General features: G+C 48.5%; 3 protein-coding genes across 8 annotated transcripts in view; 1 reads left to right on the top strand and 2 right to left on the bottom strand.

Annotated features, from left to right (window-relative positions):
- Positions 1-558, bottom strand: part of CRABP1 (cellular retinoic acid binding protein 1) — a 6,541-nt gene extending 5,983 nt beyond the window's left edge. Inside the window, exon 1 of the mRNA XM_069456889.1 lies at positions 416-558. Within this exon, the coding sequence (XP_069312990.1) occupies positions 416-485 (70 nt within the window). The 5' untranslated portion in view covers positions 486-558. The remainder of the gene's footprint in view (positions 1-415) is intronic.
- Positions 559-31,829: 31,271 nt separating this feature from the next.
- On the top strand, positions 31,830-49,931 carry SKIC8 (SKI8 subunit of superkiller complex). 4 transcript variants are annotated; one of them, XM_069481472.1, is made up of 11 exons: positions 31,830-31,876; positions 35,426-35,476; positions 36,639-36,666; positions 38,248-38,353; positions 38,682-38,854; positions 43,117-43,265; positions 43,502-43,595; positions 44,472-44,565; positions 46,707-46,799; positions 47,520-47,598; positions 49,641-49,931. In XM_069481472.1, exons 2-11 carry the CDS (start codon positions 35,465-35,467, stop codon positions 49,728-49,730), a joined length of 918 nt encoding a protein of 305 aa, XP_069337573.1. In that variant the 5' UTR covers positions 31,830-31,876; positions 35,426-35,464; the 3' UTR covers positions 49,731-49,931. The 4 variants fall into 4 exon arrangements, with proteins under 4 accessions (XP_069337573.1, XP_069337590.1, XP_069337599.1 ...); XM_069481489.1 differs by having other exon boundaries at positions 31,830-31,982; XM_069481480.1 differs by lacking the exon at positions 31,830-31,876 and adding an exon at positions 31,887-31,946 and having other exon boundaries at positions 49,641-49,910.
- Positions 49,932-50,995: 1,064 nt separating this feature from the next.
- On the bottom strand, positions 50,996-68,505 carry DNAJA4 (DnaJ heat shock protein family (Hsp40) member A4). 3 transcript variants are annotated; one of them, XM_069456859.1, is made up of 8 exons: positions 68,426-68,505; positions 67,954-68,092; positions 62,273-62,453; positions 59,996-60,100; positions 58,877-59,104; positions 57,603-57,833; positions 52,999-53,099; positions 50,996-52,897 (listed from the first exon to the last, which is right to left on the bottom strand). In XM_069456859.1, exons 1-8 carry the CDS (start codon positions 68,503-68,505, stop codon positions 52,682-52,684), a joined length of 1,281 nt encoding a protein of 426 aa, XP_069312960.1. In that variant the 3' UTR covers positions 50,996-52,681. The 3 variants fall into 3 exon arrangements, with proteins under 3 accessions (XP_069312960.1, XP_069312969.1, XP_069312978.1); XM_069456868.1 differs by lacking the exons at positions 57,603-57,833; positions 68,426-68,505 and having other exon boundaries at positions 67,954-68,132; XM_069456877.1 differs by lacking the exons at positions 57,603-57,833; positions 58,877-59,104; positions 59,996-60,100; positions 68,426-68,505 and having other exon boundaries at positions 67,954-68,132.
- Positions 68,506-69,824: the final 1,319 nt, after the last annotated feature.

Genomic DNA, 69,824 nt, shown 5'->3' with positions numbered 1-69,824 from the left:
TTACTCCTCTCTCTGCCCTCGCCCTGGCTTTTGGGATGAGAAACTGAGGCTCAGAGAGGGTGAGTGGCTTCCCCGAGTTGCAATGAATTCGTGGCAGAGTCTGGTCTCAAACTGAGTCTCCAGATTTAAAGCCCCTGACCCTCCCTGCGCGCCAGTAATCTCTCCTCGCTGTGATCTAGCACGCGACAAAGGCCGAACCGTCGAGGAAGGCGCCAAACATCCAGCAAGCGCTCGCTGAACGCGTGGGTCCCAGGCTCTACTCGCTGCTCCGAGATTGGTGCGCCCGGAGACCCGGCGACCTATCGTCCCGAGGACTCCCTCCTGCCCAGGGCTCCCCCAACGCCAGCACCCGCCTGGACCGGGTCACCTCCGGGCCGCTTCTCCCTGTCGGGGCGCGCCCTCCGCACCAGCTTACCTAGCGCCTTGAGTAGCTCGTCGAAATTCTCGCTGCTGCGCATCTTCCAGGTGCCGGCGAAGTTGGGCATGGTGGCGGCAGCGGCGGCAGGCGCGGACGGCGGCGGCGCAGCGGGCACACTCGGAGCTTGCTAGGCGGAGACTGGCGCTCTGCGCCCAGCGCCGCGCGCCTTGAGTCACCGGAGAGCGCCCCCCGCCCCGCGGTCGCCGGCCCCGCCCCGCCGGCCCCGCCCCCGCCCCCGCGGCCTCTACCCGGTGTGCGCTCAGCTCCCCGCCCAACCGTGCCCCCACGTCCCCCTCGGCGTTCTGGCCTCCAGTGGTGAAGGCCTGGCACCGCTCGCCAACTGGGGGCACCTCCGCCATCCCAGGCCACGCACATCCTGCTTTAAAATGGGTGGTGGGTGGCTCACGCCTGTGATCCTAGCACTCTGGGAGGCCGAGGAGGGTGGATCGGTTGAGCTCAGGAGTTCGAGACCAGCCTGAGCAGGAGCGAGACACACCCCCCCGCCCCCCACTCCCCGTCTCTACTAAAAATAGAAAGACACTATATGGACGACTAAAAATATATATAGAAAAATTAGCCGGGCATGGTGGCGCATGCCTGTAGTCCCAGCTACTTGGGAGGCTGAGGCAGGAGGATTGCTTGAGCCCAGGAGTTTGAGGTTCCTGTGAGCTAGGCTGACGCCACAGCACTCCAGCCTGGGCAACAGAGTGAGACTCTGTCTCAAAATAAAAAAAAAAAAAAAAAAAAAAGGGTGGTGGGAGAAGGTTAGATGAAACAAGATTGGCCAGGAGGGGATAACTGCTGAAGCTGGGCGGCGGGGACTTGGGTTGTCATTATACGATTCTCTGCACTTTTATATGTGTTTGAAAATATCCATAATACAAAGTTAAAGTGGTAGTAGGGCCATGGGGTATGGGAGCCACTCTCTTTTCACCCCCAGTCGTGCCTTCTGGGTGTGTCCAGCCAGTCCCCTCCCTTCCCAGTCTGGGATCCTATTCCACACCCCTAAAGCCCCGCCACACCCCCACAGGACCAATGGGAGTGAATGGTGGGAAAGCCCCATTCCCCATCAACACCAGCCTGGGCACTGCCGTTTGGAAGCCAGCTGGAGCCTTCATAGGGCAGGAGTCAGCCCGGGCCAGCGCCCCTTTGTTGGGGGTTTGGGACAGCCTGGTAGTCGGGTGGGTCCCAGAGGTGGACTGAATGAGCTACAGAACCCGGGGTAGGTTTGGCCTATTTTGCAGAACCGTGAGGCTTTGCACTCTGAGGGCAGGCTGGGAGGGCCGAGCTGAGGGTATTTTCCTCCTCCTTTTGCTCCCAAACGTGTGCCATACCTAGAGTCCTCTCGGTGTGTCCACTCGGGGAGTACCAATGCTTCACCACAGCTCTTTTGGCTCTTCCCTACAGATCCCAAATTTTCCTTGCAGCCTTTTCCCATTGTTTCACCATCCAGATGTTTCAGCCAGACAGCACAACTTGGGACTCTGGGACTTGCCGTACGTCTTCCTATCTCCAAGCCTTTGCCCATGCTGGGCCCTCTCCCTTGAATATCCTTTTCCCCATCAGGTCAATAAAACCTTGCCCATTCACCAAAGCCCATCTTTATGTTGTCTCTTTGTGAAATTCAGTTTCCTAATCAATGGTGATTATTTTTCTCTGAATTCACAAGATCCTTCTTTGGTCCTGCTCTTGTTCAAGTCCTAACTCTGCTATAAACGGAACTCCTAGAGGGCAGTGATTGTTTACCAACTTGTCCTCCCTTCCTGAGGCTCAGCCAGGTGGGGCTCGGTAACTATGCTTTGATTTGAGAAAGATGTAAGTATTCTGCAACTCAGAGGCAGTGTGGAGGTGAGGATTCCCTGACAGTCTGGCGGGCTCTGTGCCGAGTGCCTACTGGACGGGGCCCTGGACTTCTGGAGGTGGCCAAGGCTGGTTTTCTGCTGGGAGGCCCTGAGGAGCTGCCTAAGAAAGCAACTGAGGACAGGAGAAGGGAAAGCGGCCCTCACCAGCTGAAAGGGGCATGGACAGGGCCAGCTTTGTAGATGTGCGGTCTGTGTAGACACACAGGGCCATGTGCTTAGAATGGCCCGGTGGTTGGACTGGAACATGGAAAAGCAGGAAGGCTGTGCTATTGCCCGCTGGGACTTCTTAATAGGTTTTGAACAAGGGGTCCTGCATTTTCATGTTGGGATCTGCAAATTAAGTAGCTGGCAGAAGGCGGAGCTGCCATAGAATCAAACTCACTTCACAGAGGGTTACAGTGAAGGGGCAAAAATGGGGTGCCATTGGCCCCATCCAACACTCTTCCCCAAGTCTTCGGCCATCTTAAGGGCTGGGGCAGGAGGCTGCAGGAGGGCAGCAAGGCTGGGAGCCAGGCCACAGTTTATGGCCCAGGGAAGGCCCGTGAGCACAGTCAGAGGGCTGTGGGTGAGGCATAAAGGTGACCTGCTGATCTTGCAGCAAAGGCACTGGGAGGATAAAGAGGGAAGGAGGGAAAAAGAAAGGAGGTGGGGGGATCATAGAGAGGACGGGCAGGGCCAGGTGAAGGGTCCACCCCCCAGGCTGGGGCTGCCATGACAGGAGGACAGTGATGCTGTTGTCCAGGCACAAAGCAAGGGAGGAGGGAGGGACCAGGAAGGAGGAGGGTACAGCCAGTTCAGCAGTAGAGTGTGACGTTGTCCCAGAGTCTTGTGAGCCCATTTGTTAGGAAGTTCAGAGGTGGCCAGAGCAGACAGGAGCAGCCAGGACGTCCCAGATATCCCAAATCTCATCTGGTGTCACATGGAAAGGGGAGAGCAGGCAACTGTCACCAGCCTGGCTACCAGGAGAACCCCAAATGTAGGAGGGCAGCAAAAATACCACCTTGTGGTATTCCTGTGGACCCAGCCTCAAGATCCAGAGCAGGACTCCTGCCAGGGACAGACCCATCTCTCGGCCCAGGCCGTAAAACAGACTGGCAGAACAGCCTCACGTCCTCCGGGCCCCCCTGTCTTCTCTCTTGCCTTCTCTTCTCGTACCCCTCCATTCACTAACCTTTGCTGACCACCTCTGTGAGCCAGGAACTGGGTGTTGCTCTGGGGATAGTGACCGATCAAGATCCAGGGCCTGTCTTGAGGGTTCGCTGTTTAATTGGGGGAGAAACCTAGAAACTGTGATCACTGCATGGGGTAATGGTGCCTGAGTGGCAGGTGTTTAGCCCAGGCTGAGTTGAGCCTTAAGAGTGGATCCCACGGAGCCCAGGGAGTAAGGGGAGACGGTCAGAAAGAACACGTACAAGGACAGGAGTGGCCAAACGGGGCTGTGTGTTTGGGGACCACTTGTCTTTCAACATGGCTGGAGTACAAGCCTGAAGGGCTTCTTAATAATTTTTGAACAGGGGGTCCTGCATTTTCATTTTGCACTGGATTTAAGAAGGGATTTAAGCAGAGGTGAGCCGTGATCCTATTGTGTGTCTTAGAAAGTTGCTTCTGCTATAGTGCAGAGAAAGGGCAGCGCAGGCAAGCATATTGCCAGGGGCAAAAGGAAAAGACTATTGTCCTGAACTAGGCAACCAGCAGTGGTGTTGGCAGCGGACAGGGGAAGGGCATGGGTTAGAGAGCAGTGGTGCCCTAACGCCAGTCTGTGATTCTAGCCAGACATCTCAGCAGCCTGCGGAGCTTTCTAGAAATTCAGATTCCTAGGACCCAGCCCTGGAGATTTGGATTCTGTAAGTCATGGGTAGGGATCATAGCTCATAGCATCCTCAAATTCTTGGGGTCAAGTGATCTCTCCTGTCTTGGCCTCCTGAGTAGCTAGGACTACAGGTACATGCCACCATGCCCGCTAATTTTTATTTTATTTTTTTTAGAGACGGGGTCTTGCTATGTTGCCCGGGCTGGTTTCGAACTCCTGGACTCAAGCTATCCTCCTGCCTCGGCCTCTCAGAATGCTGGGATTACGGGCATGAGCTACTCACTGTGTGCAGCCCTGCATTTTGGATAGAAGAGATTTGAACATACTTATAGGCTGATGGCAGAAATTAAAGAAAAGGTAGGAGGTGGGTACAGGAAAAATGGAAGGCGGACACAGGAAGTCGAGGTGGGGAGGGGGGAAACCCAGAGCACTGGGTGGAGCTATCTGCCTTCCAGGTGAGGGAGGAAAGACAGGGTTGAGGGGAAGGCAGGGGTCTGGGCAGAAGAAGGAGGGAAGCGGAGCCGGGACAGGGCTTAGTAGGAGGAGGGGCTCGCAGGTCTGGACATCCTGTGAGGCTGAAGGACTGGAGTGCTGGGGCAGGCAGGGGAGCATGGTCAGAGATCAGGACACTGCAGTTTCGGATAGTGATGAAGCTGTCTTTAAGATGAGGTGAAAGGACATGGCCCAAGAGCAGAACGCACAGGCTGATAGGGAAGATAGATACACCAAGATTAAGATTGGGACAATGTGGTAATTGCTATAAAGGGGACAAGGGGAGGCACTTTGGGAGCTCAGGAGAGAGTATCTAACTTCCCAGAGAATATGACATCAGGCTTAAGTAGAGCTCTGAAGGATGACCAGGACTTTACCAAGTGGACAAAGGGGAAAGGGTGTTCTGGGTGGAGGAAGAGCAGAGGCAGAGGACGGGAGCTAAGCGGGGCTCTGAGGCTGCTTACAGCTCTGATACGGGACGGGACGATCTGCAAGGAGCTGTCTGTAGAAGGGACTCTCCTTGGAGTCAAGTGACCTCACCTTAGGATCCACGGATCCCAGTCCGGGCCATGCCTCCCCACACTCCCAACAAAGGGTGTCCTCAGCTGGCTGCAATTGCCTGTGGTGTGTGGCCCATTCCTGGTGTTTCCCCTGCTGATGTGAATTTCTCAGGGGCAGGAGCTCAGGCCTGGGCCTTCTCTCCAAGACCCCTTTGTTCTCAGGCTGGCGAGTTAGGCTCCCCCCTCTGCAGACCCCATGTTGCCAGCTCCTCCCAGGCCACTGACCTGCATCCCTGTCTGGGACATTTTTGCTGAGCTTTGCTACTTTTGCCTGGAGGCACGCCAGAGCCATAGCCCCCCAGGGGCCCGCTGGGCCAGCCCCACGCCCTTAGGCAGGCTGAATTCATGCTGGAAGAATGGGGGTCAGAGTTCAGTCCCCGAAAGCTGGGGCTCTGAAGAGGGTCCCAGTGGGGGTCTTCAGGGCAGCTCTCTGGAGTGAGGGCTGAGGCCACCATGCCCAGGACAATTTGGGAGTCAGCAAAACGGGACAAAGAAGAGTAGATTCCTGGGGAAGAATGGCATTCGGGCTGCACTTGCCCTGAGTGGTGGGTTTCTTCTAGGTTAATGGAGTGGAAGGAGCACTGGACTAGGAGTCAGAGGGCAGGCAGCAGGACTGAAGGGGACTGTGGAGTCCCCTGGTAGAAGAAATACAAGTAGCTAACACGGAGCTTTCACTATCTGCCAGGCACTGTGGTAAGTGCTTCGTGAGTAAATCGTGCATTTACTCTTTCCCACCGTCCTATGAGGTGGATACTGATTTATGGATGAGAAGCTCGAGAGATGAAGAACCATGCCCAAGGTCGCTCAGCTAGTAAGAGACAGAGCTGGGAGGTGAACCCAGGTGGGCTAGCCCCAGATTTACGCTCTGACCACCCCTCTCTGCTGGTTTATTTTACAGATGGGAACCTGGAGGCCCAGAGAGGGGCTGCTGGACCCAGGCTACACAGTAGAGCAGGGAGGAGACCTCATCCTCTGCCTGCCAGCCCCAGGGGTCTTGGGCTCCTGGGAGGTCTCTGGGGCCTGAATGCTAACGAGGACAATTCTGCTTAAAACCAGAGCCAGGAGAAAGGGCTGTGGCAGTTCCATTTCCCTGTCGACCTGGGCTTCAGTCCTGGATTGCTGCTGAGGGGCTGTACAACTTGGAATAAGTCACAACCACGGGGAACCTCAGTGTGAAATGAAAATACCAACCATGCCTGCTTCAAAAGGCAAAACAAATAAATAAGTGTGAAAACAAAGGGCTGTACAGTTGTCAGCCATTAGAATCTATGCTCAGCTCACTCCTGGCCTGTCCACCCACAGTAGGAGCTCTGGCTTCTCCTCTGAGTGACTGTTTCACTCATTCGTCAAACATTTATTGAGGACCTACTATGTCCCAGGCCCTGCAATCGTCAAATAACTCCATGGGTTTTGTTATTACATCCATTTCACAGATTTAGAAACTGAGCATCAGAAGTAAATTGACCCACCCAAGGTCACAGAGGAGTAATAGTCAGAGCCAGGATTTGAATCCACGATTGTCACAATCCAGGGTCTGAGCCTCCTAAGAGCTAATGAGTGAGGCTGGTTCCAACTTCCATGATGCCACAGAAGAGAGGGGAAACGGGAAGGCTGAGCAGTAAGCAAGTCCTGATAATTACCTGTAGCAGGCACAACGATGGAGGAGAGATCTGAGGGGTTTAGGAGCAGGATGGAAGGAATGAGTGTGCCAGGGGAAGCCCGGGAAGACTTCAAAGAAGGGGTGACCCTTGAGCCAAAGCTTGAAGGCTTAGAGTTCTCTTAGGTGAACATTTCAGACCGAGGGAAAAGCCAGAACACAGGTCTGGTAGCTGGGAAGGCAGGGGAATGCAAGGGATGGATCCTGGGGTGCAGTGGGGAAGTGGGCAAGCTGAGAGCTGGGAGGTGACCTTCAGGGGCAGCAAGGAGGAGCCCAGGGAGGCTGCCACACCTGTAGAGGGTGCCACAGCCTGCCCCAGGGCACGACTGCTACGGGGCAGGGAAGGTGAGCAGCCCAGGTACGGATATTGCATGCAGGTGGATTGCATGAGGTCCAGGTAGTGTTTCTCTAAAGTGGTATACATCACCCGAAAAATCAGAAGATTTCAGGCTAATCCAGATTTCCGGCTCCTCTGGAAAAAACAAATGATCTGGTGACTTGAGGCTGACCTCTTATCTGACAACCTATTATGGCTTGAATTGTGTCCCTGCAAATTCATATGGTGAAGTCCTAACCCCCAGGACCTCAGAATGTGATCTTATTTGGAGACAGGCTCTTTACAGAGGTAATCAAGTTAAAATGAGGTCAGCAGGGTGACCTAACCCAGTATGACTGGTGTCCATATACGAAGGGGAAATTTGGATGCAGAAACACTTATAGAAGAAAGATGATAGACCAGACACATGGAGAGGGTGCCCATGTATAAGCCAAGGAGAAAGGCCTGGGACAGATCCTTCCCTCATAGCCCTCGGAAGGCACCAACCCTGCTGACACTTGATTTTGGACTTCTGGCCTCCAGAACTGTGAGACGACACTTTTCTGTTGATTAAGCCAGTCAGGTTGCAGGGATTTGTTACACAGCCCTAGCAAACCAATACACAGGCCTTCGCAAGCCATGAGTGAATGCTAGTGGAGGGTGCCTCTGGGCCTCCTCCCTACCACCCCACTCCAAGCTCCCCTTGGCTGGCCCCTGAGGTGGGGACTCTGCCTCACACTCTGCCTGTCTGCCCCACTGTGACTACTAATGCCTGGGTGCCTTCTCCGGAGACTATGATATGATTATTCTAGGGTGTAGCTTGGACATCTGAGTTTGAAAAGCTTCCCAGGTGATTGCAATACACAGCCACATTCGGGAGCTGCTGGTCTACTGTACAGGTGGTTACACAAATTCCTCTTCCCGTCAAAAAGCTTTTATTGCAAATGTTAATAGCAAAACTAGAGCTGGTGGGTCCAGGCAGAGTCCCCCAGATGACTTAGGCTGTCTGGGAAGGGGCCTGTGCAGATGACCCCTGACCAGCGAAAGGTCAGAGTCCTGTTCGGGTGATTGAGAAAGGTTCTAGTCCTTAGATTGTGGCATTTAATTTCTGGGAGGGACTTGGAAATTGTACCCAATACCCAAAGATGTTAAGTGACTTATCCAAGACCCCATGACTATTCTTGGCACAACGGGGACCTGTGAGTGGGTGTTTGGGTCCCCCTTTGGAACACTTTGTTGCTCAAAGTCAGTGTACAGTCTGTCCCCCGGGGCCTGGAAACTGCTGTCACGTGTGCCATTATTAAAAGGGTCGTAGCCTGAAATCATTGGTCTAACTTTGGGTCCCTATTGTGAAATTGAAGATGTATGTATTCAATTATGAACTTCAGGGCAGGCAAACAGGCTGCAGCTGACTCTGAGGCCCAGATGGTTCTAATGAAGGCTGAAGGGAAACTATTGCTGCTTGGAAACCAGCAAGGGACCAGCAGAGGAAATAGAGGTAGGACCCTGCTCCCAAATTTAATGATCCTCCCCCTCATTAGTGCTGTGGTTATTAGTCAATGATCATTAGCTGGAGCTCTCAGGGCTCAGATGTTGGACTTGAGGTTGAAGTTGCCTTTACTGGAAGTAAAAGTTCCGTTTACTTCCATCAGTGCTTTTCCACTAAGTAGTTGAGAGAGTAGGGAGTAAGGGAGTATAAGGGAAAGGACGTGGGCTCTGGCCGTCTGCGCACCAAAGACTGGGACCCAGTTCCTCATTAACTAGCTGTGTGACCTTGGGCCAGACACTTAACCTCTCTGAGCCTTGGTTCCACATCTTTGAATTGGGAGAAATATTGATATCTATTGGTCTCCTATGGTTCTGGGAGAATCGCATGAAATAATATATGGAAAAGTATACCGTAAGGGCAGTGCCTATGTTGGACGGGTTTTCCTGCTTGGTATTCTGTTAAAGGTGGTGCCTGTGTCATACAGTCACACACACACATGTCACTCCATACATACTGTCTGCCTGAATGTGAATGTGTACATGTGCATACAGGTCCTCAGTTCCTCACTTAATTCCCCCGGGGCCAGGTGTGTTTTCAAAGCTAATATGATACTCCAGAACGGAACACCTTACTATATTACCACAGAGAAACATAGGAATAGTCACATGAAACTGGATAAAAAATAAACAGCTTCATGTCAGTTCTGGTCTGGTTTTGCCTCCTGATAGGAAGAAGTATTTCATTTTCAGAATGTTTGGGATTTTGGAATTTCAGAAAGGGGGTCGTAGACCTTGTCATAGTAGTCCAATGTATAGAGCATCATGTCCTGTGTGTCTGACATTGTGCCCGGTGCTTCACACACTTTTGCTCACTTATCCCCTCCCTGGCCCTGTGAGGACGGAAGGTGTTGTCAGCTTCGTGGGAGTGAGTCACCTTCAGGACCCTCCTCTGTGGACCTGGCTACGAACTGTTAACCAGCAGAGCTGGGTTGGGGAAGATGCCCTGGCTAGGACGACAGCCACGTCCTGTGAGTCCACGGATTCAACAGGCTGCTTTTGTTCTTTCTAAAGCTGGTTTGCCCTTTGTTTACTTTAGTGGTTTGAATTTGGGCATTTCTTCTGCTCTGTAGATACGCGTGTGTCAGACTTTGTGCGTCTGTATCTGGGTGAGCGTCCGTGTGAGCTTGGTCTCTGGGTGGGCTATGGTGGGTATGTCTGCCTGCCTGCTCTGTGTGTGTGTCTGTGTGTGTGTGTGTGTGTGTGTGTGTGTGCTGTGTCTCCCCAGGGACGTCTGCATTTTTGTGTGTGCAGAGGCCTGTATGTTGGTGCTCTCTGTACGTCTGTGTGTCTCTGAGTCAGGGTGACCAACCGTCCCAGTTTGCCTGGGGCTGAGGTGGGTTCCCAGGACATGGGACTTTTCAGGGGTAACATGAGAAAGTCCTGGGCAAACTGGGGCAAGTTGGTCACCCTCTTTCCCATGTAGTCTATCTGGATATACATGTTCCACGATTCTCCTATGTGCATGCTTCCTCTGTGTTTTCTTGTATGTGTCTGCAAACTGTAGATGTGTGCTCTGAATGCATTTACTCAGAGTGTGTGTCTCTAGGCATATCGGCCTGTTACGTCTGTCCTGCGCCTCTCTGCGTGTCTGTCTATGTGTGCCTGTGTCTGCCAGTCTCTACATGTTTGTATCTGCATGCTCTGGAACGATCTGTCTGTGAGGGTGTCTCTGCATGTGTCTGTGAGCCTCTCTGCCTGTGAGCCTGCATCTCAGGGGGCCTGTGTTCTCCAGAGCACACTCTGGGCCTCTCCGGGTGTCCCTGCTGTGGTCAAGGTGCCCCTACTGTGGCTCAGCACCCTCTCCTCTCCATCGCCGGTGCCCCAGCCCAGAACCACTGCCATGGACTGTCCACGGTCCCATCCATTCTCCACATGGTTGGTGTGACCTTGGTCTCTCGCGCTCTGCCCTCCCCACTTCCCAGCTCTTCCCTCTCAGCACCCTCGTCCTTCAGGAGTTCTTCTCAGTCTCTCTGGCTTTCTCCCACCGCCACTTCCCGCTAACGCCTATTCTTGAAGACTTACCTCAACGTCACCTGCTCTGTGCAGCCTCCCTCCTCCCCCCAGGAGGAGAGAGCATTTCTGCCTCTGTCCTCTCACAGCCCTGGGTGGCTTATCATCACAGGGCGTGGGGAGCAGGGGGGAGAGAGAACTCTTCATTCATTTAGGCCCCCCGCTGCCAAGCACTGGGCTGCATTGTCATTTCATTCTTAAAAACATCCAGTGAGGTAGGCATTCTCATGGCTGTTTCTCAGATGAAGGAACTAAAGCTCAGAGAGGCGAAGGCACTGCCCCAAGGCCACACAGCTAGGAGGTGATGGAGCTGGTTCCAAAGTCCAGACTCCTTCCACTAAGCCACCTCGTGGCACCCTTTGGTGGGGGTCTGCCTGGTGTGTATGTCTGCCCACCCAGTGGCCCGTGGACCTTCTGCAGGCTGGGATTATGTCCGATTTGTCTCCACATCCCCAGTGCTCAGCACAGGCCCGGGCACCTAGCGGGCACTCCATAAAGGTTTGCTGAATGAATGCCTGCTCTTGAAAATGACAACCTCAGCTTTCATTAGGCTGATTTATACAAGTTCTGGGATCCTTCGGGCTGCGAGGCTGGGGAACGGGTGGCTATAATTTATCAGGAAACATGGCAACTGTTCCAGCTTCCCTTTCGGTGCAGAAGGAGAAGGTGAATTGATGGCCAGCAGCCCTGCACCAGGAAGCGCCTGCGCTGGCGGATACCCCGATCCTCGCTAATGGTGCAGGGCACATGACAGGGAGCCCTCCGAACGTCCCCCACGTGGGTTCTGACCACGGCTGCCCATCCACCTGCTGCCGGGGGGGGGGGGCACAGGGGGTCAGCTGCCTCTCATTGATCGTCCCGCTCAGGATGCCAAATGGTGCCTTTGAAAGTCCATAAAGAAAGAGACACTCATTCATCCCTGATCAATCACCTCTTGCTGCCCCTTGTGCGGCACGTGCAGGACGCAGCACAAAGCTGGCTCGTCACGGGTGCTCAATCACCATTTCAGGATTAATGGTTTTTCAGATGGGAGTAACACCCACCTCCTTCCCCCTCATCCCCAGGCCAGGACAATGCTGCAGTGGCCGGAGAAGCCCCCAGCTCCCTGAGGCCCTCCTTAATCGAGATTGACGGATGTAGGGCGTGAGGTCTATAGAAGCCCCTGGGCTCCTGCAGAAGGCTGAGCTGGCTCCTCCTGGTCCTCCTGGGGGTGGATGGGCAGAGCAGCTGCCTCAGCCTTCCCAGATGTCCGGGAGAATCCATTCTCTCTCCCGATCAATGAGGCAGCTGGGTGAGCCCCCAGAGCCCCACCTGAGGGGCCCTGGGCCTCCAGCTGCCACCAGGCCGGGTCCTCAGACCAAATGGCCCCAGCTCAGGAAAGCCTTTGAGCTTGAGAGGTGGGGCACAGGCTTGACTGTCCCTGTTTCCCCCGGTAACAATCTCAGTGCCCCTCTTCCTCTGGAGGCTGCCCTAGCCTGGGCTGTGAGTGATGGGGACGGTTGTCCTGGCCTATGATGGTGATTGCATTAATGCTGATAACTTGAAAATGAATCATCGTAATAAGACCTGCCGGGCCACTGAATGAGACGGATGGCCGCCCCACATTCCGGCAGCACCGAGCCTCCTGCTGAGCTGCGATCATGTCCTCTTCCTCACAGCTCCCCGAGGTCCCTCTCCTGCTCACTGGAGGCTTTGTAAATATGGTTGGTGGGGGGGCCATATTGTTAGCTGAGCACTCCCCGCCCCCTCCACCTGCCAGCGTCTCTCAGGCAGAGCCGGTGGCTGGGCAGCTTACCCAGCATGTGCCCCCTGCGCGTGCCTATCCAGGACTCGGCATCTTCTGCGTGGTGCTGGGCCTGTACACAGCCCCCCCCTTCCCTTCCACAGCACCCCGGGTGCAAATCAGAGCCCGCACTTTCACCTTGCATTTGGGTCACAGGCCTGGCAGTTAGTTAATGGGCCTTTGGGGGGCCCCCAGGACAGGGGACTGACTCAGGCCAGTTCACAGGGGATGATCCCAAGGCATAACTCCTCCCCACCCCTACCCCCACTTAGAAACAAACACACACAAGAAAACTGGACAATCACTGAGGCCAGTCACAAGGCAGCCACGGTGGCTCTGAGGGAAAGGCACGGGACGGCGCAGCAGGAGCCCGGGGTCCTTGTCGGGCCTCTGCGGCTAGTGTCCTTCCTGACCTTGGGGAGGTCATCAGGCCTCAGTTTTAACATCTGCATGTGGACATGATAACATGTTCTCCTAAGCCCACGGGGTAATGGCTGCCGGGGAAGCCATAAAGTTCTACGCACATTTAAGAAATGGAACACAGCAGCCAGGGCTGGGAGGGCTTAAGGCTCCCACTGCACAGGTGGGGAAACCAAGGCCCTGAGAGGGAAAGGGCTTTGCCTAGAAGTACAGTCAGGGCTGGGACGGACTGTGGATGTGCTGACTCTCAGCGAGGGGCTTTTTCTGCAACAGAGTTCGGAAATGAACCGTCTTATTCTTTCAGCCCGGTCCCTGCATTTGCCTGGTGGTCATCACCGTAGGGAGGGCACTGCTTCCTGAGACGTAGCGTAGTGCAGGCTGGGAGGGTAAGTGGGCTCTGGGGCAGGCGGGTGGGGGGTTTCTGCAGTGGTGGTTGGTGGGCATGTGGTGGGAAACAAAGGCAGCTGGGCTGTCTGGGCACATTCTCGGTTTTGGGGAGTCTACAATGCAGGACCGTCCCAAACTCCCCCTGTGCCTCCCTTACAACCCAGGCAGGGCTGATCTTGTGGGCATCCATCCAACACACATGAACAGGCCCTGGGGACATTGCAGGGGATGAGACTTCCCTGTCGTCCCCTCAGCTGCTACTGCTCTCCGGGGCTATCACCACAGCCTCCCCCGGCCTCCCAGTCTCCAAGTGAGTCGGCACTCAGAGTTCACAGACTTGACCGCGGCCTCCCCTGCTTTCTGCAGGGTCCCACCTTCAAAATCGAGTCCTCTCCTGGCCTCAAAGGCCTTTGAGACTTGTGTCTCTCCCTTCCGCTTTGCCTCTTTTCCCTCCGTGGCTGCCCTTGTATGCCGCTTGGCTTTGCACGGCTCCCCTCTGTCTGCCTGGCTAAACTCCCTCTCAAGATTCAAAACCCAGATCATGCATCCCCAACTCCAGGAGCATCCTTGGTCCTCTGGGCCCTCGCCTCTGCCCCACCCCTGGCATGCGGCCCTCAGGGCGCTCAGTGTATGTATTCTCACACCTGTCTTTCCCCCTTCTGAGAGCAGCATGGGGTCGGGGACCAAGTCTTGCTCATCTCCGCATCCAGGGCCTGGCCCCGGGCGTGAGTGACGTCAGTGAATGAGAGGGTTTCCCAGACAGGTTCTCCAGCTGGTCCCACACGTGTGCATGTCCACGTAGCAGCTGGTGGAGGGGCCGCACTCTTCCCTCCTTCCCCAGCCCTTTGTCTGCCCTACTCCTCCAGGCCAGGCGCCAAGGGGCCCTGGAAGATGCAGTGGAAGGGCTGAGTGGGGAGGAGGAGGGAGAGGTGGTGGCTGGAGGCACCTGCATGTGGAGCCCGGCCCCCATCAGCAATCATAGGCCCCCATCAGCAATCAGCGCAGCTTCTTGGGAGCCCAGCGGGAGGCCCTGGGATCCAAATAGCTTATCAGCTCCTTATCCATCCCCCTCCCCTGGGGCCTCTGTCTGAGGCCTTTGATCAGGCTGTGGGTCTTACCTTCCCCACAGTGGAGAAGCAAAAGTAAGATCCCAGGAAGCTCTGTGGGGAAGTAGCTGGCTTTGCAAGGTGAGAGAGGCCTGCCTTCACCCATATGGGAGGTTCTTCTGGGCTCAGGTGACTCACACCAGGTTGTGGCGGCCTTTGCCCACCTCCTGCCCTTTCCCACCTTTATTGAGACTGCCCTGGGCGTGTTCCTTAGGAGGCTCTGCTGCCTCTGTTCCTACCTGGCATGGATGCCTCAGAGATGGGGAGTGGGTCTTCTAAGGAGGGTGGGGGCTTCCCTGCCACAGACATTCTGGGGGGCATGGATGAAGGATAGCAGTGGTTGGGCTGCCTGTCTTCAGGGATGCCTGGCCCAGCGGTCATTAGGGCCATCCACCCCCAGCCAGGGAGGGGATTAGTCTCCCTAACTCATTAACGACGGCCATCCATCTTGTCTCCCTGAACTGACACATCCATCGCCCTGACAGCTGACACAGATCTCCTGGAGGCGTTGCCCTCAGTGTGGGGGCAGGTGGGAGCAGGAAAAGTCTGTTTGGGAAATTTCTTTATTGTTTCAACCACTTCAGAGCCACAATGCTGTGGGGAGGGGAATGGAGTCTGTTGGTGGAATTGTGCAGACAGACCTGGATTTGGCATGGGCTGTGACCCTCCCCTGCTATGTGGCCTTGGGCAAGTCCCTTCACCTCTCATGGGTGCTCAGCGTCAGTCATCCTCCTCTATACGGTTGGGAGACCCACCCCTTGCTGGGTGTTTATAAAGTTAGGTAAGACAGTGGATGGGAACTGCCAGCACTGCCCACCTTCAAGACACCAGGACTGTTGACCTGAAAATGGCCATTTCCCTGCTGTTCACACGCTGGGCTCACTTTCAAAAACAGGCCAGGCTGGTCTGACCTGACGGGTTCATGTCCCAGGCTAGAAGGCTTTGTGTGTGATTTGTGAAGGGCTCTTGGAAACCAAATGTAGGTATTGCCAACTTTCTGGAGGGGAACGGAAGAGATCAGTAATTGATGGGCTATTTCCGATCGTCCAGTTGTCTGTGGTTCAGTCACCTGGATGTGGCTTTGGGTTGGTGAGCTGTTTTCTAAGTGTATGTGCCTGGACCTCTTTTCCCCAGCCCCACGCCAGCCTTCCGCAGTGCTCACCAGAGACCCTATAATGGGCAAGTCCACTCCCAGGTAGTAAGTCACATGGACGTAGAGGGTTTCTCAGCTCGGTGTCTGGAGACTGAGAGTCACAGATTCTCAGGCTGGGCTGGATCTGGGCACCTAGGGGAGACCCTTCCATCATGTGTGTACTCTGCTCCCCCCCCACCCCCGAGGGATGCCCCAGGCAGCCCAAACCACTGAGGGCCAGGGCACAGCCTATAGGAAGCCCTTCTTCATCTTCTCCTGCTCAGCTCTGCCTTTGGGGGCCTCTGGCCTGGGCCCACGGCTCCAATACAGACAGCGTCAGAGAGAAGCCGAGTGGCCTGTGCCACCCGCTCCCCAAGGTTCCTGCCTCCAGGCCCCCCAAACTTTCCTGATGTGATACATTTGAGTTCCTTCCTCATGCTGGTCTCTCTTTGGGGGATAACTTCAGGTTTGTTAATATCCTTCTTTTTAAAGACATATGCATATACTTTAAAAATTAGAATATTTCATAGAAAATGGGGCAAAGAAAAAAAAAATCCATGCTTTGCATTTGTATATTTCCTACCATTTCCTCCTCCACATCTGTTATGGGATGACACATGGTAACACACAATTATGAACCATATTATTCTTTCTTAGTTTTCCAGCATAAGCAGTTTTCATGCTGCTGGATGACATCCACTTTACTTTTTTTAATTTTCAAAAATAATACAATGGGATAATTCAATATCATAAAGCTTTCCATTCTACCCCAAAATACTCTACACATTCAATTCAAACCCAATCAAAATACTAACGAGATTTTTTGTATTTGGCAGATTGGCTCTAAAATTTATATGGATGAATAAACATACAAGGATAACCAAGATACTTATGAAAAGGAAGAATAAAGAGGAGGAAATTATCCCACCAGCTATAAAAAATTATCCTAAAAGATTTAGTATTTTAAAACCACGGTAATTGGCATAGGAGTAAACAGACAAATTGAGAGAACAGAATTGAGCATCTGGGGACGTATCATCCATGCATAAAAAGGTGGCGCTTCAAACATAATGCACTTACGTAATATGCCAACGTCCCAGATCAATACGCAGGACTCCTCCTCCCCTTGCCTACCAGCTTCAGAGTCTTCGGTGCGGACAATGCCATCATATGGATGTATACAAATTTACTTAACACAGTCTTCTTCTATTGGACATTTAGAATTTGCCCATTAAAAAAAATTTTTTTTTAGAGACAGGGTCTCCCTCTGTCTCCCAGGCTGGAGTGCAGTGGAGCAATCATAGCTCACTGTAGCCTCAAACTCCTAGGCTCAAGCAATCCTCCCATCTCAGCCTCCCTGGTAGCTAGGACTATGGGTATACACCACCACACCTGGCCCATTTTTTAAATTTTTTTGTAGAGATGGGGCCTTGTTATGTTGCCTAGGCTAGTCTCAGACTCCTGGCCTCAAGTGATCCTTCTACCTCCGCCTCCCAAAGTGCTGGGATTACAGGTGTGAGCCACCATGTCTGAGCATGATTTGCCCATTTTTAAACAACGTGAGGTCAACACAATGAACACCTGTGTTTCTGAAGGTTTTTTTCCCTTCTGTTTTGGGATTATTTCCTTAAGGAACTATCCTAGGAGTGGGATTGCTGGGGCAGAGGGTAGGGTATGCCCCAAATGCTTTCTCCAAGCATGGGGCTTCTAGTCATTTCATTCATTCCTTCATTCATTCACTGAGCTCCTATGCTGGGCTGGGTGTCAGGACTGGGGACCCAGATCAGACATGAAACACAGAATTCACTGAAGGAGAGACATGGGAATGGTGAGCTTCAAAATCAGGCAGAGCAGAGTCACCCAGCATGGTGGCACTAGGAGCAGTCTGCCACGCGAGTCCATGGCTCCCCGCAGTTGGTGCCACTTAGACTGGGCTGCCTTCTGGAGATGGATGTGGGAAGTGGGCAGAAGCCGACCACAAAAGGCCTCAGAGTTAGGACTATGCCCTGTGGCCATGGGGAGCTGCAGAATGTTGCTGAGTTGCTGAGTGATGTCTTCACCCATGTGGTAGGAGGCTTCCTGGGGCAGCCTTGGAGCAACTCCTCCAACTGTAGGTCCTCCATTTCACACCCTGCTGTACTGCTGGCCCTGCCTACCCCCCCGGAACAAGACAGACTTCCATATCTGGAGGCCATCCCAGCCTCAGGCTCAACCCCTAAAAGTCCAGAAATGGGCAAGAGCTCCCTTTGGCCCTTTCTTGCACTCAGGAACTGCACCTTATCTCGGAGTCACTGAGGGTAGATTTAGCTGGGTCTGTGCCAAATGGGGGGGGGGGGTGTCTGTGGAAGTTCATCACATCAGTTCTGGTCCTAGTCCTGCTGCTGATTCCGGAAGTGACCTTGGGCAAGTTCCTGGCTTTCTCAGGCCTGGGCTTCCCCACTGTAGAGGGAGGCGTTTGAACCAGCCAGTCTGAGAACTCTGCCAGCCTGCATTTATGCAGTGCAAATGGAACCCCAGCCCCATAAGACCAAGCATCAGCTTTAATGGGGGAAATGCTGGAACCACACCTGACTTACACAGCTTTCTGGGACTCTTCTGCCCTGCCGCCTCCTTTCAGCTGTCTCTGGTTAAGCCTGTTTGATCTGGTTCTGTCTAAAGAGGTGGGCACAGGCCGCCTCCCACCCAACACCCAGCCCAAGGTCTGCTCTGAGCCCCTGATGTCCCCAGGCAGCGGAGGCCCAGGACAGGCCTCATTCATCTTCCCCACGGAACCCAGAGACAAAGGGCCTAATGTGTATGCAGATGGGCCTGCCCCTCCATCATCCCTCACCACCAGTGGCCGATAATGTGCCCCCAATGAGTCCCCCGGGGCCACCGTTGACCAGGGGGTGGCTGGGCAGTGACACATGCAAACACAGGGACCGGATGACAAAACAAGCCTCAAGAGGGGGTGGTATGGAGGAGGAGGCATGATCACAGCCCCATGGAGAATCCCATAACTCATTTCTGACATGGATACATTATGCCTCTCAAAGACCACTTGCCCCTGAACACGGAGCTGCCAAATTAATTGACAAGGGACCCTCGGAGGCAGTTCCTATAGAGCAGGGACCCCCATCCCGGGAGGCCTGGCCCAAGAAGCTGTCATTTTCTGGGAGGACAGATTGTGTCCTGCCAGGCCAGAGCTCAGTGCCTTTCTGGGATGACTGAGACCCTGCAAAAGCTCCCATGTATGTGTGATAAAGGAACTTGGGTCCCAGAGAGAGCTGTGATGTGCTCCAAGCACATGGCACATAAGTGGTGGAGCTGAGGCTGGAACCCAGGTCTCCTGACTGCCCCACAAAGCCCTTTCTCTCCCTTTTGTGGCCAAGCCCCTGGGCGCTGCAGAGGGCTGTGACTGCCCAGCCAGGCCCCTGTGCTCCCACAGAGCCAGCTGTGGGCCTGGACCCTTCCCATGGTGAAAACCCTACAGGCCCTTTTAAAATGCAGATGCAGAGCAGATAGTCAGGGTGGGAGGAAGTATGGAGGGGGCACCAGCAGCCGGGAAGCCCTACCTGGCCACTCAGTCCTGGCTGAAAGCCCGAGCAGGGTACTAGCGGGGCAGAGGGCTGTGCACGGGAGTGGGCACCAGGAACCTCAGGTCATATCCGTACTCTGTCGCCAGCCCTCTGGGGGATCTCAGGTGAGCCCTGTCCTCTCTTTAGCTCTTGCCTTCCAGCAAAATAAAAGATTGAAAACAGGAACCGATGAGCCTACCACTAATAGCTTCTGTGTATGAAGCACTTTCCACAAACAAAGCACTGCGCTAAGTGCTGCAGAGTTCTTATCCTATTAATCTCCATAACAGCCCCAAGAAGAAATTATCTTCATTTTTCAGATGAGAAAATCGAGGTTCCAATAGCCAAATAGGTTAGAACTGGCCTCTCGGCACTCTTCTGACTTAGGGACAAGGAGAGAGGGGACCAGAGAACAGGGAGAGACTTCCAGAGGCCCAGGTCCAGCCAGGGAGGGTAGGTCAGGGTGGGTCCAGAGTGGATAGAGGCACAGTGGGGACGGGAACAGCGTGGCTTCACTGTTCTGAGCTCCCTGGCCACCTCCAGCAGGTCTTGCTGAACACCCGCCACTCCCCTTCGGAACCTCTACCTCCGGCCCCTCCCACAACTGAGACCCCTTGGCCCCTCCTATAGGATTGGCCCCTCACAAGTGTCCTTAACCTGGTTGTCATGGAAATTTCGACTGCCCCAGGCCCAGAGCCCACCCTGCTCTGCCCTGCTCCCCACAGTGCCTTTCTAGTTACGTGTCCTGGAGCTATGCCATAGGGCTGGGTCCCCTCCCTGAGGCGCAGCCCCTTTGGCACGCAGAGGTCCTGCTGGTCTGTCCTCTCCTCCTGGCACTCCCTCCCTCCTTCCATCCGAGTGGCTGCTTTGTCAGTCTCCACTCCAGGGCCTGGGGAAGAGCATGAAAGCAGCCCGTGAAGTGCTTCAGGCTGAGATGGCTGAGGGCTGGGGCCTCAGAGAAGGATCCCTGGCATGGCCTGGGCAGGGCATTGGATGCCCACCTGGATATGGAGACTCACAAGTGAGGGGCAGTGTGGGGGGGGGGGGCGGGGCAGACTGTAAGGAACGTGCACAACTGAGGCCAGAGGGGAGGGCCTCACTCCAGATCTCAGCCCCCAAAAGCCCATGGGGACTTTGGCTGGGTCTTACGGCTGTGTGCAACAGAAGCCCCCAAGATCTGGTTGCTGAGAGGGGAGGGGGACGGGGGAGAGCCTAATGTGGGTTGGGTGGATATTGGAGGGCAAAGGAGTCCAGTCCTGGAGCCCATCTGGTTCTAAGGCTCCTTCAGTCTTTTACAGCCCTCCCAACACCAGGAACAAATTTTTTTTTTTTTTTTGGCGGGGCCGTGGGGGAGGGAATAGAGTCTCACTCTGTTGCCCTGGCTGGAGCGCAGTGGCATCATCATAGCTCACTGCAACCTCAAACTCCTTGCTCAAATGATCCTCCTGCCTCAGCCTCCTGAGTAGCTGGGACTATGGGAACATACCACCACACCTGGCTAATTCTTCTATTTTTAGTAGGGATGGGGTCTAGCTATGTTGCTCAGGTTGGTCTCGAAATCCTGGCCTCTAGTGATCCTCCCACCTCGGCCTCCCAAAGTGCTAGGATCATAGGCATGAGCCACCGTGCCTGGCCAACAGGAATAATTTTAAAGTCACTGCAGGGTGGTGGTGAGGGGGTGGCTGGGACACTACCCTGTGGTACTGGGGGCCACACTCTGCCGGCCCTGCATGTGGCTGTTCAGTTGTGGTTTGTACATTCAGGATGGAAGGCTCATACCTTCAAGGCAGTCCCTATACCTGTGAAATGGTTTTGCCTGTGAGAAAGACCCTTCTCCCTGTGGGTCCAGATACCTCTCGGGGGGCCTGTCCCTAGGCCCTGGCCTGGCTTCAGGTCAGATCCCCTATGTGCCCCCTCCAACCAGCATTGCCCCGCAGAGGTCTGCCAAGGAGGCTCAGCACTCAACCCACACCCATGTCCCAGGTCCCTACAGGCCAAAGATGCTATTATTTTTTAGCCATTTCGTGGAGCACAACCTCCTCATCCCACCCCAAATACTGCCTCTCCACTGGGACCTCAGTGGGGCAGGACCCTGCCTTCCTGACCAAGTGCTCAGAGCAGGTGTCTGCAGGCTGAGGGCCCCCATTCCCCACTGATGTGGCAGAAGCCTGGAACGGAGGTCCATAGGGCACCTGGGTCAGTTTCTTTACATCTAGAACTTTGTTCAGAGAACAACTCAGTTCTGCAGGCCCAGGACACCATCAATAGCAGTCACCTACCCCCCCCCCACCCCAATGTGATGAGTTTCCACAGACACCCCAACCCAAGTAGCACAAGCTCCTCACTGATCTCCCAGCCTCCAGCAGGCACCCTGGTTCCAGGCCTTCCAATACCCCCTCCCCAGGGCTGGGCAAGGCTCTCCAGAATGTCCCCATTCCACACATCTTCTTACCTCTCAAGAAATCATCTCTGAATGCAAGGGGGTGAGAACTTCATTAGCGAGCAAAAAAAATGGTCCACTTGATCAAAAGAGTAGATTGTTTGCAGTCATGGGCCCTTGGAAACTGTCTCAGCCTGGATTCCCCCCAAAGCAGAGCCTGAGACAAAGAGCCCCCAAGCAGGGAGCTTATTTAGGAATGTGATCCCAGGAAACAGGAGGGAGGGGCAGGGGTGAAACAAAGGAAGAAGAAAAGGGTGAATCAAGGATGTATTTTTGAGTTGGCCACCAGTGTTAAGGAGCCTGTGCCAGGTGTTGCAGAACTGTCCCTCGGGGACAAAGGGGGAAACACTTGGCCAGTACATTCACATCGCCCGTTGGTCAAGCTGCCTCACAGGCAATGATCCTTCTGGGTGGATGTGGGGTGGTTCCCAGGGCAGGAAGGCACAGGCAGAGATTCCGAGGAAGGGAGGTGCTGTCAGCTTACACTTGGGCTGATCCCAGGGTAGTGGCCGGACCAAGAGGAGAGGCTAAGAGGACGTGAAGAGATGCACAAAAAGTATTCTCTACAGTAAAGAACACAGTGTGACTGCATGTGTCACAGGCAGCTCACAGCCAACATGACAAGCCAGTGGGAAGATCAGCCGAACTGGATCAGAAGGTCCAAACTGGACAAAGCCCCAGAGCTGATGGCCTCACTGGACAGACAGCTGTGGAAACTGAGGCCCAGAGAGGGTTCTGGCAGAGGCAGGCTGGAGATTTTCCCTTTCAGAGACAGGAATGGTTAAATGAGGCCACTTGGGTGACTTGCCCAGCCTCCTGCCTGGCACGCAGTCAGTGCTCAGAAGTGGGAATTATAAGCTCCAGATGTGAGGTTCCGCGTTCTGGCCGCTATGCCTCTCGGCCTCCTGGGGCGCTTTGGTGTAACTTCGCAGCAAGGTCTCTGCACGCTTTCATTCTTCTGCTACTAATTTGAGCACAGTGGAAGGTAAGGAGTAAAGGAGGTGCTTTCAGCGGGAGATGTTAGCTCTGTCACCAGGACGCACTTTAGACTGGCATCCAGTGTGTGGCCTGGCCCTCGGCTCCCTCTCTCTGAGTTAAGGGCCCTGGGGAAGGAGCTTTGCAGGAGGCTGTTCTAAAGCTGCCTTTGGCTTCTTGAATTCCCTTTGTCCTTCAGAAGTGCATTCGATACAGCATCTCGGTGCTTTCCCAAGCTTTCTGGGCTGGTGCTAGCACCTGTTCATCCTGGCAAGAGACTCTGTGCTTAAGCTGTGCCAGAAAGGGATTTCCAATTTCCACTGGAAGCCTCAAAGCAGTGAGTTCTCTCGCCAGAGCTCCTTTTGCCCCCTGGCTTCCCAAGCCCAGGCCCTTCTGTTCAGCACTTCCCTGCAGTCCTGCCCTCCCTGCCAGCTCTCAGTCCTTTGACTCCCCCTAGCTTTGTAAATAAAAATCCCTATATGTTTAGCTTTTTCACAGTCCCTTACTCCAACCCTGCTGTCACTGCACCTAGCTCTCCCCAGAGGACACCACTTCCTGGCAGCCTCTGGAGTGGACACCGCAGGGTATGCACACCCCACGCACTCTGGGCCAAGAGTGACACCCCCAACAATATGTCAGAACCACTCAAGAGTGTGCTGGAGCCGATGCACACCAGCTTACCAGAGCAGGTTGCATGCATCGGCCAGCAACTTCATGTAAGTGGCTTGAAATGACCCCCAGGAGCTGTATTTACACTGTGGAAATGAGCAGATGGTATAGCCCAGGTTTAGATTTTTTTCCCTGGTGAGCCTGTTGTCAAACATTTACCAGCACAGCACCAGAGCCCTAGTTCTCTTCTCTGCTCCTGTGAGACTCTCACCACACAGGTAGACCCCCTGCTACAGTTTGATTGCATCCCCCAAAGTTCATGTGTTGGAAACTTAATCCCCAATGCAAGAGGGTTAAGAGGTGGGACGTTAAGAGGTGATTAGGCCATGAGCGCTGTACCCTCATGAATGGATTAGTGCCATCAGAGTGGGAGTGGGTTCCTTATAGAAGGACAAGTTTGGCCTCTCTTACTCTCTCTCCTCTTGCCCTCTGCCATGGGATGACACAGCAAGAAGGCCCTCAGCAGAGGCTGGCACCTTGATCTTGGACTTCCCAGTCTCTAAAACTACGAGGAAATAAATTTCTGTTCTTTATAGATTACCTGGTCTCAGGCATTCTGTTCTAGCAGCACAAAACAGGCTAAGACGCACCTCCTCCGCCTTCCGCACGCTCAGCTACCAGTCCCTCTTACCTCATTCACTGCAGACCACGACGCTGGCTCCCAGCCTCCACACCCAACTCCTGCATGCGCCAGGGGCTCACGGCCTCCTCCCGGCAGGCCCATCACTCTGGGTCCTTGGCTCACCTCCTACACTCTCAACTTCTTTGGCAGCCTGTTTTTGCATCCTGACTTGGCTGCTTCCTGTGTCAGTAGGTAAATGCTAACAATGTACAGAAAGTCACGGTGTGAGCCCCAGCTACAGCAGAATTTCATCCACTGTTGGGCTTGTCCAGTCCCTGTCCCCTGTCCCCTGTCCCCGATTCCCTCCAGGGCCTGATTCCCTCCAGGTGCACTTTGGCTCCCCTAGGGGTGTGACTCAGTGCCCCGGTGTGGGGTGAGTCCACTCCTGACTCCTGCCCATTTTCAAAGGATGTGGGCCTGGCAGGCAGTGGAGAAGGGGCTCAGTCCCTGGATTGCCCATCCTGTCTCTGGGTCATGCCCCACACTCTGCGCAGAGGCAGCCTGCACAGGGACTCAAGGGGCCTGGGTTCCAGTCCCCACTCTGCCACAACTTTACCAGGTGCTGTAGATTAACCACGTGCTCTCTCTGTGCCAACTATTCTATACAATAGGACTACCCAATTCCTAGACATCTTACGTAGGGAGAGTAAGATGGGCCAGGGCTTTTCCTACTGGAAGGTTGATCTCTGTTGAAGATGGCCTAGAGTCCCGGTGAGGAAGAGTCACTGTGAGCTCCTTGCAGGCAGGGATTGTGATCGCTTTGATCGTCCCCAGCCTGGCCCGGTATACGCCCTGTCGGTGGACACTGACAGAGCAGCCAAGGGCAAGAGGGGACTGCAACGCCCGCTCAGCAGCTGGTGAATAGAAAACAACTGAAACCTCAGCCTGACCAGTTGCTGGACGCAAAGAAAGTCAGTCCCCCAGGCCACGCCCACGCTGCAGCCCCTGAGCTAGGTGTGTGCGGAGGGTGGGAGGCCTCAGCTGCCCCTCCCAGGGCTCTCTCTTCCCTGCTCCTACCTTCTGCTGAAACTCCCTTGGGGATCTCACTGCCGGGACCTGCGGGGATGACAGGTGGGAATCCCACAGCTCCACCTCCAGGGCCCCCCAGAGATGTGCAGTCTGCATCTCCTCACTGCAGACTTGGGGGGAACCATTGCACCACCTCGGGAGCTGAGCAGCAATCCTTGGTAGTACCTGGCTTCCCTCCTCCTCCTCAAGTGGGGGAGAGCCGTGGTTCTCACACGTGAGCCTGATCATAATCTCCTTGCAGGGCTTGTTTAAACACAGATTTCTGGGCCTACCCCCAGGATTTCTTGTTCCATAGGTGGGGGATGGAGCCTGAGAATTTTGCATGTTGAGCAAGTTTCCAGGTGATGCTTATGCTGCTGGTTTGGGAACCACATTTTGAAAACCACTAGGGATTAGGGCCATGGTATGAGGAACTTTGTTTTCAAGGTGAGGAAACTGAGGCCTGAGAAGCCATTACTCTGGGTCTCATAGTGATTCAGTCGCAGAAACTCACTGCCTCTGGGGTCTGAGGAGCCAGGAAGGCCATATCTGTTACTCCAGTCTTCAGCAGGCATCGGCCAAGTGGCCATGCACAGGCAGTGACCGCCACCCTCTGGCCAGTCTTGGTAAGGCCCCCGGCTGGTAGTTCACGGCAGGGGCCTGCATTCCGCAAACTTGGACTGCCAAGAGACCTTTCTGCAAGGTAGGAAGCCAGTTCCAGAGGGTTCTCTGGTTCAGCCTCCCTGGACCAGCTGGAGAAAGGAGCAATGCATCCCCGGGTTTAGATTTGAACCCAGACTTCGGCCTCTGGCCCCATAACACTCCTGCCCTCACCTTCTCAGCACTCCTTTCCTTCCTGTGACCTCCTGCTCCCCACTTTCCCCTCCTCTAACATTGTGGACTTAGGAATGAAAAAAGAGCCATTCCCCAATCCAGCTTGGGTTTCCATCCTTACTAGGTCTTGCTGGCTGAGTGACCCTGAAGTCACTTTGCCTCCCTTACGGGCAATTTCCTTCTCTGTCAACCAGGGTTAATCCCCACTCTGCAGCATTAGCACCAGTGTTCCAGGCATGTGGGTTCACTGCTTTAGAGAAAGAGGAGCATAGCTTTCTAGAAGATTCTTTGTGAGGAAATGCCCAGATTGCTGGGTGAGATCTGGAAGTTGTGGCTATAAGCTTCAGAGATGCAAACACCCTTAGCTGTCCAGCAAACTAGTGAAGGAGAGACCTGGGGGCTTTCAGGGCCTTCCCTAAAGGTGGGTTGTACCTGTGAAGCTTCCTAGAATAACAGTTGTAAGAGTAGGAACAGCTGACGTTTGTTGAGTGTTTTCTTTGTGCCAGGCACTATTCTAAACATTTTACATATATTAACTCTTTTAATCCTCATATCAACACTAAGAGGAAACTTCTATTATTATCCCCACTTTAGAGATGGCCCAGTGAGGTTATATCATTTACCAGAGCTAGGGGGGAGCAGCCAAGACTGAACCCAGACATTCTGGCTCCAGAGCCCAAGTTGTTTAACCCCTATGTGTCCAATGTGAAAACAAAAAGGCCTGGGGGCCTGTGGGGGGGCATGGAGGAGAGAAGGGGTTGCTACTCGATCAAATGAAGGGGGGAACTTGGGGGCAGAGTGAGAGGTGGCATCCATAGAAGGAGAGGGGACCACACGAGACACTGCAGCGTGTAGGAAGGGGAGGGCGGAGGACGAACGGGAAGAAGGAGAGTGGGGTGTCAGCTGTGGGGCCGGGGAGGGCACTGGGGATGAGCATCAGGAAGGTGGAGTGGGGTCCCTGACATCAGGCTTTGCCCGATGGGATTCTGAGGAGGATCACAGAGAGTCCATGTTGGAGGACCTCGAGAGCCCTACACAGGGCAGATGTGGCCAGTGGAGTTCCTTCGCCCTCTGCCTGTGCTGAGCAGAAAGCAGGACATTCGCCTGCAGCCCACGCCACACCTGCTGACTCATGTCTTTCCTAGGAAGTCAACCAAGGCTTCCTGGAACCAGGGCAGAGGCAGCCCTTCCTCCCAAGGAGGTGGTGAGCTCCTGTCCCTGGAGGTATTCAAGCAGAGGCTAGATGACCCCATGATGGGGTTGTATAGAGGGAGAGAGGCATGGGATAGACCCATGAGGCTCCTTCACCTTCAGAAGTGCTTGGGCCTGTGACTCTGAGTGACTAGAAGGGTAGGGGTAAGTCCTGGGACGATGTGGCCTGTATCACTTTGCCTGCTTCCGCCGCTCCCTGGGTCTGCTCTATCCACGGCTAGTTGGAAAGGCAGGGAACCACTCTAAAAACAACTATATCCCTGTGGGGCTGCAGTCTTAGGGTGGGCCTCCCAACCTTGGCCTCCTTATGGTTTGTGGAACTTTTCAGGGCAGGCTAAACATCTGAGTCACTCCACCATTAGCTTGGAATTTGATTTTTTGTTGATCTTTTCATTCTCTCCTGACCTGTAAGACCACAACTCTTATTATAGATATTTAAATGTCATGCAGTTACAATGGCAATTTTAGATTTGCTCTGCACTAGGCATTCAAGGGATCTGTGAACTTTGATTGGAAAGTAATCATATCTTTATTTTCCTTAACTTCCAGCTGGAATTTAATATTTAATTATGAATGTATATGATAAATCCAGAATTATAAGTACTACCTGTGACTTTGTCACCAATATGAATCACAGATATTTTTCTATCACATTGCAGCTGTTGCAGATAATTCAAAATATTGTTCTATGCTCACTGCAATTTTGAAATCACAGAAGGTATTCAACCTGCTACGTTAAGAAGTCCATATATTACTATGTCACAAATATTTTGATATAATTGGTTTCCTTCATAATTCTATGTGGTTTGTTTTTATTCATTTAAAAACATTATTCTGCCTCACTCAGCTGTTCTGCGACCGCATGGCCTTTGGGTGGGAGCTCAGACTCAGAAAGGATGCTGCCAGTAGCAGCCCAGATGCCCTCGGTAGCTTTGCAATGCTTGAAAGCATGCTGGAGGGAAGCTGAGAGGATTCTGAGGCAGGAATTCTGGGATTTTCTGGGTGATGCATCAATGATTACAACTTTTTTTGTGTGTGTGCCAGTTTTGCTTAGAAGCAGCAACAACAGCAGAGCTGATTAAGAAAAATGAAGAAAAAATTCAAAAAGAGAATACACATAAAAGGTGGTGGCTGCTTTCTAGATATTGATACTGAGGGCCAAGCTTTCCATAACCACTACCTTGTAGTTGCAGAAAGCCCTGGATGTAATAATAGTGTAACTATTTTGCATTGTATGCATCATTATATCAAGGAGTTAGATATCTTGCATAAATGTTCTCTTCTGTGTTTAGGTCTTCTTTTTTTTTTTTTCCCAGACAGAGTCTCACTCTGTTGCCCAGGCTAGAGTGCTGTGGCATCAGCCTAGCTCACAGCAACCTCAAACTCCTGGGCTCAAGCGATTCTCCTGCCTCAGCCTCCCGAGTAGCTGGGACTACAGGCATGTGCCACCATGCCCGGCTAATTTTTTCTATATATTTTTAGTTGTCCGGTTAATTTCTTTCTATTTTTTAGTAGAGACGGGGGTCTCACTCTTGCTCAGGCTGGTCTCGAACTCCTAACCTCAAGCGATTCTCCCACCTTGGCCTCCCAGAGTGCTAGGATTATAGGCATGAGCCACCGCACCCGGCCTGTGTTTAGGTCTTCTATGCCACTCTTAATGCGACATTGAAGTGCCTGTAGAAAGAACCTTTTACTATATGAAACTTTACAGCTCTTGTGAAAACAATTCAATTTGGTTTAGGCATAGTGTAATATCTCTCCAGATATTGTTTGAAATTCCCCACAGACAAGGCTTCCATCCTCATCAGGTATTGGCCTCAACCTAAACACCTGGGACTGTTCTATTAAACTGCTGCCAGAATTTTACATCCAGCTACCTCCACTTTCTAGAACATATTCTCTACTAATGTTATTGCAACCAATTTCTATTTCATATCGGTTTTTTATGCAATAGCAATTAAAGTTTTTCTTCTTAAAAAAAACCCCATTAGAGACAGGATTCATAGGCTTTAATCAGGTGCCAAAGACATCAATGGCACAAAAAAAGGCCAATTTGCCCAGCTTCATAGTCTCAACGCCAATGACTTCATGTGCCTGGTGCTCTGGGGGCAGAGGGTTGAAAGCAGGTGCTTAATACAACCTTTTTGAATAAATGATTTGGAGTTCTTATCATAATTATAGAATTACAGAACTTGAAAGTCTTTAGAAAGCCTTCACTGCAATGATTTTCAAACTTTTTGGCCATGACTCACAGCAAGAAATGGATTTTCCTTTGTGACCACTACCTGCACAGGTGAAACACAGTTTTTACGAAACAGGATGTAACTTTGCTATGCATGATGTATTCTTACATCTTCTAGTCTGTTTTTTTCTTAATCTGTTTTTTTTGTTTGAGATGATTATTTGAATTTTTACCCAAAACAACTTGCTTCAATTGAAAATTAATAGTAGCAGATTTGGAAGCAAGTAAACAGACATGGGAAAGCCTTAGTATTCAGATAACAGATAATATTAAACAGCATAAAAGTGATCAGTGTGCTTTTAGAATAATCTGGAGGTGGAATATTTACCATTAATGTGCGGAAAAGAAAAAAAAACCCACATAAGCCTAAATCACATAATTAAAATTCACTTAGTCATATAGTTTTAAGCACTTTTTTTTTTTTTGAGACAGAGTGTTGCTCTGTTGCTTGGGCTAGAGTGCAGTAGAGTCACCATAGCTCACTGCAACCTCCGACTCCTGGGCTCAAGTGCTCCTCTTGCCTCAGCCTCCCAAGTAGCTGAGACTACAGGTATGCCATGACACCCGGCTAATTTTTCTATTTTTAGTAGAGACAGGGTCTCACTCTTGCTCAGGCTGGTCTTGAACTCCTGAGTTCAAGTTATCCTCCTGTCTCAGCATCCCAGAGTTCTAGGATTACAGGCATGAGCCATTTGAGCACTTTTGATAGCCAAGATTTCATCATTTTTAAAGTGGGAGTCTTTCAAAAATACTTCTCTATATTTAAATGCTAAAACATATTTAAAATGCTATATCCTCTATATTTAAATGCTAAAAGTTAAAGTAAACATAACCCAATTATCTTGGTTTGGGAGTGGTTACATACTAATCAGTCTACTTACTGTTAGGTTGGTTCCAGGTAGGAACTCGAAAAGTATGTATGGGAAGGAATGTGGTTAATAGAAAACTGAGGTTTGTGAAACAATAGCACAGGAGTCTGGAGAGTCCTTGGAGGTTGAAAATCTAACAGACAACTGCGGCATTCCTACCCCCCTGATAAAGAGGGAACTACCCCCCCACCCATCTCTACAAGATGAGACTGATGCAGGGGTCCCAGATATTGGTTGTTTAAAAAAAAATTTATTGCAGTGGGTGTTCTGGCCCAGGTACTCACTTCCCCCTGAGAAACCCTCTATAAAACCCTCTATAAAACCCTCTATAAAATCCACCCTGAGGGAGCTTTCCCCTCCCTCAGGGTGGACGCTTTTTTGCCTCCACCTATCAGTACCCAGATGCTCAAAATAAACATTTTGCTATACATGAGGCTTCGTGTGTCTCTCTCTTGGCTCCGGACCTAACACTTCCAAAACCCACAGAAAACCACAAACTTCACCAGCAAAAACAAAGGGGCGGATTGGCCAAAACCAAGGTAACTAGGTTGTATAGGAAGGCAGATGACTCATTATTTCACTGCTAAAAGCCATTGCTTTGAAGGACCAGTGTTGAGTCCTTGCACTTCAGGAACTCAGGTCCCAGCCAATGCAGGGTCAGTTTCTGTGTATTTCGCTCTGTGGAATGTGCCTGAAGACCAGGGTTCACTCAGCACTTAGGTCAATATAAGGAGAATTGCCTCCGCTTTGAAGAGGAGCTCCCTGTCCTCCTGATATAATTTGTACATTCTTCCGTAGCTCCAGGGGCACATGCCCTCTGGTGAGATAGATCCAGAATGGTTACAAGGATATTTTGACTCTTAGGAGATGCCGCTTAAGAATTTTGAAAACTCAGTCTCGAAGTCTGCTCACTTGGACCTAAACTTAATAAGTCACAGACATGCATGTGATCCACTGGGGCTGGGTGAAGTTTCCCTGGACAGAGGTGTCACTGAGGTAATTACTAAGGACCAGAGAATGGGCCCTGGAAGATTTGTGGGTGTATCTGACCCATTTCTGTGCCATACAGCTTTCTCAAAAAGCCCCTGAAGATAAACTTTATCTAGTTGTAAGTACTCTAACAGTCTTCTGGAATCATCATAGACCTCAAGATTGTCTTAATAAACTGGATCCTGTGAACATTAACTACCAGAAAACAGGGGGCGTAGATACTTCAGGGGTTCGCATTCATTGAGACCATACTTTACTACTGTCACCTTCTATTATAATCTTTTTGAACTTCTAAACCTGCTTGAATCAGGAGAAACTGTACTCACGCCCATGACTAGCTGAAACAGGGTTTAACACTTCAGGGACCGCCGGCTACATTCCGTTCCCCAAAACACCTCTTCTCTCTTTCACAGAGAGACCTGGGCGATGATCAGCAAGCAGGAGCCGCGGGGCAGCCTCCCCAGCATGTGGCGTGGGCCTCCTCCTTTCCATCTTATTGTTTAAAAATGCTGGTCACGACCTACTAAATTGATATCTGTCACATTAATGGGTCGTGACTTGCAGATTGAAAGACAAAGCTCGATTCCACTTCTTTTTTAGCAACAGAAACCTACAAAACGTCAGGTTCACCCCAATCTCCAAATACAAAGAAACTACAACTCAAGCCCCTAAAGCCCCAGTCGCCGGAAGCTAAGACCCCGCGCTTCCGGGAGCAAGTTCCCATTGGCCCGCAGCTAGGGGAACGCGCAGGGCGTGGCTTCTTCCCGGCTCTCCCCGCCCACCCTTCTGCGCTGCCGCCCGCGCGCGGCGCAGTGTCGGCAGGGGGCGCTGCCGCACGCGCCAGGGGCCTGGGGGCGGGGCGGGGGCGGGCAAGATGCCCCGCCCCTTCGTTAGCTCATCTCGGCGCGTCGCAGTCCGCGCGGCCCGGCGTCCGACGTGCATCCTGGCAGTTCCCGGGTGAGTTGCGGCGCGCAGCCGTTGGGGACGGTGTTCGTTGGGGCCGCTGACGGCCGGGGCCAGAGGGCGGGTGAGTTAGGGTGGGCCCGAGGCTGCCTGTAAGCAGGTTTGTTTTGGGATACCCCAGGCCGCGGGGCCGGAGGGTGGCTTCCATGACTCCGTTTACCTTGGTTGCCCTCCGTGTACCGGGCCTGCGGGGAGGGGGAAGGCCCGTAGGTGGGCTTTTGCATCTCGAGAATGTTCTGTGCAGCCCCAGGATTAAGGCTGCGTTCTCTGGGGGAGAGGTCATCTTTCTGTAGATGGGAAGACTGTCTTAACCGAAGTTTTCCAATAGTGGGCCACGCTGTCTCCTTAGGTAGCGAGCTCCCGGTCACTGGACAGGTGCACGCAGAGGCTTGGTTTGCTTTACTAAAAGTACCACGTAGTACTGTGGGTTATTGACTTGCCTGAGTATTTTAATAGAGGCATCTGTAGTGTTCGTTGGAAACACTGAGGAACGAACAATGAATTCTGCCTGGGAAAATTAGGGGAAAGTTTTCTTAAGAGAGGAGGTGGCAAAAGAGGGCTCTGAGGTCTCTTACCTATGAAATTAACTTCATGAGATAAGACACTGCAGTGAGAGGTAATGTGTCTCGGTGGCGTACAGTATAGCTTGTATCTGCCTTCTAGTGTCAGACTAACCTTGGGGAAGCTTCCTTAACCTCTGTAAGCCTCAGTTTTCTTATTAGGATGGTGGAGCTGATAATAAGAATGCAATAGCTCCCCTTATAAACAAGGTATGCATTCCAGCACCCCCCGGTGGATGCATAAAACCTCGGATGGAACTGAACCCTATATATAAAGAAGGTCCCTGACTTAAGATGGTTTGACTTAAAATTTTTCAACTTTACATGAGTTTATTGGGAAACAGCCCTATTGTAAGTCCAGGAGCATCTGTATTGTGTTTTTTCCTATACAATACATAGATATCTATGCTAAAGTTTAATTTATAAGTTAGGCACAGTGAGATATTAACAACTGATAAAATGGAACCATTATAACAATATACTGTAACAAAAGTTATATGAATGTGATCTTTCACTCAGAATATCTGATGGTACTATACTCAGGCACAGTAAGAGATTAAAAACAACATGTAATGATAAAATGGAACAGTTATGACAATATTCTGAACAAAGTTATGTGAATGTGGTCTCTCTCAAAATATCTTATTGTATTGTACTCATCTATTTTTGGACTACAGTTGACCTCTGGTAACTGAAACCATGGAAAGTGAAACCTCGGATAAGGGGGGACTACTGTACCTACTAAATAGGGTTACGAGCGTTCAGTGATCTAATCTATGTGTAGTACTTAAAACAGGACCTGATTCATTCAATTGTACGTTCATTGATAGAATCACACACTTGTCCTGGGGAGACTGGCTTTTTGAAAGTTGACTTCTTGCAAGACTTCCTACTTTTTTTGTTTGTCTCTGTTGCTAAATGTAAGGCCCAGATTGGCAGGGAAAAAGGCAAGCTGGGGCTTCACCAGGTGGAGGACTGTGCTTAAGCAGAGGTTAAATGCCCGTCACGTTAGCAAAATGGACTTGAGCTCCTTCCTGTCTTTCCTACCCTGGGCAGAAGAACCCTGTTCTTGGGTCACAAATGAATACAACACTACAACCTGAGTGACATCTTTATAGGCAAAGATTATTTAGAAATAATTTGTTTGTTTTTCTGATTTCTTGGAGAACCTTCGGCAGTTTTTTAGGTTTGCAAATTTAAAACACATATCTGGAACCTGGATGCCTTAACTGTTAAATTGCCCATGGGTGGAACTGGGGGGCCATGAACTCGGATGAGAAGAAAAATTGCATCCTTGTGTTTTCTAACCTCTAACTGAAATTTAGCATTAGATTCTTCTATTATGAATATAGGCAACAAACCACAGTATGAGCAATGTGACTTTGTAATGAATAGAAATTACAGTTATTTTAATATCTCAGGACATCATTTAAGCTCATTTCAACTTTGAAATTAAGGTAGTTATTAGATTGGATGCTAGATCTTATATAATAGTGTTAATAAGTACACAAATTTAGATTTTGTATTTTGATAAAATTTCAACACACAATCTGTCCTCATTATTTGTGGATTCAGTATTTGTGAATTCACCTACTCACTAAAATTTTTTGTAGCCCCCAAATCAGTACTTGCAGCACTTTTGTGGTCTTTGCAGGCCATGTGCAAGGTGGTGAAAATTTAAGTCTCCTGATGTGCATGTTCTCAGCTGAGGTCAAACAAGGCAACACTCTGCCTTCTTTTTTCAGCTTTCATACTGTGTCCTTTTTGCAGTCTTTAGTGCCACACTTTTTGCATTTTTGTGTTTTTTGTTAGTAATTCCACTGTTTAAGAAAGTTCTCAAGCACAGTGCTGAAGTGTTGACTAGTGTTCCTAAGTGCAAGAAGGCTGTGATGTGTCTTACAGAGAAAATATGTGCTAGATAAGCTTTGTTTAGGCATGAGTTCAATATTAATGATTACTAATATATATTCAGTATATTCAGTAATGATTACTAATGTATATTCAGTATATATATACTGAATATACTAATGTATATTCAGTAATGATTACTAATATATATTCAGTATATGCATTACTAATGTATATTCACTGTATATGCTTTACTATATTCACTAAAGGCATAGCAATGCCTTTAAACAGAAACAAACATAAAACGTGGTTGTGTATTGATCAGTTAACAAAAATGTGCCTAGAGGCTTTCAGGAACCTAACTCTGTTTCCTTGAGAAGTGATGGTTCACTATTTGATAAGTTGGTGTTTGTGGCAACTTTATGGGACATAATTGCTGTGAATAATGAGAATCCACTATACTTGGTTTCCTTTCTAATCCTATGTATGTATTTAAAGACATTCTGAAAAGGGATTTATACGTTTTAAATGGCTGCTAAAGGGGTCTGTGGCACACACAAAAAATAAGAACCCTTAATGTAGTTTGAGAAATTAAATCTATTCTTAAAGTAAGTTAGGTCTATGTTTAGCTGAGCTAAGTCCTTGAAGACTTTGATGCCTTTTGGGAGACAGTGTCTCCTTCCAGTCCCTGCTCTTATTTACATGCCTATTGTCTCTTAAAGGCATTTTTGGTTGAGATCTCTGTGTATGAAGTAAGAACTTGGATATCTTTGGACTCCCCCATGTTGGTTGTTGAGTTTTTAGTAAATAATATTTAAAAGTAAAAGGGGCTGTGGTTTTGTTTCTCTAAAAGGCAGCAAGTGACAGAGATTGGTAACTTTCTGCAGTCAGACTTGGGGAAAAGAAATTATGGGATAGGGGTAGGTGTAGTTGAGTCCTTAGGTTCAAAGAGGGAAAAAAGACCACACTACCTGGTAGGGCTTGTGAAGGGGACTCCAGGAACTGATCTATAGAAAGGTGTCAGAACAACTCCATAACAAAGGGTTGCCTTATTTTCTTGGTCAAGGGGAATCACCTGTAGCCCCCTCTGTCCTGATGACACCCCCTTACTAAAACCCTGGTGTTGTTTCCACAGAGCTGTCTGGTCTTTTGCTCTTCATCCTTGGTTAAGGAAATGACCAACCAGGTAAGTCTTGTGTTAGGGGGAAAACATCATTTGATCTCTGACAAGTTCAAGTCCAGTAGGTTGTCTGGGTGTGTAGTCAAGAAACCAGCTCTAATTCTTGCCCTGCTCCTAAAGAGCTAGGTGACCCTGGGCACCTAGTCACCACAGAGGTAGATGGCACTAGTAAAATGCTTGACACTAAGAGGAGGATTAGTTTAAGTCTTTACCACAGTTTAGAGCGGGACTCAGGAAACTTAAAAGACTTTGTACACCAAAACAAAGAAAAGATGAGAACAGAAGATAGAACAGGGGAAACATATCTTTATGATAAGATGAGGGCCAGGCATGGTGGCTCACGCCTGTAATCTCAGCACTTTGGGAGGCCGAGCCGGGAGGATTGCTTGAGGCCAGGAGTTCAAGACCAGCCTGGATAACATAGCAAGACCCTGTCTCTACAACAACAAATAAAATGTAATAAGATTAGGACAAAGTTAACAGGATATTATGCAAACTGCATCGTCTTATACAACTGCAAAAATTAAACTACAGGCCGGGCACGGTGGCTCACACCTGCCCTTGAGCTCAGGTGTTTGAGACCAGCCTGAGCAAGAGCAAGACCCCCCCACCCCCCCGTCTCTACTAAAAAAAAAAAAAAAAAAAAATAGGAAGAAATTAGCTGGACAACTAAAAATATATATAGAAAAACTTAGCTGGGCATGGTAGCACATGCCTGTAGTCCCAGCTACTTGGGAGGCTGAGGCAGAAGGATTGGTTAAGCCCAGGAGTTTGAGGTTGCTGTGAGCTAGGCTGACACCATGTCACTCTAGCCCAGGCAACAGAGCAAGACTCTCAAAAAAAAAAAAAAAATTAAGCTACAAACTGGACTCTGAGCTTCCTGGTGATCAGAGCAGAAAAAGAAAACATAATTTATTGGTCTCCTGTTTGGGGTGAGTAGTAGTAGGGAAGGAGAAAGTATCAGTTTCTTTAAGAATTTTTTTCTGGTATGACTGTACAAATCTTGCATAAGTGGGAATCAAGGAGCTTGCGGGATGGTCCGGGTGACAGCAGAGGAAGTAGCTAACACTACATGACCATGTCTTCTTCGGGGGCAGTGTGGTAGGGAGGGGATGTGGGATATCTGAAATCTGACCATTGGTTTAATGTGGCTTCTGTTCCCTTTTAGTACAGCATTCTCTTCAAACAAGAGCAAGGTAAGTAGTCTGCCTGTTCAGACAAATTCATCTGTGAAAAACTGTGTTGTCCTGGTTTCTTTAAGATTTTTGTAATGCTTACCAGACGTGCAGTTCCCAACTAATGTTGCAGAAGATTGGCAGAGGCAGCCGAAGACAAATAAACTTAAAAGCAAACAAAAAGCCTGAACAACTAACTTACTGCAAAGAAGCAACAGGGTCGTATGATAGACTGGAGAACCGCAGGCTCAGGAAAGCTTTTCCGCCTGAGGAAGACATAACTGAACATCCCAGCTGCCAAGATGGAAGAAAGAAACTCTTTGAGCCTCAGAACTGTGTTAATACCAGCTCATCTGGGGAGGTGAACTTGAGCCTGGCCCTGAACTCGCAACTTGCCTTGGGGTCTTTACTTAGGGTCCTTCACTTACAACCAGGAGTAGTGTTTATGCATGAACTACTCACATATCTTATTTCTTCACCATAGACTAGATGAGTTAGGGGAGGCCTGAGGAATTTGTGGAATGCCTAATAAAAGCTCTTGTACTCTAAGTAGGTGCCATTTGGGTCATCTGAAGTTTAAACCAAAAGCATTCTTCCAAGTTAGCTACTGTAGGTGACTGGTAAGCTAAATGGGCATGCCAATCAACTACCTCGTATGTAGCTAATGCCATCCAGGTGGCAAGTTAGTAGGCTGGGGTCAGGTGGGGATTGTAATTAAAGACATGACTCGCTGTATGTAACTCACAGCTGTTTAAGTTTAATGCCATTATATTCATATTTTGGAAAGGTGGCCCTGGATAATTGCTGCTAGACATGGATAAAGCCTCCATGTGCACTTGTCCTATTTTTATCAGCACACCAGGTCTGCAGACCCAACAGCATGGCCCACCAAACATGCAGCTTGCAAACTTAGATTTCAGGTTAATTGAATCCTAGCTGTGCCCCTTCTTAGCTTTGTGACTTTGGGTGAGCTATCATACTAGGCTTCTCTAAAGCTCTGATTCCTTGTCTGTAAAATGAGGATGATATTAATAGTACCTTCTTCATAGGGTTGTTGTAATGTAATAACTGGCCCATTAAGCATGACAAAGGTACTTTTGGTAAAAGGCAGCTTATGTATGGAGACTGTATTAGGTATTTGTTTTTAGACCTGTGCTGTTCACGGTTGAACTGTCTACTGTAAACAGCATGGGTTTCCAAAGATCTCTAAGGTGTATCTCTCACCAAGTTTGGGTCTTTTTTGGGAGGGAGGGGATGTTCCCCGCTGGTTTTACTTGTTTTATCCAAGTGATAGCCATTCCAGACTGCTTTATGTGGACAGCATGCTAAAGGAAAGGATGTTGGATTTGGAGTCTGAAGACCTGCCTTATTTTGGTACTGCCTTCCCACCTGGTAAACATGTGCTTCTTCAGAACATCCAGCTTTCGTACGTGCCCCCACAATTCCAATGAAAGCTCTATGAGAAAGTGCTTGTAAAATAGTAAAGAAGATACAAGTGGATGTTACCTCACAATTGTTGAACAATATTTCAGCTTCATTTTATCACATTAAATTTGGAAGTTGCCTGCATGAAACTTTATAAATGAAGTATTTCCATTCTAGCCCATGATGATGCCATTTGGTCAGTTGCCTGGGGGACAAACAAGAAGGAAAACTCTGAGACGGTGGTCACAGGATCCCTGGATGACCTGGTGAAGGTCTGGAAATGGTGAGCACCTCTTCCTTAACATATAGACTTGGGAAACTGGGGACAAGGGTTTTGCTGGTGGGCTCCTAAGTCGCCATCAGGGAAGTGTTAATTTTTTCTAGGCAAGAAAGCAATAGCAATATGGTGGTATAAAAAAGTCCCAAAGTAAAAACCTGGTAGCATTTGCTGTTCTATAGCTTATCAATTCTCTGACTCTGTATTTCATAGACCATCAGTAATGTGTAGTCACAGATCATTGGTAATGCATAGTCACAAGGACCCAGAATTTCAGATGCCAGGTACAGTGTGTTGTGTGTGAAGAAATCCATTTCTCTGTCCCCTGTTGAAGGCGTGATGAGAGGCTGGACCTACAATGGAGTCTGGAGGGACATCAGCTGGGGGTGGTGTCTGTGGACATCAGCCACACCCTGCCCATTGCTGCATCCAGTTCTCTTGATGCTCATATTCGGCTGTGGGACTTGGAAAACGGCAAACAGATAAAGTCTATAGATGCAGGACCTGGTAAGAGTTTTACTTTTAGGGGAGAAAATAGAGGTTGATGGTCCCTTTTCCAAAACCCTTAGGGATAGATATATTTTACAGTTCAGAATTTTTTGGATTTGAAAGGGGTGATATAGATGCATGAACTGTATATTTATTACATAATACCTTCAGTGGGGCTGGAACAGCACTGAAACACTAATGTCTCTACAGCTAAACATAAGAATTTATACTAAGTGTGATAAATAAAGTCTATAAATAGCCTTATGTCAGTTCAGGTCAGGTTTTGCTGCCAAATGAATTTTGGTAATAAACCTAATGGAAAAACTCATAGTTTTCAGAGCGTTTTGGATTTCAGAATTGCTGGTTTGGAATTGTGGACCTATATTTGGATGGTCCAGAGGTTCTCTATTTGCCATGTTCTGAATTGATACATTCACTGCCTTATAGAAGCTTAGAGCATAAAGCACTGTGTCCTCATGTATTTGTACCATGGTAATCTCTACTAATTATGCTTAAAGGGTCTGATTTCTAGTATGTGATAGATAGGAAACTTTTTAAGAAACAAATTCATTGATTTTTTTTTTTTTTTAAGTACTGTAGGACAGCATAATCTTGTCCATTAGCCTTGATAAGCATCATCTGAAGGGATGGAATTTGATGTCAGTGGGCTGGATTTATGTGGAGCAAGCAGCACAACATTTCAGGATTCTTTTAAGGCCTCATATTTACTTATAAATGACTACATAGTGTTCACCAGCAGAGCCTGTTCTGCCAGAATGGGTGTGACTGCTAGAGGGTCAGATAGCCTGGTGTCTCTCTGGCACACCCCTTTGTGGGTTGATTGTAGAAGAGCTGCTTAGGTGCCTCATTAACATAATTCCCTTGATTGACGCCCCAGCTGGATTTGCCTCCTACCGGTTACGCTTAGTAGCCATCCGAGGCTATATTGGGTTGTCTGAAAACTGAGTGCATTTCCCCTCAGAAGCAGTATTCCTTGGCTATGATTCTTACTACTAGCACTTTTTAAAAAATATGCATGCCCAGTGTGTATTTTGGATCCACTCACTGAATCAGTTTTCAGAGTGTGTAGGCTGGGATATGTATTAGGAAAAAGCTACTCTCACACTCTGACTCCTTGGATGTTTGTCTTTACCTGTGCCCTTACCCTGTTTGCATTACTTATAGAGAACTTGCAAACCGTCCTGCAAAGTTTATTAAGACTCTGATATATAACGAGCATCTTTAAAAGGGACGAGGAAGAGGCAGATCTTTCGCTGCTTTTTTTATCTCAGACACCTAAGCCCTCCCAGGACCCATAACACTTTGGTCACTGCATGGTGGTTGTGGCCCTGGGCACACAACAACTGAACAAACTAGTGCTGGATTGGTTCCAAGTAAAAGGATAGCGTGTCTGCCAGTTCTCCTTCCCTGACAAACATACCTCATGCTGGATATTCTCCAAGTATGCAAAGTTGTAAAGTTTACTGTTATGAAAGAAAAAGATACTGAGAGGAATAAATGGGTTGGATTTATTTTCTTTTTGGATAGGACTCTGCACGAAACTAGACCAGGCCATTAAACAATAGGTGTTTGGTCGAGTAACAAAAGTAGGCATTGCTATTGGCTGCTAAAGAGCAGCTGAATTCATTTGAAGGTAAAACTCCTTTGATGAGTCTAGGTCTGATGAATGTAAGGGAAATGGATACTTAAGTTATATGGGTCTTGAAAATATGGGTGGAGAACGTAAACCACTGCAAAAGGAGGAGAAAAGGAGACGAGAGAAAATCCCAGGTCCTGGAGGAGAAAGTGAGGAAGTAGAAGAAAGCGAAGATTAGGGGGGATTCTGCATTTGGCAGCCTAGCCCGGCCGTAGCTTTTCAGCAGCTGACCATGAAGAAGAATAAAGGTGGGAACATGAGTCTTCTCATGTCAGGTGGTTCAAGATGCCCAAAGGTAAAGAAAAATAACTTTTTAAATGATGAGGTAGAACTGATTAAAATAAATATTTGTTATGCAAATATTAAAATATTAGATTGCAAGGTTTAATTGAGGAATAAAAATTGTTCCTTCTTGAGCATAAGGATATTTGGTACTAAAAGTTCTATGTTGTAAAACAATTCATAGGGATTTCTAAAAATAATTTAGAAGTATTTAATTAAACTTTGAGGAATAAAGATCAGGTTTTCTGGCCAGATTTGTTGGCTCACGCCTGTAATCCTAGCACTCCAGCAGTCCGAGGCTGGAAGATTGCTTGAGGCCAGGAGTTCAAGACCAGGTTGAGAAGAGAAAGACCCAGTCTCTACAAAAAATAGAAAAATTAGCTGGGCATAGTGTCACATGCCTGTAGTCCCAGCTACTTGGGAGGCTGAAGCAGGAAGATCCGTTGAGCCCAGGAGTGTGAGGCTGCAGTGAGCTGTGATGACACCAGTGCATTGCCAGTACATTCTAGCCCAGGTGACATGGTGAGACTCTGTCTCAAAAAAAAAAAAAAAAAAAAAAAAATTTCTGCCAACTAGTATTCATGTAAATGGCTAATTTTAATAGGGATAAGAAAACATAATCCTATTAGAATAAATGCTACTGTCATTTAGGAATAAAGATAGATATTAAAAAGCAGCTATTTGGGAGGTCAATTAAAAGCTTTTTTAGGTCTTGTTGGTTAACTGAGCACTTTTGAAGTAAATTTCATTTTTCAAACATTTCCTAAGTAAAGTGATAAAGTTAAATGATTTATTATGGCTTAGAATATGTGTGTGAAAATTTTCAAGACAATTTTATTTTAAAAAATAGCCTGGATGTGGTAGTGACCCACGTGTGTTGAGCCTTTGTCTACCATGCAAAAGCTCACAGAGGCCTCTCCTCTTTCACTGTCCCGTGAGCTAAGAAGGGCCGGGGAGGCCAACAGTCTTGACCTCTGAGCCCTGTCGCAGGAATGAGGAAGGTGACTTAGGAAGGACCCTTATTCTTCTTTCCCTTGGATCTGACAGGCACTGTTCCCAGGCAGGTGTGAGAGGGAATAGGACTTTGGGAGTGTTCCCATGTAACAGTGGGCTTGGGAAGAACAACCCAGGCAGGTAGTGGAAACTGGGAGATTGTTCCTTGGCCTCTAGGCTCTGACCCAGCTCTTAAAGCTCTGAAGGGTCTCACGTAACTGAGAAAAGAAACACTAAAATACCATCAGTGGTCTAGATGGACGTATACAGTACTGGTGCTTACCCAGGCCGCACTTGAGTCTGGAGACCCTTATGTTCTGGCCAAAGAAGCACTGTGGTGCATAAATAACATTTGGATAGAACTCTTGAAAATAACTGTGATGTGCGGTGTAACTTAAAAACTAATTGATTTTTTTAAATGGTTCCATATTCTCAGTTAAATTGTGGCAAATACTTTGTCATATTGTAGTTTTATGTAAGAGTATTTCTGGTACATCATTTATTTATAGTTTAGTTGAGGTAAAATTTCACTTCTATACTTGCACTATGAAACTCATTCATTTAAAAATACAGTTAACTGAGTAAATTTCTACAGTTGTGTAGCCATCTCCCGAATTCAGTTTTAGAACACCTCTGTGCCCCAGAAGTTTCCCTCCTGCCCACTTGCAGTCAATCCCTGATCCTCCTCTCAGCCTCAGGCAACCACTGATCTGCTTTCTGTCTCTATAGTTTTGCCTTTTTGAAAAATTTCATATAAGTGGAATTATATTTGTCTTTTTCTTTAGTTACAATGTTTTTGAGGTTTGTTCATGTTGTTAGCATGGATTTCTTCCTTTTTATTGCTGAATGGTATTCCATTGTAAGGACGTACCTCATTTGGTGTATCCATTCACCAGTTAATGGACAATTTGGATCGTTTCTAGTTTTGGGCTATTACGAATAAAGCTGCTGTGAACGTGAGAATACCAGTGTTTGTGTGGGCATATGTTTTCATTTCTTTTGGGTAACTACCTAGGAGTGGAATTGCTGGGTATTATGGTAAGTATGTGTTTTCTCTTAAGAAACCGTTAAAGTGGTTTTCATTTTACATTCCCACCAGTGTATGAGGGTTCTGGTTTCTCCATATCCTTATTAACACTTGGTGTTACCCTATTTTCATTAAAAGTTTAAGAAGCCCTTAAACTAAATTTAAACCTGGTAAAGAACTAGCGTCTTTACAACATAGTTTTCTGAGTCAGGACACCATTTATTCACTTGAAAAAAAATGTATCTTTTGATAAACTTTAGTTATTAAAATTAAGGTCAAATCTGTTCTCACCGTATTTTTTTCCTTCATTTTTCTGTTTAGTGGATGCTTGGACTTTGGCCTTTTCTCCTGATTCCCAGTATCTGGCCACAGGAACTCATGTGGGGAAAGTGAACATTTTTGGTGTGGAAAGTGGGAAAAAGGAATATTCTTTGGACACAAGAGGAAAATTCATTCTTAGTATTGCATATGTAAGGAAACATTGCTCTCTTTCTCTTTCTGATTCTTTCAGTTTACCCTTCCAGCCTGTTCCAGTCCTCGGCACAGATTCTGCATTGGGCTGCGTGAGCAGCCACTGCCTTGCTGGTGTGCTTTGCAGCCAGCCTGTTAGAGCTATAGCCAGCAAGAGACTTGCTTGCATTTGGTAGGGATAGCTTAGCAACGTGGATTCCCAAAGTGCCCATTTTTCCATATGTTCTCTGAACAGAGTCCTGATGGGAAATACCTGGCCAGTGGAGCCATAGACGGAATCATCAATATTTTTGATATTGCAACTGGAAAACTTCTGCATACGCTGGAAGGTAGAGCTCATCATCATATTTGTGCAAATTGATTATCAGATCACTAAGGAAGAATTATTCTTTAATTAAAATGCCATTAAATGGAAAATTAGCATTAGATTTGTAAAATAGCATCAGTCTCAGTTGGAAAACTGAAATATATCCAGGTTTTAGTCTTGCCACTGTAGTTTTAACCTAGACAATATTAGTTCTTGTAACAGTGTTAAATGCTTGTTTTGGTGAACAAACTTACTTTTTATTTATGTGTTAATATATCCTAGCTATATGAATGTCTCATTTCTGTCATTTTTTGTTCTAAAGAACTTTGTGGTTGGAAAACAACTTCTTTTTGTTGATAATTTGAAGGTAGATGAAAGTATTATGCCTGCCCTCCACACTAGTGGCCCCTGGGGAGGAGGACTGGGTAGCTAAAGAACAGGGGTAGGGTAGGAGGAGACGTTATGACATATGCTTCTATACTGTTTTGAATTCTAACCAAGTGAATATATCACCTCCTCGCTTTATCCTTTACCATACAATAAAAGATTTGGTAGAGAAATAACATTTGTTCAACCTTACATTCAGAAGCAATGCCTATTTCCATGTTTGGCCATATTTGTAGAAGATGAGTTTTTTAAAGCAATGTATGCTGAAGTCAGGGAAGGGTAATAAGGAGAAATGGCTTCAGGAGGAGAAGCTGGGGTTATGTGGATGTTTCTAGAACAGTAAGAGGAAGGGCCCAGTTAGTACCCTCCCTTTCCTGAATGGAGCACCTGGGCAGTCCAGCTCAGTGACTCGTGGTCACTAAAAGGGGCATAGTCAGTGGGAAGCCATATGATAGGGGGACAGGGAGGAGACAGTGGTTTGCCAGATTAACAAGGGCCTTTTGAATTTCAGGCCATGCCATGCCCATTCGCTCTTTGACCTTTTCCCCGGACTCTCAGCTCCTCGTCACTGCTTCAGATGATGGCTACATCAAGATCTATGATGTGTAAGTTACCTTGTCCAGATTAAAGGTGTCTCACCACCAATGCATGTTCTTGTCTCAGTGTGGTTAGGAGGAGCCCTTGGGGGTGTGCTGCTCCCTGTCCTGGATCTAGTGAAGGTTTGTGCTCAGGTCACATCAGACACCCTTGTCTCCTCAGGCCATCCCCCATCGTTCAGTGCCCCTGTCTTTGAGCTTAGTGTGTGTCCTCAAAGGTTGCGTGGAGGAGACCTGTATGAGTTCCCTGGTAGGATCAGATACTTGCTACTTTTTGTCAGGCAGCCTGTTTTTTTGTGGACTTACTGATTTTAAATTCTTTAGGGGTAGGTAAGTAGTATACGGATGAAGAAATGGAGCTATGGGCTGTGGTTGGCCCCAGGTGACAGTAAAAAATTAGAACATCCATTTTTTAGGAGTGGGGATATTCCAGCAGACACTCCCCTGCCCTAGTTAGGGAGCCGTCCGTTTGTAAACCACCCCACTGCAGTCTAGATGGGGCCGCATTTCAGTTGTTGGTACTGCCCATGTAGAAGTGAGTTAACCATTCTCTTCAGTTCACAGCTCTCTATCGCTGCGAGCCTGTGCGGGCCCCTTTCTCTTATTTTCCCCATCGTTCTCAGCTTCTACTCCTGTTCCCCCTGAAATGTCCCCTGTAATGTGTTTGATATGGTCCTTGGTACTGTGACTCAGTGCTGTGACCAGCTCTCCCTGCCAGGTGTGCCTCTGGTTCATTGCTCCTGAACGTGGCGTTCTGTTCCACCATATGCATACGTCACACCCTCCATCCCCAGCCGTGGGTGCCGAGACTGCCTCCCCCTTCACATACCACATTTGTATGCGGTATGTGTATTGTATCATTGTATGTGTATCATTGTATGATCATTTGTATGCATGTCCTTTCAGGAGCCTGTGAGAGTTTTTTGGGAGCAGAAACCCTGCTCCTTCTAGCCTACTTCTGGCAGCTTTTGGATGGCAAAAAGGTCAAATAGACATGGAATTAGGACTGCAGCTTTTGAAATTAGAGCCAAATGAGGGTGCTAGGGTCTAGAGGGTAAGACGTCTCGCTAGTGTTGTACTTGCTTGCTGGTAGCAGAATTAGTATAAATGTAGAAATTCTTTATGTATCTGACTTTATTTTATGACTTTTGTTGCTACTATTTTATTGGTCCTCCCAACAACCAGTGAGGTAGTGGCACGGATTAGTGTCCCCATTGTGCACATGGGAACCCAGGCTGAGGTGATGATTTACCCAAGGTGGTGGTACTGAATGAAGATCTAGGGCTTCTTACCCTCTCGTGGTCCCACTGCATCCCCCTGAGCCTGCCCTTCCTGACACCTACCTGAGGTCTGCTCTACTCTGCTGAGGTCTGTTTTCAGGATAAAACTGCTGACCTCACTTAGGCCTTCGAGTTATTCGCTTACCAGTTCTCTTGAAGATTTAGCAGAAATTCGGAAATAGGTAGCTGTGTCCAAGACCCTGGTCAGACCACCTACTGTGAGGGCCCGGCAGGTCAGAGTGTCAGGGACATGGCTGCCTTGTGAGGAGGGAAGGCCACGCAGCGATGCCGATACCCTGGCCATCTCCTGCCCTGAGCAGGGAGGCCTCTGAAGTTAGGGGATTTGGTTTCACTTCTATGGTAAGTAGACCTGTCTTTTTATTGATTAGGATAAAATGGTCTATCCAAGCTGCATCTGTCGTAGGGTGTGTCTTGATGCTTTCCTTGGACACAAGGCACTGGCCCCATGTGGAAAGGTTGCTGCTGCAGGCAGGGTCTGAACCTGCCACTCTCCTAAAATGGCTTACTCAGCCCTGCTGGTTCTCAGTTTCCTCATCTTGGGGTTGGCTTGCTTAGCCTCTTAAAGTGTGGTTATTTATTTTGAGCTTTTAAGCTTTCTGTTAGGGATCTTATTCTTGGCTCTTGGTGGCATCAACACAGTTTGGGTTAATGCCACTATAAAAATAATTTTCTGTGTAATGCATGATGCCACTTCATTGAGAAGGGAGTTTTTGATATAGTAATGTGGGCATTAATAAGGATAGCAAATTTGGTCCAATTATATGAGCAGAGTTAACAATATACTTTCCATTCAGTGGTTATATTCTAAAAACTAACATCTCCATTTTGTTTGAACCTTTCCCATTTCAGACAACATGCCAACTTGGCTGGCACACTGAGTGGCCATGCCTCCTGGGTGCTGAATGTTGCATTTTGTCCTGATGACACTCATTTTGTTTCCAGGTACATATAATTCTTAAGTTTCTAAAATGCTAGGAAGATGAAGATGGTCTTTCTGTATGAATTGCCTTAAAATTTGAAGATTGTGTGACCCTTTTGTATTTAGGTAGCCTTTGTGTTCTACAGTTTGTAAAATTTTTATTTAGTGAAGTTAGTTGACCTTAGCTGGAACAAAGGTGAATTCTTTTGAATAGTTATTCTCTTAGTTTTTCCTTACAAATCTAGGCTTCTACCTAAAATTACTCTGAAGGTATACCTGTGTTTCAACAGTAACTTAAAATATATAAATCTCTTTGTAAAATGTTGTGCTTATAGACCCCGTTATTGTTCAGGCCCCAGGATGGCCAGGACGGTTGAGAAACATGAGGTGGCAGCTTAAAGGCGCTGCACAGTGGTTTGCAGAGGCCTCCTGAGGGCCCTTATTTTGAAGATTTTGTAGGCCTCCCTCCTGTTTGGAAATAGGTAGCTGTGACCAAGACCCTGGTCAGACCGCCTACTATGAGGGCCAGGCAGGTCAGAGTGTCAGGGACATGGCTGCCTTGTGAGGAGGGAAAGCCACGCAGCGCTGCCGATAGCCTGGCCATCTCCTGCCCCGAGCAGGGAGGCCTCTGAAGTTAGAAGAATATAAGTCAGTGAAGAAGTGAGATTTTTGGTCAGATTTTTTTGAACTTCAAACCTGTCTGAAAACTCTTTTCTGATGCTAATGTTCACTTTTTAAAATAGTTCATCTGACAAAAGTGTAAAAGTCTGGGATGTTGGAACGAGAACTTGTGTTCACACCTTCTTTGATCACCAGGATCAGGTATGGCATAATTAACATTTAAATTTTTTTGGTTTTAGATTGCTGACATTGTCTGACCACTGTGCCAAAACGGTTTTCTTTTCCTAACCTTGTTGCTTGATCTGTTGAGACTGGTAGAGCCTTGGGTCTGAGCTGCTTGGATGTGCATCTAGCCAGTGTTCCTGTGCACGGTCTGGGGTGCGGAGGCTGGGACATGCATATCCCCATGTAGGCCAGAGAACGTGGTATTAGCCACAGAGCCTTTAAATGCCTTCTTTGGAAATTGCTGCAGCTGGTGCCTGAGGCTCTCTTTGGGTGCTGCCGGGCTGTGGCGGGCTCAGTAAGGACCTTTCTCTTCAGGAGCTTCCCTTGCTTAAACAGTCATCACTTCTTCTTTTTGGAACTGTCCAAAGAAGTGATGTGATTTTTTTTAATATAGTAGAAGCTGGAAATTCTTACAAGTTGTTTGGCTTTAAGTGGTATTGATAACGTTTGTTTCAATCTTTAAAAGGAGACTGTTCTTATAGGAGTCTTTATCTTTGCCAAGGGGAATACAAAATGGTAAAGGTGTTGTAGTGTAATACTGCTGGATGGTTAATGTGCATATGAACCCCCTGGGGATCTGGTTAAAATGCAGATTCTGACTCAGTAGGTCTGGGGGGGCCTGACATTCTGCATTTCTAACAACTCCCAGATGAGGCCGGGGCTGCTGGTCCCAACCACTGTGAGTAGCAAGGGTCTTGGGGAACTCAGCATAAAAAATGTTAATATACAATTGGCTTTTACTAATATATTTTAAGTGCTTTTAGGTGATCCTATAGAGTTCTCCTATTTCAAAAGCAACTTAAAGTTAACATAATTGTTTGTGCTTTTTTTCACATTTAATCTTAAATTGTTGCCAATAAAATTGAGGGGTTTGAATCTTGATATTCCACTCCTGGATTTAACTAACACATTGACTGCGACACCAGAAAAAAAATTTTTTTTCCTTGGGGCCATGGTGTTTTATTTTGAAAATAGAATAAAAACTTAGAAAACAAAACAATCGTTTCTAATTTAATGAAAAATGAAATTGATTGACTTCTATTCATTTAATCCATGTTTCTGGAATTAATTTGTCAATATTAACTGTAACAATGAGAACATTAACAAGTAAGATTTTCACGAGCCAGCTGCAGGATTTTGCCCAGGTTTTGCTTCACGAGGCTGTGGGCTCAAAACTAGCGTGAGTTAAATACAACTCACATGGCAGTTAATGTGTTAAACATTTTACTCAGGAAGTCCTGACTGCCTGTGCTGTCTCGTGTGGGGGGGTCATTGTGCTGTTTCAGAGGAAGATGTTTAGTGTGGAAGTGAGGCCATCAAGTGGCCCAATCACAACACTAAAATCAGAGCTGGACACCCATCTCAGGGTTAGGGTGACAGGCTGACCACCTAAATCACCTCCTAATAATGAGGAAGTTATTCCTAATTAGAGAAACTCCAGCCACATTAATTCTGTCTGGGAAGGATGTGTGAATCTGTTAATTCAACACATAGCAAATAAAATCTACGGTCCGCAATACCATGTTGTCTATCTTCTGGGGACAGGCAGGCTCCATAGGCCTCTAATAACAGAGTGAGAATTACTGACCATGGGAGGTGGGCACAGAGTCAGGTGAGGATCACAGTTTGCAATTTTCCCTGTAGGCAGTGACCTTGGGGTAGTTGTGGGACATTTTTCTTCTTAGAAGCATGTTGGTCCTTATAGGTTCCATCTTTCTGGTATTAGGTTACCCTCTGGATTCTGAATCTTTGAAGGAGTTGCAGGTATCTTGATTTAGTACCGTATTTGAAAATGAAATTTTTTGGAGTATGGGAGGGGAATAATTACATAGCAATATTGGAAGATGCTCGGTTAAAGAAATGGCTCCATTCTCACTGATTTAGAAAGTACTAGAACATCCTCATCTCAAGAGTGTTTTTCTAGATTGAGAATAATGAGGAGAGAGTAAGGATGTTCATTTCATAAACATTGTTTATAAATAATGAAGACATTTTTAGAACTCTTTTTTAATTCACAGGTCTGGGGAGTAAAATACAATGGAAATGGCTCAAAAATTGTGTCTGTTGGAGATGACCAGGAAATTCACATCTATGATTGTCCAATTTAAACATCAAAGTCTTCCAGGGCCCCACTGCAAAGAGAATGTACAGATTGATCATGACATTCCTTACCTTTTTGGCTTGTTTAAAAGAAATATAGCATTTATTGTAGCAAAGACTTAAATTTTGTAGATGTAATATAAATCTTTTCATGTTTTATTGGAAATGCTGTTCATACTTTAACGTAAATAAAGTGTTCTTAATGCAAACACCTGTGTTTTTGAACATGCTTCTTTTTTCACTTACCCCATCAATGGTAGAATAGTGAGGGAGGGGAGTTGGTATGGTTAAGTAAGAGTAAATCTCTGCCTCAAAAATGAAGAGATCTAGGCACTTACTGAACTTTCCAGCTTAAAAATACAGGCTCACTCTTCCAGGGGATTGACTCATGTGGCAAGATAATAGCAGCGAGCGAGCAGAAGCCGTGAAATAGCTAATCTATTTCAGAATGGAGTCTTGGAGGAAACAGTATATTTGACATTCTGTAGTCCTATCTATCTGGGCATCTTTCTGTTTGATGTATTAAAGATATCTTCTGCCATGCCCCCCTTTTTATCCTAGTAATTTCAGAGAGGCTCTAACTCCCTGAGTGGGTGTTGAGTGCAGACTGCTCTTCTTGCTGTCTTAACCATGCCTAGGCTCGAGCCTGTGACTACTGGTTGAACTCCGGCCTTGCCACAGTTATCCCAGAGTACCTGTACCTCAGAGTTTTCTCTTCAGCAGTCCCCTTGAGACTTGGTATGCATATTAATGGGAAAGGCTTAAGTAGTTAACACTTAGAAGCTTGTTGCTTTTTATTGATCATAACATCATGTGCTTGTGAGTCAGATCATGTGCTTTTCCCCAAACCACCCATCGCCCTCAGAATAGAGTCCATGCTCGTTATCATAGCCCTGTGCCTCTCTCCTGCCTCGGCCTTGCTCGCCCTCTTATACCCACATTGTCCTTGCCATTTGCTCTGCCTGGAATGTTCCTCCCTCAGACCTTCAGAGGTCTGTTTCTTCACTGTTTAGGTAGCTGCTCGGATGTCAGCTCCTTGTAGAGGCCGCCTTCCCCTATTCTCTTCTGTTCTTCCCATTCCTCTTGGTTGTCATAGCAGTCATTACTACCTGATGTTTGCATTCACCCCCGACCCCCCAAATAAAGCTTCATGCGGGTGGAAACTTCATTCCACTATATCAACCAATGTGAGGCAAGCTGGCACTTAACATTGTTTATTTGAGCTCTCAAAGAAAGAAAAAGCAAAGTCACTTGTCTCTCATACCAGCTCACTTTTAATTTTAAGGTTACAAATGTACAGGTGGAATAAAATTAAGCAACACCCTTCAAATTCCTCTTACATGACAAGGAGCTGAATGTAATTTTGTTCCATCACCAACTAAACAATAATTATTTAGCAATAATTTATTAGGAAGGAAGTCACAGCACAGAAACAACACCCTAGAGTTGTGGTCCATTTATAAATCGATTTTCACGTAGTTGTAGTTGGAAGTATCAGTTTTATATCTATCCTGACCAATGTTCAACTTAGTCCAACCAGCTGGCTCACCCTACCTGCCATGGTCGGATCTGCCCTTTGCCCCTCCTAGGGGAGGTCCCTGGTCTGAGTCAAAACTCTAGGTAGCATATAACCAAATAAGGGTAGATCTCACAGGCAACTTCTGCTTTAACCCAGCAGCTTCGAAGGTAGCAGTTTTTCTTCACAAATTGTGGGAAAGAAAGAAGCAGTAATGGCTAAAGGTTTGAGGTAACCTTAAGTTCAAATTGTAGTCTACCTGCCAGGGATAAGATAATGACTATCCCTCCAAACAAGCTATAATTTACAGTGGTAGTCCATACAAACTGTCGTCCACAGTAGAACTCGGTTAGTGCAGTTCTTGCCAAAACATCACTTGAGCAGGAAGCCCTTTGTAATATGGCTGTGCAATGAGAGGAACGATCCTTTGGAAGGAAGCTGACCCTGGGAGAACGAGGTGGAAAACACTGAGAAGTTCTATGTCTTTCCAGATCCTCAAGTCTCCCAGGATCACTGGTCAGAGGAGAAGCTGGCTGTGCCGTACGGCCACACCACTAGCATTCTCCCTTGGCTTCTGTTGCTGCACCGAGGCTGCTGGGTGCTTGGGGGGTTTCGTCTTTACAAGTAAGCACTTTGGTGGGAGAGCATTGCAAAGGCTGTCAACAGAAAAGTCATAAACCACAAAGAACAAGGTGCGGGAGTCACAGGCAAACAGTGATACCAACGTATCATTTAAAAAAAAAACACTGGTTTATCCTCACCACAGGGCTTGGAAGGTTCGGAAGACTTCCAAGAGAGATGATCGTATCTGGTCGTATCACACCCCCACTCCAACCACTAAGGGCACAGAACAGACTAAGCTGGCCCTGCAACTATGGGTGTGCTAACCAGGCACAGGAAGCCAAGTCCGAGCCACAGATGTGCTTTTATTCTTTAAGAGGATCTAGAATCTAGACTCAGAAATGTCATATTAGCAGCCCTGAGATCATGCCCTAGTAACTCTGCCAAGGGAGGGAGAGGGAGGGCAGAGAAACCACAGACCTAGAGATGGGCCAGGATGTCCACTTTGTGCCTTGGGGTTCGCTAGGGGGCTGGGTGCTGCTACCCGGGCTGTGCTTTATCGGTGGAACTGAACATGGCAAAGCCAGAAGCACGAAGTGTCGGTGCGGCCACTGGCATCTCAAAAGCACATCTTGAAAATGTAAATGAACAGATTCCATATGCAGACTAGAGGTGATTTACACTTAAAACATTTAAATATAAATTAAGCTATAACTTAAGTTACAACCAAAAGAAAACCCAAAAAGACACTCAGCAATTGAATGCTGAACACATACACAGGACACCCCAAACACGAGGCCATTAAAGCGATGCCATTTTCATTGTGCCAACTTTACATTCATCATGTGCTAGTCCGGCGGGGCTGTGCGGTTCTGGGCCATGTCATGCCGTCTGGCACTGCACCCCGGCCCGGGGCCCGTCGTCGTCCTCCTCGTAGGCCTCCCCATGCTGGCGCCAGTTCTGCTCACTGGGATTAAACTCCTTCAGCTCCACCTGATCCATGTCATCTGTGATCCTCACTTTCTGTCGAGGAGGGAGCAGAGCTTCCAGCTGAGGAAGCTTTTCTGGAGAAAGCCAGTGTTTTTCGGGGAAGATTACCTGTAAGGAGTGAGATGGCAAAGACATATAGTTGTTTTTTCCCCTTTCGACGAAGGCATTTTAATAATGTGTTCCATGAGAAGAAAGTGCAGTGAACTTACTAAAAATTGTATGATCAGAGTGCCTTTTTCCAGGGGTGCTTTGTAGATGGGCATTCCTTCGTTGCGCACACACTTCAGGTCCCCATGCTTTATCACCTCACCTGCCACAGAAGAGGTTTAGTTATGAAACGGGGAGACGGAGGGCGGTCTGCAGAGGCCAGTCTCCCTTCTGGAAGAGCTGGGGGGAGCCCTAGCACCCCTTTGGCGGCAGGCACAGGAAGGGCTGACGTTGCCCCTGACTGGAAAGCTGGTCCCAATCCGAGTCATCCCTGTCAGGTGCTGCTTGCTGAGGGGTGGGGATGGGCCTTGGGCTCCAGCAGCGTGTCAAGGGGGCAGCATGCTGAAGTCTCCATCATTAGGTAGGTTTTAAAAGAGTGAACTGGAACTCACAGCACCCAAGCCTGCATAAAATGGGCCAATACACCTATCAGCCTGCCTCTTCTACCATGATGGGGACAAGAGTCTGCTCCTTGGACACTCAAGCAGAACCTGCAACAGGAAGAGGCCTCCAAGGAATCCAACCAGCCCCCATCTGGTATGAAAACTGGCTTGTGGCCCCCTGTAGGTGACAATCACTTTCCCAGGTAGGGAGCTCACAAGGTGACTCTGGCCACTGGCACTTCCGTGTGCGCTGGTGAGCCGCAGTCGGGCTCCTGGCTGCGCCCACCGGGTCTCACAGCTGCAGGAGTTCAGAAGGCGTCACGGAGTTTAGAGCCCCAGAGCTCTGAGGCTCTCCCCCAAGTCTAAAAATGTGATTTCCCTCCGAGCATGGAAAAGGAAAAGGAGAAAATGTTTCTGAGCAAGTATGTTCTTCAGCTCAGTGATGAAAATGGACAAAGGACAGAAATGTTCAGAAAAAAACAAGAGTGGGGGATGAAGAGGGAGCTGAACCCCGATTTATTCAGCAGCCCCTCCCATAAGGGGCTGTGCAGAAGCTGACATCTCTCTCAAGAGGAAATCTTTAAAAGTACAACATACAAGGTTTCAAAAAATAAACTGTGGGCCGGGCGCGGTGGCTCACGCCTGTAATCCTAGCACTCTGGGAGGCCGAGGTGGGCGGATCGTTTGAGCTCAGGAGTTCGAGACCAGCCTGAGCAAGAGCGAGACCCCATCTCTACTAAAAATAGAAAGAAATTATATGGACAGCTAAAAAATATATATAGAAAAAATTAGCCGGGCATGGTGGCGCATGCCTGTAGTCCCAGCTACTCGGGAGGCTGAGACAGGAGGATCGCTTGAGCTCAGGAGTTTGAGGTTGCTGTGAGCTAGGCTGACGCCACGGCACTCACTCTAGCCTGGGCAACAGAGTGAGACTCTGTCTCAAAAAAAAAAAAATAAAAAAAAAATAAACTGTGCCTATGACTCTCCATCCTTGGGGTCATCCACGGGCAGGGCTGTGACTCAGACATGGCCTCAGAGCCTACTGTGGGGCAGGATGGTGGCCCCTGAGCTAATGATTGGCCCTGGGCTGCTGGGCTTTTGTGTTCTTGGGGTTTTTTTTAATTTTTTTTTTTTTTTTTAAATACAGGCACGCACCACATAACGTCTCAGTCACATGTACGACAGGTAGTCCCTTAAGATTGTAACACTACCTTTTTTTCTTTTCTTTTTTTTTTGAGACAGAGTCTCGCTCTGTTGCCCGGGCTAGAGTGAGTGCCGTGGCGTCAGCCTAGCTCACAGCAACCTCAAACTCCTGGGCTCAAGCGATCCTACTGCCTCAGCCTCCCGAGTAGTAGCTGGGACTACAGGCATGGGCCACCATGCCTGGCTAATTTTTTTTTCTACATATATTTTTAGTTGGCCAGATAATTTCTTTCTATTTTTAGTAGAGACAGGGTCTCGCTCTTGCTCAGGCTGGAACTGTACCTTTTCTATGTTTGGGTCTGTTCAGACACACAAATCCCCCCAGTGTTCAGCACAGTAGCAACTGTCCGGTCTGCAGCCGGGAGTGCGTAGGCTGTGCCGTCTTAGGTCTGTGTGAATACAGTCTGTGATGTCCATACAATGACATCGCCTAGTGAGGAGTTTCTCAGATCGTGTCCCCACTGTTAGGCAACACGTGAGGAACTTTTCTGTCTCCCTGTGCCTGCCACGTGTCACTTGTGCTGCTCTCCAGCCCAGCTCCCCACACTCCTGCTTCTAGCTTGTGGGAGCCGTGAGAGCAAGCGTGGGAGACGCGGGGAGAGATTAAAGACTGTGCGTTGGGCTCTTCCAGCGAGCACTACCTGCTGGCAGGCAGGCGGCACCATACCCCTGTGTGGCTCCTAAGTCCCTTTTGTCATTAATCTGCTTCTGAAGCATTGTGACAGCAGAAGGAAGGAGGGTGAGGGAGAAGAGGAAAGGAAGAAACAAGAAATAAGCCAAAACAAGAAAAGAGGGGTGAAAAAGAGAAGAGAGGACACAAAAAATGATAAATGAGAACAACGAAAAAGCACGGGGAAAGAAAACAACCAAAAAGGAATCTCCAACAGCAGGTTTTCTGGATGCTCAGCCCTTCCTTGTAACTAGGGAAGGAAATGGGTTTCTCAGGGGTTGCCACTTCCTTCCCTCTGCGGCTCCTCCCTCACCACCCTCACGCTGTCCCTGGCTCGCAGGCTCCCTGGGCTGGGGTCAGCTGAGGTGGTGAGGAACGCTGGGCTCCAGTCCCCGCGGCAGGGCCCTGTGCCAGGGAGTTCTGTCACGCTGACACAAGACCTCAAATCAGCCACCCCTGGCCAAGGACGGGCTTTCCCAAATAAGTTACACACACATGCTGCCCAGCCCTGGCTCCCAGGAGGGCTAGAAACTGGACTGTGACAATGTTAGGGGCTCTTGGACACAATGCTGGGGTGTTGGGCATGTACCTGCTCACAGCCAGTAGCCTGGGGCTCTGTGTAAACTGGGGTCCTCAAACTCTCCTCCTCAAGTGAGGGGATGAAATGGGTACCCTGCGAGGTCTATGGAACAGAGCCTAAAGGAAAGGGTTTTATGTAAAATTTTCATGCAAATTCTGCATTATATTGCAGTGCTTTTCCCCAATCCTTGCTGAAGGGTGTGCATACAAACATACACACACACACAGAGCAAATGAAAACAAATGAGATAAAATATTAACGATAGGCAAATTATATATGGGTGGGCCTTGGACTATTTTTATCTGTACAACTTTTTTGTTTGTTTTTAGATGGGGTCTTGCCATGTTGCCCAGGCAGGACTCGAACTCCTGGCCTCAAGCGATCCTCTCACTTCAGCCTCCCAAGTGGCTGGGGTTACAGGTGCATACCACCATGCCCAGCTTTCTTTACAGATTTCTGTATGCTTGAAATTGTTTCCAAATAAAAAGTTTTTTAAAACCCCCACAAACTCTGATCAAGACTTAGATATAATCACTTCATTTCATGTTATCCCCAGAAAAGGGGAACCAGAAAGAATCAAAGAGAGGAAAGTGACAGAGAAAGAGAAGAAGACTGGCAAGCCGAAAGCAGGTAAGGAGGGGAAAGGGGAGAGAGACATGGCACGGAGGCAGCAAAAGTCTTGGAAGCTGGCCAGGCAGGCATGGGGCTCACTCACCCCGCAGGACTTGGAAGCCTTATCACTAGCTGTCACTGCCCCAGATGGCCTCATCGGTCGGCTACCCGGCCCAGGCTTGAAACTGCTCCTATAGACCCAAACCTCAGATGGCCTAGGAAAAGCGACTCCGCAGCGAGGGGGCTAGAGCAGCCCTGCTCGTGGCTGGTGCCAGGCCCCAAGCTGCCTGGGCGCCTTGGCTACCACCACACCTGTCCAGACTATCTTTGATAGGTATAGCTGACCTCAGTGCTGTCCAGAAGCAGCTTCAAGCCCAGGTCCCTAGCGTGGCCTCTCCCCCTTCTCAGCCACTTCTAGGCAGGCGCTCAGTGCCCTCCTGAGAGCCGAGTGCCCTGATGTTTACACAGGGCTGGGAGGCTGAACTCAGGCCCTGAGGCAGCTCCCTCTGGCTCCCTGTGCATGTGTGTAGACCAATGGTTCCTGTAGATGCCTCCAAGGATAAGCTGACATACACTGTCTTTTATTTTCCGGAAAATTCTATCTTAAAACATCTCTTTTCATGGGTAATCGACAACACAGAGGCTAGAGGAACATGTGGATGGACCAGCACAGATCACCATTTGAGAGAAAAACACTACTATTATCAGCTATGTTTTACTACATAAAAATAAAATTTTTAAATTTTAGTTGGCAGATTCCAGTTAGAATTTTAGACCCCCAAGATTCTTATTTGAGGCTTTTACCCTCAACTCTGAATTTTCTTTGCCAGAGGTCCTCCTCCCCCTCTGAATTTTTTTTCCTAAGAGAATATAAAAGAAATTAATAAAATGCTTTGGAGTCATTAGTGATGACTTTAGAGAAAAATCAATCACAATAACTTGTTTAACAGAAGTCAACCGGAAATGTGAAATCAGGCTATTCCCAACACATAGAAATAATAAATACTCAAGGTGGTAGATACTTCAAATACCCTGAATTGATCATTACCCATTTTTTTACATAAATTATTTATCAATTTAAAAAAATTAGGCTACCTGGCCAGAATCATTATGCTAAACATACAGAACCTCAATGGAAACACACATTTGAAACATTACCTGATTTAGATGTAATAACTAGAACTCGATCATCCAGGGTTTTTATCGTCTTCTTGAAGCCACAAAGAGCTTCAGAAAGATGAATTTTCATTTTCATGATTAAGTCATGGCCTCGTCTCTGAAAGACACTATGATCCTTCTGATCAAGCACAATTATGACATCACCAGGCTCCAGCTCAGGCTCCTGATCTCCTTCTCCATGAAACAGTATCTTTTGCCCATCTTTCATACCTACGAAACATCATGCCCTGCTGATTAGCCATTCCGCATACAAACCGTACTTCCTCAAAGCGTTTAAAGAAAGAATGCAGAGTCCTTTGGGGGTTCATTATCCACCAAGCCTCCCAACCTCACACGCAGGAGGCGGGGAGAGGTGGCTGGGATGATCCCACTTCCCTCGGCATAACACGAGGCCTGAGACGTGCACAGCGAGAGGGCAAATGGGTCCCCACGCCCCAGGTTCATGCTGCACTCCCTGCCCCGGGCCCTGTCATGCGGCAATGTGAGTATGAGGTCACCACCCACATCCCAGTGCACACAGGGTGTAGCTCTAGGGACTCATGGGGACAGGACAGCCAGCCCTGTCCTTTTCTAATAAGTCAACGTGCACACACAGGCACAGGGTTCAAGCATGTTTGAACAAGAAGTCCTTTAACAACACCTGTGTTGTTTTGGGTGTTGATTCTTTTACTTTTGGTCTCATCTCTGATATAGGATTAGAAAGCCACAAAATAGTCAGGGTATACTCGGAGAACAGCTGAGATGGAAAAAGGCCTTAAAATGATGGCGTCAGGCAAAATGAACAGCCGGGGAAGGTGCTATATTTGGGAGAATGTGACGCAGTGGGGGGGAACGTGGACAAAAGGAACACACAGCTACAAAGGCTCAGATGAGCTCTTTCAGCCACTCTGAGCAATGAAAGCTATTAGGAAGAACACTCCAAAGATTCTAAAGGAATGGTCTGAGAATGTCAGGAGAGGCCAAGTGACCAAAACTGAGGCCAAGTAAGACTTTTAGAGCACTAGAAAACCCTAAAAAGAGGTGGGTTGTCATCCCAAAGAAGCAGACCTCAGCAAGAAAGCTTTGGCAGGTGACACAGAATGGAATAAAGCCAGGGAGGGTCAAGAGAGATGACCTGGAAATAGGAGGAGTTCACGGCACACCCCAATACACAGTGTGATGCCCACTTCCCTGACCCCTAACCCGCGTGTCCCAAGGTTAGCCCCGAGTAGCATTTCCAGTCAGTGCGGAGCACTAGTCATGCGCAGCCTCACCTTTTTCAACATGTACCTCGATAATCTTCTTCTCGCGGATCACCTTGGCACCACTGCAGCTCTCGCAGCGGTCTTTGGGGTTGATGCGCTCGCCCTGGCCCTTGCACTCGACGCACACGGTCTGGATCTGCTGCACCATGCCCGGCCCGATCTGCTGGATGTGGATCTGCATCCCCCGCCCCTTGCACAGCGGGCACTTTTCCACGGATCCCTTCTTCCCACCGATGCCTGCACGGGGTGGGGCGGCAGCGGTGAGCGCTGGGTTTTCCCCGACCCGTGTCCCGACTGGACGCCGCAGGACAGTGAATCATTGCACTGGACCCTGGGCTTGGAATTCTACTTACAATCAGGACAAAAAATGTGGGAGAGTCTGGATGAGCCTGGCCAAGCAGATGACATCCAGATGTTAACATCTGATCTCAAACATTTGTGTTTTTGACTGTGCCAATATTGTTACTTTAGCTTGATCCAATGTGTTTTCTCCCACCCCAGGGGAGATGACCACCATGCCCACAGGTCAGTGAGGAAGCTGGGGCTGTGGAGGTCCAGAGAACACAGCTGTGTCAACAGGGGCTCCTGCCCAGCTCAGCCAATTCTCTGTGGGACAACGTGGGGCTGGGGTCACCAGATCTGACTTTTCTTGAAAACTCAGATTTAAACAATCATGGTAGTTACATTTACATTTAAGTCAGGGGTCAGAAGACTATGGCCAGACTGCCTGGTTTTGTAAATAAAACTTTGCTGGAACACAGGCATGTCCATTAATTTATGAATTGTGACTACTGAACTGAGTAGTTACAATAGACTACATGGCCCACAAAACCTAAAATATTTACTATCTGGCTCTTTACAGAAAAAGTTTGCCAACTCAGAGATTAGCTGAACTGTCTTGATTTTTACATGTTGAAAATGATTGTTAACATATTGAACAGAGGCGCAGCCCAAAGAAAACCTTCGTTCAGGCAAACAGATCTGGCCCTCAGGCCACCTGCTTGCAGTCTCTGCTTGACCCTTCTATTTGAAGATAAATTATTTTTCTCTGAACTGTAAAATAAGCAGACTTGCTTCCAAATCTGAAGGGTAAGAGCTGTGAGAGTCATTAAAAAATTAATTTTTTACCTTCACATTTCTCACAAATTACATTTTTCTGGAGGGCCAATTTCTTTGTGAGTCCATTATATAAGTCTTCAAGAGTTACAGACAACTGATGTACAACATTCTTGCCTTACCAAGGGAGAAAAAAAAACAATTAGTAATATTGAAGTAAATATACCACTGTATTAAATACCACCCATATGACCCTTAGTTATATGAAATCTCCAAAGACGCAAAGCTGTGCCAGGGTCATTCATCCCCACCCCTTTGGGAAGCAATGCTTCTATTACACCCGCCTGCCCTCTGGCCCTCCGCCAGTAACGAGAACTAATACCTTCTCTAGCTATGAGCTAATTATTCAATCATTTATAGAGGTCAACAAAAAGACTTTCCACCTTTATTTTCTGAGACTAAATCTGAGGACAGGGAGAGTGCTAACTGAGAAACCTAAGGCAGTGTTAACCAATGAAGCTGGTTACTAAGTTCTCCCCAGGAAAGGAGCCCTTTCTCACAGATAAATGTCTCTAGACCTCCTCCTTGGGCATAAAGTGCTTTACTTTCTGAGCCCTTTTGTAATTTGTGGCCAAGTGGGAATCCTTCCCTCTGCCAAAATCTTGCCTCTGCATTCAGGATGGTGGACATCTACTCTTAAGAGTGGGAGTGTGTTTGGTCCAGCCAGTGCCAGCCTGTCACCAAGACCCTCCCTGCTGCCCGTGGAACTCTCGCAGTCACTGAGACTAGGTGTCCTGGTTTATTGGTTGTCAACTTTGAGAGATGACTTAATTAAAAGCATGAAGGTTTTCATCTCAAGGCAGTGAGAGAGCTGGGCAAGAGAATACCCAAGGTTTTATTCAGGTCCACACCATCAATTACATGAGCAGGCAATACACCCAGAGGACAGGAGAAGGATTTTTCCCTAATAAACACTTGGTGATTTTCAGCACACTGTGTTCACAGAATTGACAACCAAGCTTTTTAAAGCTCGAAGTCAATTATAATGTGAGAACAAGTACGGCTTCATTTATCCAGGGGCCTCACATTTACCAAAATCACACTTCTTAAACCCCAACGCACAGTTTATTTCTTCTGACTTTACGCAGAATTGTAATAAGCTTGGTTATCTATCTGGTTTCAAGATCCAAAATGGCTTATCAACAGTAAACTGGACAGGGAGGAAGGGAGCTAGCCTATCACAGACTACTGACAATAGAGGTGACAGCCCAAAGCCTGGCAAGAAGTAAGATGTATTAATAGAAACCCCAGAACTCAAAAACAGTGGCCTGGGGCCATTCAACTAAGCTCGAAGTTTCTCATTCACCTCTTGGAGATTAATCATAATGCATTCTGAAAAGGCAGGTAGTTTACTACAAAGATTTTAAAACATAAAGAGGTGAATTTTGTTACCTAGAAAATCCCCTGAGCAGGCTGGGAAAACAAGGCCATCCTGAACACGGCAGAGTACCAGCCAGAATCAGAGGCCCGCGGGCCCTGGCCTGGGTCAGGGAAACCAGGAGCCACGAAAGGAGGGCTGGCAGGAGGGGAAAGCACTCTTGGTAACGGGATCACTAACAACCACAGGAGGTACCATTTACATCCCCCCGGACACTCAGGTGTTTGACCCCAACAACAGAGGAAAAGAGGACAAGATGAACTTGACCTTCCTTCTTCCTATTCCACCACTCCATTCTGCTCCTGCATATGTGTAGTTTGGAAGGTGTCAGATAATTACTGAGGACACTAAGAGATTCCAGGTAGTGTTCCTGGATACTAGACAAGTGTCGAATCATTTAAAGTTAATGAACCCCAAACATGACAATTGTATCTTTTTTTTGTTTGTTTGCTTTTTATTTTATTTTATTTTATTTATTTATTTTTTTTTTTTTTGAGACAGAGTCTCACTCTGTTGCCCAGGCTAGCGTGAGTGCCGTGGCGTCAGCCTAGCTCACAGCAACCTCAAACTCCTGAGCTCAAGCGATCCTCCTGTCTCAGCCTCCCGAGTAGCTGGGACTACAGGCATGCGCCACCATGCCCGGCTAATTTTTTCTATATATATTTTTTAGCTGTCCATATAATTTCTTTCTATTTTTAGTAGAGATGGGGTCTCGCTCTTGCTCAGGCTGGTCTCGAACTCCTGAGCTCAAACGATCCGCCCACCTCGGCCTCCCAGAGTGCTAGGATTACAGGCGTGAGCCACCGCACCCAGCCGACAATTGTACCTTTTTAAAGCATGATCCTGATTCCTACAACACATACAATTGTGGAAACTATAAAACTTGCTTATATTTCTTTAAAAGCATTTACCTCTTCTCTCTCTAGCCATCCGTCCTCCACCACCAAAGAACATGTCAAAGATGTCCATGGGTGACGAGAAGCTGGGGCCACCTGAGCCTCCTTCTTTAATTGCCTGTTCTCCACCCTGGTCATAAATGTCCCTTTTCTTGGGATCTGAAAGCACTTCATACGCCTGGGATATGAGTTTAAACTTTAAAAGAAAAAAAAACAGAGAGAGAGAGATATTTAAAAAGAGAGAGAGGGAAGGTTTGAAATGTTTTATTAAGCAAATCCACCATAAGAATATGAATAAAACAATAACAGAGATATTCTGCACCCAATCCCTCAAACTAGCCAGTCTATACATCCTCTATCTGGAACCCAAATTTCCCATTTGCTCCCTTTGTAAGCTGGGAAACAGAGCGCAAACACCATTAAAGGCCTGGTGGCAAGAGTAAGGGAGAGAAAGCGGTAGAGAGGGAAAGTTTTTCCCTACTCTGGCTGCACCACACAGAAGTCAAGTCCAGCCAGCTAGGATGCAACGAGACCGTGCCAGGGCTTAATCTATAACCAGGTAAGCCCAGGACTCCAGGTGTTACCAGTGGCTGTCTGGCCCATGGCAATCACTTTACTAGCAAGAAATTCAACTATAGGCACTTGTGAGCACCCAACCTCGTGCCAGATACTATGTGTAAACCTGTACCTCTGATTTCCCCCCCAAAGTCCTGCCTTCCCCCCAGTCTTCCCCGTATCTCAGTTATTGTCAATGACAATCTCACCTGTCAACAAATCCTGTTGGCGCTACCTTCACCTTTGCATCTCCAGTACCCTAAGACAGACACAATAACCCCTGTGTAGCATTCCTGCCAAAAACGTATCACTGAAATCCAATTGTAAGAAACCAGTCGGAAAACCCAAATTCAGTGACATTCTGAAAACCCGTAAGACAGAAAAACTAAATGCAATGTGTGATCCTGGATCGGATCCTGCACTGGAAGAAAAAGTGGCTACAAAGGACATGATCGGAACAACTGGAGAAATGTGATCTTTTTTTCTTAATGTTAAACTACTCAATTTTGATAACTGCACTATGGTTATGTACAAGGATGCCCTTGTCCCTAAGAGAAATATGTTGTAGTATTTGGGGCTGAAATGTTATGACAGATGCAACTTACTCTCAAAAGCTTTAGCAAATAGTAATAATAAATAATAACAATAGACAAAGCAAATATGACAACTTATTTACAACTGGTGGAGCTAGGTGAAAGACATGTAGATATTTATTGTACCACTCTCATCTTTTCTGTAGGTACATGGAAGTGTTTAAAATAAAATTAGAACACCAAAATATGCAAAATCCCTTCCGTACCACCACCACACCCGCTCTGGCTGAAGCCCCCATCTCTGGACTAGACTACTGCAGTTAACCTCCTCACAAGTCTCCCTCTTCCCTCCTCACCCCAGCTTTCAGTCTGTTCTCCCTCTGAGCCTGCTAACTGCATGGATTCTCTGCCAAAACCCCTACAAGGCAGCCCAGGCCACCAGGAGTAAAAGCCAGTCCTGAGCCTCATCTGTAAGCCCAACCCAAGGGCTCTCTGCCTGCATCTCCTCCTGTGCCCCTCCCTCACCCTCAATTCTGCACCAGCCTCACCAGCCTCCTTGCTGTTTCTCAATACCGCAGCATGTGCCTCAGAAGTGCCTCCACCTGGTATGGCTTTCCCACTCACCTCGTTCAAGACTTTGCTCAAAGTCCAGCTTTAAAACTGCAAGCCCATTCCCAGACCCTCCCCACAGCCCTGCTTCATTTTTCTCCATGGCATTAGGCACCGTCTAACAAGCTATATCATCTACTGCTTATGCTGTACCCCCCACTGCAATGTAAGCTCCATGAGGACAGGGAGTTTTGCCCACTGTTGTCTCCCTGAGCTTAGAACTGTGTCTAACACACAGAAGGTTCCTGGTAATTATTTGTTGTAGAAATGGCTCAATTCTGGGAATTCAGAAATAAATAAATGAGGTAGCATCTTGGCCCCCTGAAGACTCAGTTCAGTCTGAGAGACAGATGCATAAACATCCTATAATGCAGCTGGCTCCATAAGATATACAGAAAGAGTGCCACGATGACACAAATACAGAAATTGATAGATACTAGGTATTCCCTTGTTCTACATATCCCTGATTGAGATCTAATCAATAACTAGTAAATAACAGCTACTAAATAATAGCTAACAAAAAACTGGACAATTTAAAATTTAAGTCTTAAAAAAATCAACATCATAACACAGGGCAGCTAGATCTTTCGATATGATAATTCTCATACCATTTCTACAAAGTAGTAGGCATCACTCACTGTTACCCCTTTCCTCAGCAGAAAAAAATGAGGTGTAGAGATTGCTGCCTGGTATGGAAGATCAGAAAGCAACCAGGCCAGGCTGGCTCTAGAGTGTTTCTGGGCCTGGCTGCAGGTCAGAGACTAGGCAAATATGCTTAGTGGGAATGTCTACTAGAAACACTCACCAAATTCCCTAGACACTCACAAGACTCTTGGACTTAATAGAATTAATCTAAGAATAAAAAATGAATACCCCGTCACTTGAGATATTCAGTCAGAGGCCAGATCTTACATGAGATGGGGGCTCCAACTACCAGTACTGGGTCCACCCCCTCCCTGGGGTCCCCGCATTGCAGAGTCTAATTCAGCCCCTGCTTGGACCCCTTTCTCCCAGTGGGAGCTTAGTGCTCTGACCAGCTTGCCTTTTAGACTGTGATCATTTGCCACAGAACCTTAATGGGACTGCCATACAGCTGGGAAAATGGCTGAAGACTATGGAACAACTTGGAAAGTACTTACGATAAAATATTAAGTGGAGAGAAAAAAATAGCCTGTATCAGGATGACCATGTATGATCATCCTAAGAAAAGCTTGGAAAGAAGTACAGAGTGGTTCCGATGACATGTAGTTGGTGGGCTGTCCTCTGTATTCTGAAATTTTCTGTACTGTTACATTATCTTTTCTTATTTTTTTAACTTGATAGTCTATTATTCAAACTAAAAGTTCCAGTGAGACTGACCAAAAGACCAAATTCATGGTCATGGGGTAACAGCCAAGAATATGTCCCCCTATCACTGCCCCTGAAAGGGACTATCTTGCTGACCTGCTACCCACCACCCATGTGTCTTGCAAAAAACCAGCCACAGAGAAGTACAGACTGCATACAGAGCACCTGACAACACACACAGGCTGCCCCAATGCTTAGCAACACAGGACAACAGGGTGGAAAACAAAGACCAACACCCCAACGGCCTTCTCAGTTGTCTGGGAGGAAGGGGGGAAAGGACTAACATAATCTATTTTTGAAAAGACATTAATAATATAGTGACAAACTTAGGAGGAAAAAAATAAAAAGGTTCTATTTGTGACAGATAAAGTGGACAAGCATTACACACACACAGACACACACACACACACACACACACACAGGCCTACGCAGTGCACCCAGCACACAGTAGGACCCGAAGAAGAGTTCTATGGTGAATGAATGAATGAGCTCTCTCTGGGGAACTTTACAGCAGAGTTTCTACAAACTGAGTCCCCAGTCTCCTTATTCCCTTTGATTTCCAATCCAAATTTCCACTGACCTCCCAACCCCCCCTTCACTGCAATCTTCCTTCCAATTTGTGCATTTATTGGCTCTCTCCTCCTCCTACATAGAATTTCGTAAAGTGCATTTCTTATCATGACATCGCTATTCATTCACTTAGCCGGCTAACAAATATTTTACTACCTACCCTGCACAGCTAGACACACAGGCAGTAAATGGCCATGGGGGCACAGGCCCTTCCCTGCATACACCACAGCAGGGAATGTGGGTATCGAACAAGTAACACCATTAAAGTAGGATGAATATTCAGCCAGTGGTTCAGTCTATGGCTCAGAGGCAGCCTCCAGGAAGATGTTTTAGCTGAGAACTAAACTAAAGGATTTTATCCACTTCATTGAAGGTAGAAAGGGGAAAGTATTCCTGAGAGTGAGAACATCACAGAAGCCCCCGCAAGCGGAGAGGGGCCTGCCAGATCTCACTGCCAAGAGCTCATTTCTGTGACACTAATTCAGTGCCTGGCTATGAATAAATAATAGTTTAAAACAAACCAAACAACCTGCCCAGACAGGTATATAGAGGGTGAAACCTACACACATGTAGTACGGGTCAAGTCTAACTTTTTTAAAAGTTCAGAACACCAAAAGCACATTCTTCTCAAATTGTATTGCACACAGTCATGAACTCCCTCTTGGTGAGTGCTATGAGATTTTACCCAAAACCAAGGTTGGAAGGCTTTCCCACATATTGCCTTTAGCCAGCCCGCCAAAATGTGAAATTAGAATCCCAGATCGTCTCCTTAAATGGATTGTCAGAAACACTACAATGAATTTAGGGAGGAGATCTATGAATCACCAGTACTGTGTAGAAAGCCAGTGACTTTAAAAGCTACAGTAAGCCACCTAAATATAGATGAGAAACAACACAAATAACTGACAAATGATCTTACAGGAAAGCATCTTAAACTTGTGACAGCCACATTCGGCACATGTGGCTAAATATAAATATTCTATCACTGTTGCCACCCAACCAACCTTCCTAATGTAGCCTTCTCACCTTGGAATATACTAATGCAGACAGGTATTTTGATTTGAGTCATTTCCACGGTCTAAATGCTGGACAAGTGATCAATTGGTGGCTTCAAAAGTGGCCCAGGTGTCATTGCTTTCAGCCACTACAATGGCCCCACATTCCAAGACCTATCCGGAACAACTAAAGTTTTATAAGAAAATGGCAAGAAGTGAAGGGAGGAATGGGCAGGCCGGCTGACAAGCCTTCCTTGCAATACCTGATCCTTCAAAAGTCACCTATTCAGGTGGGTGATGAGCCTCTTTGGGGATAAAAAGACTGTTTCTGTAAACAGGATGAAAAGGTTTAATTTAGGTCCCTATTATGCAAAGCATTTGAGCCCATTATTGGTACTTAAGATCAACTGTGGGTCATCTGTCACAAAAAACCTGGAATATGCATATAAACTTATGTGTCACGTTTCAGATGTCCATGTCCCTATTTAATGAAGACAATGTGATCATTCAATGTCTGACAAGTGTTAGGTAGAAGACAAGCACACATACCAAACCCAGTTTGCCATTCTCAGGAGGGGCGCCGGGCTTATCCCAGGTACTAGCTCAGATTAAAGAAACTCATTGCCTAGGGCTTACGCATCAACAGGGAACGTGAACCAGTCGTTCCCAGCAAGTGCACAACTCCTGGTCGCATGTGCCTCTGTTTCCCGATTTGCCGGCTGCCTCTCCCGGTTCAGTCCCGGCGCCTGCCCGGCATCCGGCAGCCACGGCGGGGGCTCCATAAACACTTGTGGAGCGAATGGAGGAATGAATGGGCCACGCAGGGGCTCACGAGGGGTCCGAGTCCCCCTGGCCCCGGCACCACACGCACCTCCACGGGGAGGCCGGCGTTCGGCGAAGTGCGCTGACCGCGCCGCTCGGCGCCCCTCGGCCTCCCGCCACCCCCGGCCCGGCCGGCCCGCCGCGGGCGGCGCTCGGGGACGGTCTCCGGAGCCGACGCGGCTCGGGTTCCCCGCCGCCTTCAATAATTCACAGCCCGGGTCCTCCCAGGCTGAATAATTCACAATGAGCCCGCGCCGCCCCGCACCTTCTCGCCCTCATCCGGGTTCTTGTCCGGGTGGTACTTGAGCGCCAGCTTGCGATAGGCCTTCTTGATCTCCTCCGGGGAGGCGCTGGGCTTCACCCCCAGGATGTCATAATACTGGGTCTCCTTCACCATCTTGTCTCTGCGGGGCGGGGCGGGCCCGGTCAGCGCGCCCCGGACGCCCCCCCCGGCCCGGCCCGGCCCGGCCCCCGCCGACCGCGCGCGTCACGGCCACGGCCGCCGCCCGCCGCCCGCCGCCCGCCGCCCGCCACCAGCCTCCCGCCTCCCGCCGGCCGCCGCACTCGGGCCGGCTCCTCCGCAGCGGCTTTTATTCGGCGCCGGCGGAAGGTTCCGCCAGGAGACAGTGACGCCACAAGGGCCGAGAACCTTCGCGGAGGTTCCGGCGGCGCCTGAGGTGCCGGGCTGGCGCGGCGGGCTCGCTGCCCAGACCTCCGGCGCGGCCCCGCCGGCTCACCCGGCCTCCTCGGGCTCCTGCTCCTCGGGCTGCCCGTCCGACTCCTCGGAGCTCCAGTTCTGACCGCCGCCACGGGCCATGTCGGGGACCTTAGAAGGTGGCTTCGGCGTGGAGGGCGCCCTCCGAGGACCGTCCCGCCGCCCCGCCGCCGCCCGCCTGCCCTTGCGAGGGTCCGCGGGACCTGCCGGCTCGCGGGTAGGGTGGCCCGAGGGGCAGTGTCGGCGGGAACTTTGCGCTGAGGCGTTGGTCTGGGAGAGCCGCGTCCTGCGGTCCCCACCCAGCCTCTCCCCGGGGGTGTGGCCGCCCCCTGTTCGGTCACAGCCAGGTAGCGCCCTGAGGCCTGCCTCGGATTGTGGCATTTTTGAGGGGTTTGGAGTGGGCAGGGACCCTCTGCCGCGGTGGGGCCCCAGTTTCCGAGGGCCTGCAGCTGCCGGGGCTCCCCGTGGCATCTTCAAGGCCGGGGCGAACCTGAGCCCTTCCAGATGGGTACAGGGAGTGGGGGGAGGGGGCTTCGCGACCTCTCTACTGCCCACCACTGGGAACCACTTAAGTCCGCCAAGCGTGAGCTGTGACGTCCCGCAGATGTGGGCAGTGACGCCGGTCAGACTCGAGCAGCAGCGTTCCTCCAAATCTCTCAAGGGTGGGCAGTGCCCCCTCTTCTCCCAGGGGTGGGAAACCGCCCCTCCCCTCCGCTCATCATCGTTGAGCGAACTACCAGGGCTGGACCAGGCTGGCAGCCCCAGTGTTGGGCACACAATGGGGTCCCGCGGCTGGGACCCCAACCGGGTTGGGTCGCCCAGGACGCTGCCTGGCAGGTACAGTAATAGGTCCCCGACTTCCCTGGGCCACTCCCAGGTCCTGGCGGGTGCGCCCTGAGCCGAGATCACAACCGGCTGCAGAGAAGTGGGCGTGGAAAGCAGGCCCGGCTATCAGAGAACTGCAGGCCCCTCTGCCCTAGCCCAGCCTGGTTTCTGCCAGTGGAACACTTTGTCAGGGAGGGCGGGCCACTGCTCACCACCCTGGCATCCCTTGGCCTTGTTTTGGGTCCTATGGGTGAAGCAGGCACTTACCCCTCGTCTACGTGTTCAGTGGGGGTGAGAAACGACTTTCACTGTCCAAGAGAAATTTTAAGCTGCCCATCTCTATTTTGGGGGACATTGCTTTTTTTCACACTCTCTGGATTATGAATTATGCCCTGTAGGGCAGAACCTTTGGGCAGAGAACTCAGAGCTGGAGGTCAGAAATTTTGGAGTCCATATCCAGATCTTATTAACTATATGAGCCTTTTCCTCTCTGAGCTTGTTAGTTCATCAACAGGACATGATTGCCCTCTGCCTGCCTTTCTCAGAGGATCCTTGTAGGGATCAAATGAGATGGTAGCTGTGAAGGCTCCTGGTGC

The sequence above is a fragment of the Eulemur rufifrons genome, chromosome 2, assembly GCF_041146395.1.
Source record: "Eulemur rufifrons isolate Redbay chromosome 2, OSU_ERuf_1, whole genome shotgun sequence".
NCBI lineage: Eukaryota > Metazoa > Chordata > Mammalia > Primates > Lemuridae > Eulemur > Eulemur rufifrons.
Note: the sequence above shows the minus strand (reverse complement) of the source record. Positions and strands in the feature narration are given on the sequence as shown.

Excerpts from the sequence above, each read along its gene's own strand:
- SKIC8 (XM_069481472.1), top strand. Across the intron at positions 44,566-46,706 it reads TACATCAAGATCTATGATGT|ACAACATGCCAACTTGGCTG; the intron begins GTAAGTTACCTT and ends TTCCCATTTCAG. Across the intron at positions 46,800-47,519 it reads GACACTCATTTTGTTTCCAG|TTCATCTGACAAAAGTGTAA; the intron begins GTACATATAATT and ends TTTTTAAAATAG.
- DNAJA4 (XM_069456859.1), bottom strand. The coding sequence starts at position 68,505 with ATGGCCCGTGGCGGCGGTCAGAACTGGAGCTCCGAGGAGTCGGACGGG. Across the intron at positions 62,454-67,953 it reads ACCCGGATGAGGGCGAGAAG|TTTAAACTCATATCCCAGGC; the intron begins GTGCGGGGCGGC and ends TTTCTTTTAAAG. Across the intron at positions 52,898-52,998 it reads CTCTGATCATACAATTTTTA|GTAATCTTCCCCGAAAAACA; the intron begins GTAAGTTCACTG and ends CACTCCTTACAG.